The sequence below is a fragment of the Mytilus edulis genome, chromosome 6 (genome assembly GCF_963676685.1).
Source record: "Mytilus edulis chromosome 6, xbMytEdul2.2, whole genome shotgun sequence".
NCBI classification, from domain to species: Eukaryota; Metazoa; Mollusca; class Bivalvia; order Mytilida; family Mytilidae; genus Mytilus; species Mytilus edulis.
In genome coordinates this window covers 5966879-6038967 of record NC_092349.1, presented here as the reverse complement: position 1 = coordinate 6038967, position 72089 = coordinate 5966879, and the positions used below count along the sequence as shown (strand labels likewise).

The 72089-nt window shown below is 33.1% G+C and overlaps 1 protein-coding gene across 1 annotated transcript; it reads left to right on the top strand.

The window, feature by feature from the left end:
• The first annotated feature begins 20074 nt into the window (after positions 1-20074).
• Positions 20075-40301, top strand: LOC139527016 (uncharacterized). Its single transcript, XM_071322255.1, has 5 exons — positions 20075-20205; positions 24699-24978; positions 26410-26633; positions 32370-32643; positions 37648-40301. Exons 2-5 carry the CDS (start codon positions 24765-24767, stop codon positions 40173-40175), a joined length of 3240 nt encoding a protein of 1079 aa, XP_071178356.1. The 5' UTR covers positions 20075-20205; positions 24699-24764; the 3' UTR covers positions 40176-40301.
• The last annotated feature ends 31788 nt before the right edge of the window (positions 40302-72089 follow it).

Sequence of the window (72089 nt, the reverse complement as noted above, 5' to 3'; positions counted from 1 at the left end):
TTTACTATGTACGATACTGTACGATATTTACAACTGTTTGTTATTGAATAAGTAAAAGCCCGAGTGTATCAAAAGAGTACAGTATGCGAGAACAAGTTGATATTTGACAAAGTTGTCGGATAATTGACAAGTGATAATGGCTATTTGATTTATTTTAACGATACACAGGTGATAGAATATAAAATAATCGATAATTATACGGCTTATGTCTCACGCCAAGGACGAGTATAGGTAAACATCGGCTTTAATAGAAAAGTGCATTGTTTTTGTCAAACTGACATCGATCTGAAAGTTTTGATGCCACAAATCATTTGAAAACTAATTTCGTTATTTAAATACAAGCTCTTTCACTTTCCAATGTGGATATAAGGACCTTTACTCGTTCAGCATGCTCAAGTGGATCAAACTGGCAACAGAAAAACATTGCATTAATTACAATTAGTAACTTGCATCCGTATAATTTAAAAGCAACTGAGTCATCATCTACTTCTTAGAATATTATAGTTTAGTGTATCAAGATCGGGATCAAGCTAGAGACAAGTGCTGTAGAAATAATTAAAATGATTTAATAACATTTGTCCATGTGCTAGAAAAATGATTTTCTTAGTGCTTAACAATGCAATGGCAGATCCAGAACTTTTTATCCTCACACTTTATTGCTGCGGCAGTATGGTTCTTTAAGATGGCCTATAATTAACAATGTGTCGTCCTAACACAGAGGCAATGATTACTAGTATATCAAATAAATGGCTTAAAATAAAAATCTAAAATGTCATTGCCTCAATGGTAATTACACAGTAACAACTAAAATGTGTTACAGGGTTATAAGCACCTCAGATCAACATTTTCTGTAAGTATTTACGTCCCTTACTTATACGTACGTCCATACATCCCAAAATTGATTTCTGTTCTCTTACTTTAGTTTGCCTGAACAGTAGTAGGGAGTGAGAAGTTTGATGCACCCCCAAAACACAGGGCGCTAGGGCGCTGACGTCATATGCGCATGCCCCGCCCCCAATATGATATATGGGCATATACTAGCCCTAATGACGTCAGCGGAAGTAAGGAAGATGAGTCAAGACGGATGGACGTAGGTCATATTTGGTCATGACGTAACCATGAGTCATCAGAATGCAAGATCAGGACATGACTCACTACATGACAATACCATGATGTACGTATGAAAATTCGAGAAGTATTTTTTCTGTTCGTTATGATGTTTTATGCAACCACAAAAACGCAAGGCGCTAAGGTGCTGACGTCATATGAACAGTATGACTCACGTAGATCTTTGCCAATTCTAGTATGAAGGGCTATATATCAAAACGGAAGCACCAGATGTCGGATTATGACTCTTGGACTACCATATGATGAATTCCATATATGGAAAGCGACCACAATACCCTATGACCATATATGGAAATTATGACCAAATTTGGTAGGCGTTAAGACGCTGACGTCATATGCGCATGCCCCGCCCCCAATATGATATATGGGCATATACTAGCCCTAATGACGTCAGCGGAAGTAAGGAAGATGAGTCACGACGGATGGACGTAGGTCATATATGGTCATGACGCAACCATGAGTCATCAGAATGCAAGATCAGGACATGACTCACTACATGACAATACCATGATGTACGTATGAAAATTCGAGAAGTATTTTTTCTGTTCGTTATGATGTTTTATGCAACCACAAAAACGCAAGGCGCTAAGTCGCTGACGTCATATGAACAGTATGACTCACGTAGATCTTTGCCAATTCTAGTATGAAGGGCTATATATCAAAACGGAAGCACCAGATGTCGGATTATGACTCTTGGACCACCATATGATGAATTCCATATATGGAAAGCGACCACAATACCCTATGACCATATATGGAAATTATGACCAAATTTGGTAAGATCTTTATTTTCACTCAAAATAAACATACATGACCATATATGGAAATCGACAAAACAACCTATGACCATATATGGAAATCATGACCAAATTTGGTAAAAACCTTATTTCCGTTGAAAAATCAAAATAAAATACATGACCATATATGGAAACCGACCAGATACCCTATGATCATATATGGAAATGATGACCAAATTTGGAAAAAAACTTATTTTCACTCAAAAATGAAAATAAACATATATGACCATATATGGACAGCAGATCACGTGATCGTATCGAGGAACGTTAACTCTGGTACAAAACAAGGGAAGCAACTCTGTATATGTATCTCTCACGGAGTGACAATTCAACGAGGCAAGGTCAGCGGCGGCGGCGGCGGCGGTGGTGGTACGCCATTACCATGCTTATTTCGATGATGTCTCAACATGACGTCTCTTCTCGAAAACATTCTTTGACAGCTAGGACACTCCATCCTCACTTCAAGGGTGGAACTTTCCCTCTTATAACTTTTGTCGGAAATGAAGCAAGAAGAACACGTGATCATCTTTGCAACGGCACACGCGAAGTCGATCGTCTCTCAAGGTGATTTCCAATATTTCCGTCTCGCCTCCCCTCGACGCAAGGTAGAGCGGTCTCTCGAAAATTATCTCCGTGGTCTCTTCTTTTCTGATGGCTACGGATTGAAGCAGCGGCAGGTAAGTGTCTCTGACGTAATATTCATCCCTTACTAGATCACAACACACGTACATCCTCTGCGTAGACGTTTCAAAAGCCGGTACAAAGGTCATCTCCAACAGAGCACACTCCCACGTTCCTTTCATTAAGTGTGATCTAGGTAAACGTATTCTGAACTGTCCTCCCCTATTCTGGGGAAAAAGTTGGAGCGAGTCTCCACTATTGACGAATAAGTAAAACTCGTCCATGGTTTTGATTCAGCATTCGATCCTCTTCCTCTTATATCCATCGCCGCTGCCGCCGCCGCCGCTGACCTTGCCTCGTTGAATTGTCACTCCACGAGAGATATATATATATACAGAGTTGCTTCCCTTGTTTTGTACCAGAGTTAAGGTTCCTCGATACGATCACGTGACCTGCTGTCCACATATGGTCATATATGTTTATTTTGATTTTTGAGTGAAAATAAAAGTTTTTTTCCAAATTTGGTCATCATTTCCATATATGATCATAGGGTATCTGGTCGGTTTCCATATATGGTCATGTATTTTATTTTGATTTTTCAACGGAAATAAGGTTTTTACCAAATTTGGTCATGATTTCCATATATGGTCATAGGTTGTTTTGTCGATTTCCATATATGGTCATGTATGTTTATTTTGAGTGAAAATAAAGATCTTACCAAATTTGGTCATAATTTCCATATATGGTCATAGGGTATTGTGGTCGCTTTCCATATATGGAATTCATCATATGGTGGTCCAAGAGTCATAATCCGACATCTGGTGCTTCCGTTTTGATATATAGCCCTTCATACTAGAATTGGCAAAGATCTACGTGAGTCATATTGTTCATATGACGTCAGCGCTTTAGCGCCTTGCGTTTTTGTGGTTGCATAAAACATCATAACGAACAGAAAAAATACTTCTCGAATTTTCATACGTACATCATGGTATTGTCATGTAGTGAGTCATGTCCTGATCTTGCATTCTGATGACTCATGGTTGCGTCATGACCAAATATGACCTACGTCCATCCGTCGTGACTCATCTTCCTTACTTCCGCTGACGTCATTAGGGCTAGTATATGCCCATATATCATATTGGGGGTGGGGCATGCGCATATGACGTCAGCGCCCTAGCGCCCTGTGTTTTGGGGGCATGCATCAAACTCCTCACTCCCTACTACTCTGAACTAAATTTTACGAAACTTGTACGCAATGCTTATAACCACAAAACACAAGTCAAGTTTGAATTTTGTTGGCGTCACTTTTACCATTCTAGATGTAAAGGGATGAAATTTTCAGTATACCCTATCAAGTATATATACTCTTATATATAAGTTTGACTTGTAGCTTTCTGCGGTTATACATTTATCAGGTGAACATAAAAACGGTCTTTAGATTTAGAAGTATAGATTTATAAAACAAGAATGTGCCCATAGTACACACATGCCCCATCTGCAACCCGTTGTTGGGTTGCTGCCCCTGAATTGGTAATTTTAAGGAAATTTTGCTGTTTTTGATTATTATCTTGAATATTATTAAAGATAAAGATAAATAGTAAACAGCAATACTGTTCAGCAAACATTTTCAGTGGACCGTGAAAATGGAGTAAAAACTCTAATTTGGCATTTAAATTAGAAAGATTATATCATAGGGAACATCTATAATACTAAAATAACGAGGTCAAATTTGTCAGCCGTCATGGGGTAATAACAACACATCAAAAAATTCAATTTTATATATATCCAGTATAGGACAATGGTGTTGATAAAATATTACACCACTCCAGACCCTTTTGTTTTCCACATAATTAATATTGCCAATAATTAACAATAACATAAAACAGCGAATCAAAGATCTCAACTTTATTTATAACTAAATTAATAAATATAGGACAATGCTGTTAATTGAAAAAATACTCCATTCCAGGACCTTTTGTTTTCCAAAAAAATAATATTACCAATAATTGATAAGTTCCAGGTCGACGGGTTCAAACAGAAAGATTTTGAAAGCAGAGAAAACTGTGCATCTTATAATCGGCATAATCGGCATAACAATGCCAATACTAAAATAAGGCTTACGCATAGTTATATACTTTAATTCAGTCACAGACTAGTGATATCACGGGTGTGTTCTAGTGTGTACTAAGTTTCAAATTGATTGGACTTCAACATCATCAAAAACTACCTCGACCAAAAAAAATAACCTGAATGGGACAGACAGACGAACGGACGGAAGGACGGACGGACGGACGAACGTTCGCACAGACCAGAAAACATAATGTCCATAAATGGGGCATTAAGTGATATTTGGAAATTGCGGCCGAGACAATGGTTTAGTTTGAAAAATCCAAACTGTGATTAAATACATATTTGAAATAATACACGTCTATAACCTATTTGAAATAATACAAATATACAGTTGCAAACTTTCCTGAGGTGTTATCCAGCACTATGATTTAATGACCGTATTTGTGCTATTAGAATCGAAATAATTCATGGAAGCCATAAGTTTGTTGAAAATTTACACATGGCCTGGGTATTTTTTGGCGAAAGACTTTAAACCTTTTTTGCATTAAATTCTGAAAGTTTTCTTGTTGCCGTAAATGGTAAAATCCTACACAAAACCTCATTTATTATTTATTAAGGTTTTAAATCAAATGTTCATGGATCCACTTTTTAGATCTCACTTAGACGAGCAATGAGAGCTGTCGGTATCCTGTTGTACCTACCGCCCGTAAACTTTCACATTTCAATCTTTTTACACAATTCATACATGCCAGAATAATTATCCTAGTAACCGGTGTTACCAATGTATCGAACATTTCAAGTAAATACAAATCCACAATACTATATTCATTTTGTGTGTCAATTTGTTTAGACAAAAAAAAAACTGCAAAAACTTGGGATACAAGAGAGTATTTGTTTTAAATGTTATTATTATCTGTCGATTTCTAGATCTGAACATAGTATTTATTTCAGATGACATGAATTTCACACCCTGGTGAACCTGCTACCCTTCATATATTCAAATACATATGTAATTAAACAGACTAAAGGCTGATAAATGTTGCTGGACCAAGTTTCGGCATCTGATCTGAATTTTAAGTGCAAGGTAAATAGAAATTGGCCTGTTGAATATTTTTACTCCATAAGTTTTGCTCTAACTACTTGAACTTTTGCGATATAAACCAAAAACTTGAATAAATTTTAACAGACAGTGGTCATGTCGTTGATCTCAGTTACGGTGTGACATGTTTACGCAGGACAGACGGACAGACAGACGCCGAGCATTTTGTATACCATAATACGTCCCGTCAAAATTTTGACAGACGTATATAAACAGTAAACAGAGTTTTTTGTTTTTTTCTTCATAATAACAGTTCACAATTATTATAATGTCAATTCTAAGAAAACAGATAACAGCTAATTAGTCAATAACAGTTAACAGCACACATATCTTCAAAATAACAGTTAACAAAAGTTTTAAAATGCCTAAAATACCTCAACAGAACAGATTTTGCACCCCCTCTCAAAAATCAAATTAAAAAACAGACTCAACTTTTATTCATATGATATATCCACCAAATATATGCTAGGTGAATTTTCTATCAATTATACAAATTTTCTGCATCAATGATCTTGAATATTTGCCACTTTTTACAAAAAATATACAGACACAGAACCAGGACCGTTTTTCTAATCACCAGCACATCGTCAGGACAATTTCGTTTGGCGAATTTGCACGACTTTTGCAATAAGAACTCGTTGTAATATTCCTCACATGGAACTAAGTACGTATCAGAGAAAAATTAAGCAAGAGAACGGTGGTTTTATTGCCATTCTGATACAATGTAAACAAACCCGCCATCCCAGAATCAGGACCCACCAGCACCAGTCAGAACCGAATCACCAGCACAGAACGTTTTCTCGCGGGACAACCTTACCCACCGTGAATAAGAACAACAAGCATGACAAATATTCGTCAATAGATTTAACGTTTATATATGTGTGCCGATTCTTAAAAAAAAACCTTTCTCTCAAGATGTGTTATGTGTAAAATATTAATCTACAGATGAAGGGATATTTCTAGAGTATTTCAGAAACTTGGACGTTTTATAAAAAACTTGATAAATCGCTCGATAACCTTCCGAATGCTACCGATTTTAAATTTGTTACTGAGACCGCATATCTAGTATTGTTTAGGCTTAACTTTTATATGTGTATTATTTCTACAAGTATAAACCAGAGACAATACATATTGTAGTATATGTCTCTTTAAAACAAAAGGAATTCTAAGTCTTATAAACAGAGTGAATTATGACTCGAGCAACTCTAGAAGTTTCAAGAGACATTCAAAGGAAACGATCGTTTTATGCTATGCGAATGAACCATCATAACTTCCCGAGAATAGAAGATTTTGATGGATAAAAAAGTTCACATAGTACATCAAACTGAGAAGAGATCAAGAACCGATTTTGTAGACCCGATTTTATTTTTATTAAAACGAAATTATTAAAATACATGTATAACAAATGCTATTTCCAATATGCCAAAACCAATTCCAAAGCAGCTATATTTGTCATATCATAGATTGACTAGTAAAGCTATGGCAATATTTGTCCATATAATCTGCATCTTTCAAATATATCAGCAAATATAACTGTTTTCCATACATTTCTAGCTGTCTGAAATATCTTTCTTTATCATTTCTTTGCATATGTATTCAAAGTTACATATTCCCAATATATTTACACATGTCATTGATATTATCATTTGACCACATTTCTTAATTAAACAAATTGTCTGCAAATCTATGTATTTACCATACATTAAGGAATTGCTCAAAGGCTTTTGATATGTTCTGATTTGGCATACATTTCAGACGACTATAAAGTTTAACAAAAATATTCCTTTACAATACATTTGACAGGTCTCCGCATATTAAAGGAAATGATGCTTTACACCCCTCTATAAAGTTCTCGTTTTGAATTGGTTTACATACCAGGCAAATGTACTTGAACCTTACACTTTATAACCCCTATAAAATTATTTGATTGATAATGCTTTGCTACCTAGACAAGAAACACATTTGCGGATAAATTTACATCATAGAAAAATACATGACAAAGATTTCCATTTGCAGGTGTAAACAAATACATAAGTTTGCGAAAGTTTTGAGATGGTCATCAATATATTCAAATCCTAAACTTTAAAATGGTTTGATAAGGTGTTGATATATTTTATAAACCGCGGACTCGCATAACCGCCCATAGGAGGGTATAGCACAATAAATGTTGATATTTACTACACGTTATGACAAGATCAACTAAATGCAGCGGTTTGTCAATACATGTAAATGTCAGTCTCCGAATACATTAACATAACATTTGCATACCTCTTCAAATCCGGGATTGTGTATAGTGTTTTAATTTGACATACATTTCAGCCTACTATAACGACTTAATATTTGTTTGTTTCTGTTCTAATTGAGTATGTGACACAGTAATGACTGCTGTACCCCTATTTGGACAATTGTACCTATTATGTATGTTTTGTTAATATACCAGTTTCAATCCACCGTTTTCTAGATTTGAAAATGGCTGTACCAACATGAATATGACAGTTGTATCCATTCGTTTGATGTGTTTTATCATTTGATTTTGTCATTTGATTAGAAACTCTCTGTTTGAATTTCCTTGGTGTATAGTGTTTTTGTGATTAACTTTTTGAAGGTAGTCGAGAAAAGCGCCTCCGATGCATGTAGTTTATGAAGTGTTGTCGTTTTTTTTACGTCCCTGTTAATCGGTATCGCTCGCCAACTTTTGTGTTTTCCACTTGATTGATTGTTACCAGACTTTATTCCGAAAACGAAAATGTTTCTTGTTATGTATACAACGTTCATAGTGCCAAATTGGACACAAATGGGTAAAGTAATCATTTACAACTGTTGTGACAGAGGGTAACTTTGTTGTTGTTGTTTTCTGTATACCATTGTCTTCACAAAGGTTATCGGATTAAACTTCGTGAAGAAACAATAACTCATATCATGGATGTATTGACAATTTCAAACATTGATTTATTGTTAATTGTGATATATCCTTTGGTGTATTTTTGTGTTAAATAGATATATATATATATATTTGTGATTAAGATTGTGACACGGTGCTGACAGCTGTATCCCTATTTTGACATCTTTACCTTTTATATCTGTTTGTTTGTCAATATAATTTGATGCGATTGTCATACATGTGAGAGGTTTAGTGCTATTAAACCAGGTTCAATCCACCATTTCTACATAAGAAAATGCCTGTACCATGTCATTAATATGACAGTTGTCCATTCGGTTGATGTTTTTGATTTTGCGTTTTGATTGTAGAGACTTTACGTTTTGAATTTTCCTCGGAGTTCAGGGCAATAATCTCTGTAACATGTAGAAGTAAAAGTTTTCGTCCATTTTTTCTTTATTTTTTAGATTTGGTCCTGTAGACGTTTATTTCTAGCTTTTATAGTTTTACCTAAAAGCTGCAAAATAATTTTAAAACGTAGTTGAACATCGACAATGAAGGGCCAGCACTTTTATGAGGAGTCGACTGATTCTCTCGGTCATGTTGACTTTTGTGAGATTTTATAGGACCGCTCATTTGCCATGAGCATTTTTGTTATATCTTTCTTATATTTTGCAAAACGTAATAAAACCGTAAAGTTATTATAAAGGATCACAATTCCTTAATTTAGCAAGATATTTTGATGAAGTTGCTTTATTTTATCATCTTATCTAGTTGATAGTTTTTGCTGTTGAGACATTGTGCACGGTGTTGATAAAATTTTATTTTTAAAACAAATATTGTTGAAATCAAGGCGTTAAATGGTCAGAAATATATAAATATGGTCATACTGTGTTGATGTTAGTAATAGTCTTACGAAAAGTCAAACAAAGTAGGTGAAGTTAGAATGCCATATTATAAAGGATGGCAGTAGTAGTACTTATTATATAAAAAAAATCATCTAGTCATATCAAATAAGCATGGTTAACTCATATTAAATAGAGATATTTCATAAAAGTACACACAACTTAATATTTCAAACATAACATTTAAGGTGGTACACAACACTTTCACTAAAATTAATTTGGCTCGTTTAATTTTCATAAAATTTTGTCAAAGTATTTACCTTGACCCTTTCACAAAAATATAAAAAAATCCAAAATTTTGAACCAACCGTTTTGTCAGAAAAATTACACTGGTTATATAGCAGTTTGACAAACACCAATTTTGATAATGGAGAATCTTAATATTCCTTTTACATCTCAACGCAATTAAAACGTTAATCTGACTTTACAGAGTTATCTCCCTGTACTGTTAGGTACCACCTTTAGGGGTTTTTTGTGTGTCAGAATACAGGATTCGCCAATCAAAGAAAACAGTATAGCCATGTATTCACAAAGTCTTCAAAACGTAATTTATGTCATGATTGAGATTTAAAATAAATATATTTTGATGCATGAGTTTGAAAAATGTATGTAAGAAATGAGCTGAACAAATAAATTACTTGTTAGAAGTTAATCTATATGACTTTAAGTTAAAAGTTTTCATGATAACTCAAACGTTTGAAGTTCATTTTGATTACACTAGGAAAATACCTCCTCACATAGAACAAGGATCTGCCATTACATTGACAACAATTACGAGGTCATTTATGTATACCTTCCTGCATGTTTGCAATTACTTGAAGAATATGCATAGTTTATTTTAAGGTATTGTTATATGAATTGAACTTTAATTAAACAACAAAAGATTTCGGTTGTAATTTTCATTTTTCGGGTTTTCAATATTTACTTTTATTTTCGTACTGCTTAATGCTTAACACAGAAACATATAACTATTATACATTATGAATTAACAGGATAAAGTAATGATTTTCTTTTTCGGGTCTGCATGCACGAAATGTCCCTTTTTGTAGATCATCTTCAAAAATGGATTTGTTAACCTATTTCTAATATGCTATCACACTTGACATTAATCTATGTTTAGCAAGGGTGAAGAGATATATTGGGGTTCACATCATTACTGGATTGCCCTCCGCTTTGAAGTTAGCATGGACTATTCGGACATTTCTTAAAAAGAAGTGAAAGGGAATTTGATTGTGCTTTATAAAATAAGAATATATGGTACGATTGTCTTAACTTTTATGGTAATGCTTGATATTCTTTTAATGTATCATCAAAGAGGGACGAAAGATACAAGAGGAACAGTCAAACTCAGTGGCATCTATGTGCATTTCTGGCATTCCCAGATAGTTATAAGATGTAGAGCATCTAGACCTGCTCACACCAGTGATCAATATAAAAAAAGAAGATGTGGTATGATTGTCAATGAGACAACTATCCACAAGTGACTACACAGAAATAAATAGCAATAGGTCACAGTAAGGCCTTCAACAATGAGCAAAACCCTTGTTCTTGTACTCGTGTTTAACCTCCTTTTTTCCTTTAATTGGTTGTGATCATATTTCGTAAATTTTGTAATGCAGAATCAACCTTACTTGCCTGTAGGTAGACGTTCGTAAAGGTATGAAAACAATTCAAATATATCGCTATTTTGAAAACTGTACTTGATCGGACTAATATGTATACTGCCTGCAGACCTGGGGCTGATTTTTGTACATTAGTTTATTAATATAACTAACTGATCGTGTTTGCTATTCGTTCCGATTGACCTACCCTTCGGCGAAATTTAAATATAATAACTTTTTGGGACTTTTTTAAATAGATTTTTCCAAGTTTCATCATCCAAATCATTAATTCATTTCCCATTATTGGCACTTTTTGGGACACATAAAACAGCCAAAAGTTTAGCGATTTCTAACTTAAGATTGAGAACATTTGGATAACCAACGAATATCTCTATATTTTATCGGCAGATATTACCTCTGTGGTAGTAAACCATCTCAATTTGAAAATAATATTGGCTGACATTTATCTATTGGTAGGTCTCTATTCCTTACAAATCAATTGTTGTTGAGATAAACTGATTGGTTCTACTATATATTCTATGACTCATTACATTTTTATGCTTGCAAAATTGTACCTTAAAAATACAAATACAAAATCAAAGGAGTATAAAGAATTTCCAAAGTGAAATGTATAGATTAGGTTGTGAACTGTGGTCTTCGATCATGCATATGTATCCTTGCAAAACCTAAAATAAGCATCACAAAACTAATTTACGAACGAAAAAAAAAACAACAACTGCGACCCCCATCCTAACCCGAAACATAAAGGGAAAACATGAAGAAAACAAGATTCCTACCAAATATCCCTGTTTTATAAACGTTATGTATACTGACTTATACATAGTAAGTATAGCATTATGACAATTTAAAAAAAATATTTTATTCATTTATTTAGGATTAAGGCTAATCAGTGGAAAACTTGTGGAGTTTGTGATTGTCGTCACATTATCAAACTATCATTAATTTGGTGTTCTGAATGTGATATAGGACTACCGTATATCCGGTTTTTTCGCGTCGGCTTTTTTTCGCGATTTAATGACAAAATGGGCAGGTTAAATGTTCACTGTGTAAAATTTTCGCTGAATGGAAAAATACACGCAGAAAAATAACGGTATCACATTGTTAAAAATGTAAACCATGTAAACTTGATTGACTGACAGGTAATCGATTGGAAATAAATACGAGTACTACAAACCAAAATACACATAATTCAGTGAACTTTCAAGGAACATAAGATATGTACAGACATTGAAGCATGCTAAACATTGAAAGTTTTGTTCATTACAGATAGACAAATATCCGTGTAAATGTGATGTATTCCTATTTTTTTTATGCATCAGATGCAAAATGTTTGTGTTATGACACCAATCAATAGATCGTCGCTAATAAACATCTATGAACCTGTCACTGTTTGATGTGTTGTCAAAAGATGTGGCATGCATTATTAATCATTTTAATTATTATATAAACAGAGATCTTAATTAAGCATACACTTTCTTGTGATCTAACGAACAAGACAAAAGACTCGACAATCAACAGTATAATGTCTGAAACTTTCAAACAATGATAAATCTGGGAATATGCAGTGAGGTTTACGCGGGTTCAAATTTTCGTGTTTCCTTACCTGCCGCAAACAACGCGAAAATTAGACACACGCGAAAACTACCAGATATACGGTATGTGATGATTGCAATGATTCCAACAGTATTTCAAAGGCAACTAAAAGCACGGCATCGTTTCTATGTCTGAGTACCAGAAACTACCGCTAGATGTTCTGGGCATTGCACAGTGCTGCAAAATGCACAACGAGAAATATGAGCTTGTTTGCAATGTGTCCATGGTGCAAGAAATGTGAACACATCACGATAGTTGCAAAGGATTACCCGATATTAATAATAGCATGCAAAACGTGAAATCATCCAGTGCATTTAAGGAAATCAAACAAATAGTACGCAAAGTTGCCGAGAATATTAAAGATCTTCAAACCAATCACGAACAAATTTAACAACATTAACGGAAATCTAAGAACTGTAGGACAGTATTGTCAGTATAAAAAAAGTATGTTTCAGAACTTCATACTTTTTTGGCATGAAACAATTTGAAAAATATATCAAAAAAAGAAATAAATTACATTAAATTGTTAGAAGAGACATTTTCGCTCTTGTTCAGGAGCTAGAATGGCTCGGTATCATTAGGAATTCACTTGAATTTTATGTTACTATACCTGACAGCTATAGGCGTATTTAAGATTTAATAGTTCCTTGTCGGATGCTTTGTTTAATTTTAACACATTCAAATGCAAGTAATCTTGCATGCGGTGCTTATACTGTACAGATTAATAGTAAGATGATTTTTTTTATTAAACTCGGAATCGTTCAGAAATGCAACTTAACTCAACTTGGAGAGAAATGAAAGCAATTTGGGTATCATCTTTGAATTTTTCAATTTCATAAATGAACCTTGGGATCCACATACAATAGATCGCTTTACTAGCTACGTGTATCTAAATACTTAGCTACCTCGTTACAATTCCTTGCTTTGGAATGATACTGGTGAATCTATCGACGCCTTTACACAAGACTGGTCTCAAGAGAGAAGAATTGGTTAGTTTCTCCGATTTATTTAGTTTTAAGAGTTATTAAACATGTTATAACTTGCATGGCAAGCGGTACATTGATTGTCCATAAATAAACATCTGCAGTGTATTTGGTCGTACATGGTTTTTTTTAAAGATATGATATATCAAGATTATGTTAATGTTTTAAAATATAAAAGGCATTTGTATGCAAGGTTTCGAACGAAGGGTCTATTTCGGGATGTTTACATTCGACAGTGTTGGCAATTAGAATAAAAGCTTGATGATATACTGTAAATCAAATAGTTTTATTATAATGATCATTTTATCATTTCATTGATTTGATCTCAGAAGAGTCTGGTACTATAGTGTTATAGTTGAGATGTCTTTTAGATTGATAACATTTATTTCAGTATTTATTGTATTTTGGTTGCTGTCATGGTCAGGGAAAAGCATGGTCCAATAGAGGTAAAGTTGTGGCTTGAAGATTGTTATTTATCTTTATGTGTTTATTGATTAAGATGATAAAACAGATACATCAATAACGCCATATGAAATGATAATACTACAGTAACTGTTTCACTGTTAATCACAATCAGACAATAGTGTATCTTCAAGAACTAAAAAAAATACGGTTACCATAACAAGGCTTATCTGGTTATTTTTTATGAATTTTCATACCTTTAAATGCCACCACTAAATTACAGAAACAATACTAATAATGGTCAGTATATATTTTTTAAGAGGAATATTAAACATGTCAAACCGTTTTCTCTTAAATGAAATTGAAGTTTAAAAGAAGCATCTAGTGATTGAAATTACGCCTTTGCATTTTAGTGACAAACACTGTGAAAGAAATTACACATTCTGTCTGACCTCTCATTTATTGACTCAGAAGAAAAATTAAGGATGTATCCTTCTGACTTTTCAGTCTCGTTCAGTCTCGTTAAAGTCTCGTTCTTGAATTATTTCCAAAACATGTGATAGAAGTGGAAAATATCAATGAATTTTAAAAATATTATAAGCAAACATAAATCTGTGAAAAAATTGTGTATTTACAATGAATGGTTTTTGCGTAATCCAGTTTTCAAATTTTACGACCAATCAAGTCAGTATTTTTAGCCAAAATGTTGAGAAAATGGGTGAGGGATACAAAAAATGATTTTACAAGAATCATGTACATCCCATATCATTTTGGTCTTTTCAAATTACTTAGATATGTCTTTTTTCATTCATTTATAACAAAAAAGTTGAAATAATATGCATTCTGTTCTTAAAACTGAGAAAAATCACAAAAATACAAAATTGACAGAATGGTAATTTTTACACAAAAAAGCGTCAAAATATGATAAAACTTTCTTATATTAACACCTACCTATAGATTTTGTAAGTAAAATTTATTCAGATTGGTCCACTTCATCTTTATAGAAAGTATGAGAAAAAGTTTAATTGTGGAACTGTGATTTTTTTCATGATAATAGCCCAAAAAAAAGGTAAAAATCGATGAAAAATGGGAAAATCATCAAAATTGGGCATTTTCAAAGGGCCGTAGCAAAAAAAGAAGTGCACCACCATATGATTTTTTCTTCACCAATTATTTTGTTACAGTCTTATAAACCCAAAAATCAGGTTAAGAAAAAAAGTTTAATTCTAGAAATTTTTGGCTCCTCAGAGGTGTACATCCTTAAGAAAAGGACGGAAATTTACTGCTAGTACGATAGAAAAAAAACCATATTTGATGAATTGTATAAATTTCCGTTCACTAACAAACCCAGTTTCTTTAAACAGTCATTATGACCACTTATTTGACACTACTTTTGGTCGTGATTGTAATGCCTATATGATGATAAAAAAGGATTGTGATTATTTTAGCAATTGAAATGACATATTAAAAACCAAGATATATCTCCAAAGACTTATCAAGTTCAATTGAACAGTATGCACACTAAAGATATTTATCATGTTGAACTAACTTTACATAAAACTAATACTAACGATGAACACTGCCTTTTTCTGGATCTGGATATCTTTATCATTTTACTTTTTTACTGAAAAAATTATTACACCAGGATTTTCGATATCACAAATTAGTCAGAAATTTATTAAATTTTATCATCGTCACAAGGACATCTCTCGTAAATACAAATCAACATGCACACATCCTATACGTTCAGTTGTTCAACATCCAATCTTACACTTTTTGGTAGTATTCTTCACAAAGCACAAAATCTTAAGAGTTCACTTCAAAGGCTAACAAAACCTTCAAACAAACTTATTTAGGAGTTATTTCGTTAATATACTGTTATATGGTCACTAAGGTGGCACATGTTGGCTTCAATATTAACTCACTTTTAGGGTCTTTGCGTCGGTAATTAACATAGTTATTATAAAACCAGTTGTTGGCATGGTACGAGTTATGTTCTTCTCATATATTGTGTGGTAATGTGTTTCCCTCAGTTTTAGTTTGTAACCCGGATTCATTTTCCCTTTATGAATTTATCAATTTTGAACAGCGGTATATCACTGTTGCCTTTATTTATGATGGTAAGATACTCAACCCTAAACGGGATGAATTGTGCTTGGTATTTAAATAATGCAGACATAACCTATCAATAAGTTTTATTGAGGGTTGGAGCTGGCATATCAGTAACTGCCAGCAGTCCTTTGTAAATTTATGTATCATTTTGTTTAGTTTGTATTGTAAGCTATTTTGACAACGGACTCAGACTTCTTTTAAACTGAGTTTTATTGTGGGTATTGCTGTGTGCTTGTTTTCTCTACATTGGTTAGAGGTATATTTGAAGGGTTGATATCTTACAAAACATGTTCAATCCCGCCTCATGTTTGCGCCTGTCCCTAGTCAGGAGCCCCTGGCCTTTGTGAGTTTTGTATGATCTTTAATTTAGTTAATTTATACATTTCTCAGTTTAGTATGACGTCAATCATCGCTGAAAAAAGTACACTTTTTATTATGGGCCCAGCTGAGTCACGTATCAGGGTGTTAAATGTCCTCGCTGGGTTTAAGACCCATTGGTGGCCTTCTGCTCTTTGGTTAGGTTGTTGTTACGTTGACACATTCCCCATTTTCATTCTCAATGTTATGGAGGGAATTTACTTCCTTTTAGACTTTTTGACTATAAACAAAATTGTGTGTTTTTCACTCTCATTGATTTACCAGCCACCACCCCCACCACCCACACCCCACCCCCATTTCTTAACTCACTCACCCACATATCATTTTCATAAAGAGCATAACATTTAAATAGGGATATTAACATTCTGATACTGAACATCGAATGTTTTAATGGCAAACTATCCAGTTGATAAATGAAGTCAGTGTCGTTTTTGAGCTAATTACTAGTATTTAAGAAATCATTTTATATAACCGTACGGCATTGTTTTGGTTTCTGTGTGTGTGCTTTTTATCCGTCTGTGTATCAACTATAAGCTGACCCATTGAATAGTAAGTTAACTGAAAACGCCATGGCTAAAAATAAAAAGACAAACAGACAAATAATAGTACAGAAGACACAACATAGAAAACTAAAGACAAAGCAACACGAACCCCACCAAAAACTTAGGGTGATCTCAGGTGCTCCGCAAGGGTAAGAAATGATGAAAGAGTTTCAATTGTGTCAAAACATGAAGTAAAAAATTGAATTACCTGTTACATATAACAGATCATCTTTCTTCGGTGGTCGCCTATAGGACGAACCGATTAGGTTTGCGTTTGTTATTCTTATAAGGCTTGCAAAGTCAAACCTCCCGATTGCACTTGTGCTAGTTCCCAATTCACATATAATCCCGCTGGCCACGTTATTACCGGTGACCTCAACATTGTTAATAACACTTCTCTACGAAATGTGTTATCGAAAGGTCCGAAATATCGTGAGCCTAAATCCATCAATTGGAAATTCAACTTTAAAATTTTGATGGATTCAGTTGAGAATTATGCCAGGCAATGGGCGAAGCGCGAGAAGGAAGATGTAGACACTCTTTCCGAATGGATTAAGGCAGTGAGGTCGTCGATAAAAATCAGAATTAAGAAACTGAATGGGTCTATCAATGCCCATGCTACGTCAATCTTTAAAGACCCAAATGTTGCAAAACACCTATCCTACCTCTATGACAAATATGTTGTTGTCCCAGCAGATAAAGCCCCAAACAACATCGTTTTTGTATGTAAAACTTATTACATTAACTGCTTGATAAACGAATTAGGTATTGACAATTCACTTGGAAACTCAACATATACCCTCACGACACTAACCAAAGAAGAAATCCTGGATAATCATAGGTCTGTTCTGTGTTCCTTTGGAATTTGAACCAGAGATGAAGAACTGGATCTGCCATCACTGTATTGGATACCTAAACTACATAAGTGTCCTTACAAACAACGGTATATTGCTGGGTCTTCCAAGTGCTCCACGAAACCTCTTTCTAAATTATTAACATCTATTTTATCAGCAATCAAAGACGGGTTTCAAAGTTATTGTGAAACTGCCTATTCTAGAGGGGGCGTGAATCAGATGTGGATACTTAAAAATTCCAAAGATCTTTTAGAGTACATACAATCTAACTCTCTTTCATCTTGTAACAGTATTAAAACATTTGACTTTTCTACTCTGTACACTAGTATTCCACATTCCAAACTAAAAGACAAATTGAAAGAGTTGGTATTGCTTTGCTTCGTAAAAAAGAATGGCCAACGTAGATACAAGTATCTTGTCTTAGGGAGGGATAAATCCTACTTTGTAAAGGATCACTCTGATTCGAACAAAAAATTTTCTGAAACTGATATTATCAAGATGCTTGATTTCTTGATTGACAACATATTTGTTACGTTCGGAGGACGTGTTTTTCAACAGACTGTCGGCATTCCAATGGGAACAAACTGTGCCCCTCTACTTGCCGACTTGTTTCTTTATTATTATTAGGCTGACTTCATGCAGGAACTTCTTAGGAAGAAAGATAAGAAGTTAGCACTATCCTTTAACTCTACTTTTCGCTATATAGATGATGTTCTTTCACTAAATAATTCAAAATTTGGTGACTATGTGGAACGCATCTATCCAATCGAGCTAGAGATAAAGGATACTACAGATACAGTTAAGTCGGCCTCATATCTTGACTTACATCTAGAAATTGACAATGAGGGTCGGTTGAAAACAAAACTTTACGACAAAAGAGATGATTTCAGCTTTCCAATTGTGAACTTTCCATTTCTAAGTAGCAACATTCCAGCAGCACTTGCATACGGGGTATATATCTCCCAATTGATACGATATTCCCGTGCTTGCATTTCCTATCATGATTTTCTTGATAGAGGGTTGCTGCTCACAAGGAAGCTATTAAACCAAGAGTTCCAAATGGTGAAGTTGAAATCATCCCTTCGTAAATTTTACGGACGCCATCACGAGTTGGTTGACCGTTATGGAATAACCGTATCACAAATGATAATGGATATGTTTCTTAAGTCGTAACTACAATCCCCTTCCCTTTCCTGAATGTGACCTACCGAATTAGACTATTTACCGGATTTTTTATCACATAAGCAACACAACGGGTGCCGCATGTGGAGCAGGATCTGCTTACCCTTCCGGAGCACATGAGATCACGCCTAGTTTTTTGGTGGGGTTCGTGTTGTTTATTCTTTAGTTTTCTATGTTGTGTCGTGTGTGCTGTTGTTTGTTTGTCTTTTTCATTTTTAGCCATGACGTTGTCAGTTTGTTTTAGATTTATGAGTTTGACTGTCCCTTTGGTATCTTTCGTCCCTCTTTTGTCATTGACATTTCAGCAATGTTCATAAATCGTTCTTTGATCCAGTAATTATTTGTTGAATAATTAGTCCATACATTTTTTTATTCTAATTTAACAGGTCCCTGCGTTTTTTTTATGTTTTATGTTTTAAGATAATGCACCGTCTGATAGCTTTTGATATGTTTATAAAGTTGCTAACTTCTTGTTTTTAATCGGGAACTATGCATTTATTAATGTTGAGTTTAAAACTGGAAAATAAATTAATTATAAAGAATATTTTTACAGCGGTCAAATATTAGAATTGAATATAATATAGGTAAAGTAAAACTTTTCCATGTTAACAGTATCAGAGTTTCCCGCAATCCAAAGAAATAGTGTCCATAAGAGAGTATAATATCGAAGTCTAGACATCGAATATTTATCACACGGGAAAAACGATTCAACGTAAGTTCTAAAGACATATCCAAGGTTAAAAAAAAACTATGAATAGACAATGGATTTACACATTCCATAAACGTGACAGGTAATCAAGGTATTTAAATACCCCAGTGTCACGAGGGTTGTAGTAGGCCGCTAGAGGGCGTACATATATTCGAGTTACAAGTTGATCTATTTAACAGTTAGTCGAATTACTGTGATACATAAGTTTAACCAGTCACAGTAAATATTTCAACAGCAGCGGTTTGAGTACAGTTCTATCTTAAAAAGATTGAAACAAATGGAACAGGGCATATAATAAAAAAAAAAGTAAATTCACTTTCGATTTCAAAGGTAAGAAGTCTTCTTTCTTTATAGTCTGGTTAAAGGGGAGAGGGTTAGACCGAATTCTTTTGTCTTTATAGAGATAATGATCGATAGCTGTATTAAGGAGCAAACTATCACATTTCACATCATGCTCTACATAACACTGGACTTGTTACTATCAATGATGTTAGCCTCATAAAAAGGTGATGCTCTCCTTTCCTCTGTAATCAGGTTTACCATACCAGGACCCATTCAACATGTTTAATCAACAGTAAAACTGGCATCTTTTTAAAAGAGACTCCTATTGTTGTTTTTTGTAAAGGAAACTAGGTATTTTAAATGTTTGCTTTAAAACCGAAACATAAATCAACCATAAAGAAAAAGATATTACAGTCAATCAAAAAATAAAAAAGAATAATATTAAAGTAAGGTACGATTGATATATCAGCATGAACGTCTTCAAATTTCTAAAGAAATATCTTTACAAACGAGGTTAATAATTCGATAGTTTAGCAGTCGATCCCCGTTGAAAACTCAAAGTGCAACACACATGTTAAATGTAATAGATAAAAATAGACCTGCAGATTTTACACATCTAACAAACGGTACAGGTAATCAAAGTATTTTTAAATACCCTGTTGTCATGAATGAATGTACTATGACACCAGACGGCGCATGAGTATTGTAGTTACAAATTGATTATCAAAAGATAACCATTTACGTTTTAAACAAAATATATCCAGTCACAGTAAAGATTTACAAAATCAGCGGTTAAAGTACAGTTTTATTTTAACAAGATATTGAACCAGATGGCAAGGCTAATTTACGGAGTAAGCTTGCTTTTGATTTCACAAGGGAAAACAGTAAAACAAAAACTACACATATGGAAAAGAGCAGATAATGAAAAATTGAAACTTAATAAAATTAATGTTTACAATTTCAAATCTCAGAAAGAGTTCATAGACAAATCCACATTCTGTAATCTATATAAAAATATCTGTATAAACTCATAGTCTGACCAAACGCATATCGAACCATATGATAATATATATATACACAGTTCGAGACCACGATTTATTTTCTCTCAATCGATTTATAACTTTTAAACAGCGGTTAACTATATTTGTCTTTATTTATCTTGACCATACGCATAGATCTAAATACTCATATCGTCCTGAACATGTACATGTTAGAACAGTCAAAAGTTTAACCATAGTTAAGATCCGATTCATGAATATTCATAAATACAAAAAAATACCATAAAATGTTACCTAAAAAGTGTAAAAATATTTATAGCAAATAAAATTACCCGTCAAAATATATTTGATATAGATTATCTCATTCCGGCGTCCGTCTGTTATACCATCCGAAAGGGTGTGTTTCTTTAATTGTTAAATTCCTGATAAAACGTTTTCTCCTACAGGAAAGTCAAGTTTAAACGAAGCATCTAGATACTGAAATTAAGTTTTTGCATTTACAGTAACACACAATTTCAAAGAAATAACACATTCGGAGCAGGATCTGCTTTCCCTTCCGTAGCACCCGAGATCACCCCTAGGTTTGAATGGGGTTCGTATTGCTAAGTATTTAGTTTTCTATGTTGTGTCTTGTATACCATTGTTTGTCTGTTTGTTGTCCCTTTTTAGCCATGGCGTTGTCAATTTATTTTTTGATCTATGAGTTTGACAGTCCCTCTGGTATCTTTCGCCCCTCTTTTAGCCTTAAAAGATTTCTTATTTAGCAATGTTTAGTAAATGACACATTAAAGTGCTTTTTGAAATCTCAAAAAATACCCCAAAAAAATTTTTTTTTATCTCAAAAATCAATGCTTAAGATATGAAAACAACACACTGTAAAATTTGAACCTTCCGGATTAGTTTTAAGATTGTTATCGTTTTTTTTTTTATTTCACTTTACACATACTGTCTATGGTAAATCAAAGGGTAATGTATACATTTGAACGATTTCTTGTGGGCCGAACTTTGTTTTACAAATAAAAAAAAAGAAACTGTACGATTTAAAAAAAAAAGAATTGATGGCAAACATTGTCTTAACCTTTCAATGAGAGGTTGGCGTCATTAGTTGGAACTTCTGTTTTTAAAATTGTCGTTTTTTTGTAAATTTTGTCAAAAAAATTATTTCGCCAGATGACGTCATAAAAGAAAAAAAATGTTTTTTAAATGTATTTATATTTCCATGGTCATTAAGTATTATTACCTTTATTATTGGTCCTATTAAAGGAAAAATTCATCTTGAAATGTGAAAAAAAGTCGTGTATCGTTTCCTTTGTTGACTAGTATATATCTTTAAGCCTCATCCCTAAGTCATGTTCTGTTGACTTTGAATTTTTTATATTGTTAACTTATTTTAGTTTGTGATAATGTCAGTTTATGCGGTACCCACTAGCGAGTGGTGAATCAATGATTATTGGTATGGAGATGTACTAGTATTGTTGCAGGTAATTTCCATTGATTATATTTGGCTCCAATCTCTCATTCGTGGTATATTGACACTTGAGGTTTTTCAATGTTAACATTATTACGGCAAAAAAAATCACCTTTAAATTGTAGACTACAAAAGACACAAATTAATAATAAAGTTTAACAAGATTTCTTTTACTCAAGTTTACAAGAAGTATTACACCAAAAAAAATGTCAACTTAACTGTCACAATATATGTTCGATCTTTAACCTTTTGTCTTTTTATTTATCCGGAATTTTTCGCGGGAATCCAAACAGAATACTAGGTTTAATAAGTAACAATCTAGTATGTAGAACTGAACGTAATAAAAATGTCAATCCAGCTGTAAGAACTTATGAGGATACAAGATTGTTAATGTCTGATCTGTAATTTTAGTATCTGTACATATAGTTGTGATTGAAACTCCGAGAACACTGCGATCACGGAAACTTCGAAAACACTGCAAAAGGAAACTCTTAGAAAACTGTAGAACGGACTTTTAGAATAATGTAGACGTTTGAATTACGTATCTTTTATAATGATCATTCTGGAATCGTTATGTTAGTAAAATAGAAAGTTCTAATCATTCCGTCAGTATCTATGATTGTTCCAGTAAGGTCTAAACTGTTCAGTTATACATTATTTTGTTTACACCTGTAGGTATTATGTACGCATGTTATACACGCTGTACATGTTATAAGGCCAAATAAAACAAAATTGGTGCACACTGAATAACGCGCGTAGCGGATTATTTAAGTGTGCACCACAATTTTGTTACGTTATTCCGAATAGACAGAAAAAATATTGCAGTCATTTCTTATAATTTAATTCTAAATTCCATTTTAAACCGTAGAAAACGATGAAAAAACGTTGATGACGTCACGGTCACATGACTAAATTATGTCTATGGGCTGATAATAAAATAACTTCAGCCAGCCAAAACAAGCGTTACATCCAAAATTAATTTATTTGCTGTTAACTATCAAAATTACAAAAAGTCGAGAACTCTCTCTGTGTCAACTTTATATGATGTTAAGTGTACATCGTTCTAGTTGTACTAAATTCTGTTTTTGTATAACACAACACACAATTTAGGATACACACTACGTGCAAACATTTTTTTTAAATGTGCATATCAAATTAGGAAATTGTACGATTCTTCTAAATTAGGCGCCTGATCAGGATATATTTGCTCTGTCTTATATGAACAATTGTTGGCTTTATTTGCCAAAAATGTTTGCAATTCCTTTTGGCTATTAATAATTAAGAAACTTTTTTTTTTAATTTGGAAGAAAATGTCATTTGTTTATGTTGTAATTGACCTTATATAGCTAAAAAGGATAGATGGCACTGATTTTATATGAACAGAGTTTGTCTAGCATTATTATTATTATTTCTAAATAGAAACATTGATAACAATTATTTTACTAGATCATACAGTATCAACAGTTCAACAAATAAAGTTCTTCAGTGAAACTATAAAACAAATTTGGGCAATATTTCCGTTTATCTTAATCTTCTCATTTCTATGTACATGAATGTCACGTTGACATAATTAGATATTTTTTATCTACTGTTGTAAAACATGACATAAAATTTAAGGTGTTGATATGAATATGGAAGACATATTTACCACGAGACATTAAGCAAGCAGCAATGAATTTCCTATTATATCCATGCTATCTGTTTGTCTATTATAAATGCGAATGTGGTATTCAGACTTTTCTCTGATACAATTGTATTCTGGCGTACATCATCGTCACAATCAGGTGCCTTGCACTCTCGGGAATGAATAATAAAAGGTTTGGAATGTGATAATTATCCACCAAATTAAATGTATATATATTGAAAAATAGAATGGGACAGCTTTCTTCTCACAATCAAATAATCCATGACCGTAAAACATTGTGATATGCAATAAAGAAAATAAGCACATTCTTCACGTTCTACTATTGTGTAATCAATATGAAAATAAGGAATTGTAACGTCTTGCATTTTCAATGCAATATTGTTATTAGTATCAAATATGTTATGTATAAAAAAAACTTTTATTTTCTTAGAAAGGCATGAACCATCAATCAAGAATATCTTAGGTTTCAATTCTACACAATACGAAATTAAAAATAATGGCCCACCTCCTTGAAGAAGAAGAGAAATATATGAGATTGGCTTTGTTATTAAAAGGAGTAGCACCCAGAGCAGTCCGTACTTATTTTGACAGAGAGTTTCCACCTACCCATCTACCTTCAACGTTGAATACTAACTATGATACTCTTGATGACTTGAAATTCAGGAGAGTTATACACCAGACTCAGTGGAATCTTTTGTTTCCTACAAATGGTATGTTTATATGGCTGGTAAGAAAGACGTATAGTTTGCCTTTAAAACTGTTTATATGAATGCAGCTACCCACAAACAACAATCGCCTGCTGAATAAACAGTGTATATGTGAATATTTATAGCAATGAATTCTGCCAAACCCATCTTGATTTATTTTTCCCTAAAACTGTTTTACCCACTAGCACCAAAAGTCATTACAAGAAAATACTCCAAAATATCTAACCCTCTATTAAAAATCAGTGCGTTAAGTGCTTTACCCTGATGCCATTTTGAGCACATTTATATATTCTTAGGGTAGCCTGCGTTCCTGATATAATAATTGGAAACAAAATTACTTGAAATTCAGGAGAGTTATACACCAGACTCGGTGGAATCTTTTGTTTCCTACAAATGGTATGTTTATATGGCTGGTAAGAAAGACGTATAGTTTGCCTTTAAAACTGTTTATATGAATGCAGCTACCCACGTATTTTATCAATTTGAAAAGAAAACATTGATATGGGGTGCACATGTTTTGGTACAATCATTTCTAGTACCATTCATCCATGTTCTCAATAGTTTAGCTAATGAGACTGGCTTGATTTGTAATAAAATGTAAACATTCTAATACCCCAAAACTACTTTTTTCACAGTGTTAAGTTTGATTATAACATTTTTAAAATTCATTGATATCTTCCACTTGTATCACATGTTTTGAAAACAATTCCAAAACGAGATTTCAACGAGACTGAAACGTTAGAAGAATACATAATTAATTTTGACGTCATGGGTGTATTTGGTTCGCAAACTGTCGATGTTTATGGTAACTTCATTCGAATTATCTTGATATTATATGTGTACTTGATTTTCATATTTTTGATGTTTCAGGTGTACTTAATTTCATACTTTTGATGTTGTTGGTAAACCTGCTTCTCACTGTTTTATGTGACAGGTTAAAGCCATTCTAATACTTTTGATGTATCAGGTGTACTTGATTCTAGTTCTTTTGATGTAACACGCGACTTTATGCTAATACATGTGTTGTATCAGGTGTATTTGATTCTAATATATGTGATGTTACAGTTATACGTCCTTCCACTACTATTGATGTTACAGTTGTGCTTCCTTTTACTACTATTGATGTTATAGTTGTGCTTCCTTTTACTACTATTGATGTTACAGTTGTGCTTCCTTCTACTACTATTGATGTTACAGTTGTGCTTTATTATGCTACTGTTTATTTTATAGGTGTACTTTATTCTCACACTTTTGATGTATCCGGTGTTTTTCATTCTTCTTCTGCTGATATCATATGCTTACTTCATTCGTATCTTTGGATGTTATAGGTGTACTTCATATATACTCTGACATAACAGATGTACTTCAATTCAATACCTTTGATGTTACAGATGGACTTAATTATCAATCATTTGATACTTTTTTGTTTTATAGGTGTACCTGATTCTACAACTTTTGATGTATCTTTGATGATTTGTTTGATCAGAAACCTAAAATCTATTTCCCAGCCAATCAACGGATTCGACGAACTACCATTACCGGTAGAGACAACTCCAGGAGCTGATCTAGCAAGGATTAAATGGTATAGAAACATATTGGCTCATCCTCACAAAATGGCAGCTGTTGATTTTAATACAGCATGGAGCAATTTATCTGATGTAAGTGTTTCGTAAGAATCCTTGATTTTGTACATATCAGTTACAATTTATGTAGGCCCAGGGGATCTTGCCGAAGTGAAATTATGTTTATAACAACGCTAATGTTTTTGACGAAAAAATCTCCGTATTACTAAAGAATTAAAACACCTGGGTTATTTGTATTGCTGGGTCTTCCAAGTGCTCCACGAAACCTCTTTCTAAATTATTAACATCTATTTTATCAGCAATCAAAGACGGGCTTCAAAGTTATTGTGAAACTGCCTATTCTAGAGGTGGCGTGAATCAGATGTGGATACTTAAAAATTCAAAAGATCTTTTAGAGTACATACAATCTAACTCTCTTTCATCTTGTAACAGTATTAAAACATTTGACTTTTCTCCCCTGTACACAAGAGTTGATATTACTTTGCTTCATAAAAAAGAATGGCCAACGTAGATACAAGTATCTTGTCTTAGGGAGGGATAAATCCTACTTTGTAAAGAATCACTCTGATTCAAACAAAAAATTCTCTGAAACTGATATTATCAAGATGCTTGCTTTCTTGATTGACAACATATTTGTTACGTTCGGAGGACGTGTTTTTCAACAGACTGTCGGCATTCCAATGGGAACAAACTGTGTCCCTCTACTCGCCGACTTGTTTCTTTATTATTATGAGGCTGACTTCATGCAGGAACTTCTTAGGAAGAAAGATAAGAAGTTAGCAATATCCTTTAACTCTACTTTCCGCTATATAGATGATGTTCTTTCACTAAACAATTCAAAATTTGGTGACTATGTGGAACGCATCTATCCAATCGAACTAGAGATAAAAGATACTACAGATACAGTTAAGTCGGCTTCATATCTTGACTTACATCTAGAAATTGACAATGAGGGTCGGTTGAAAACAAAACTTTACGACAAAAGAGATGATTTCAGCTTTCCAAATGTGAACTTTCCATTTCTAAGTAGCAACATTCCAGCAGCACCTGCATACGGGGTATATATCTCCCAATTGATACGATATTCCCGTGCTTGCATTTCCTATCATGATTTTCTTGATAGAGGTTTGCTGCTCACAAGGAAGCTATTAAACCAAGAGTTCCAAATGGTGAAGTTGAAATCATCCCTTCGTAAATTTTACGGACGCCATCACGAGTTGGTTGACCGTTATGGAATAACCGTTTCACAAATGATATCGGATATGTTCCTTACGTCGTAACTACAATCCCCTTCCCTTTCATGAATATGACCTACCGAATTAGACTATTTACCGGATTTGTAATCACTTAAGCAACACGACGGGTGCCACATGTGGAGCAGGATCTGCTTACCCTTCCGGAGCACCTGAGATCACCCCTAGTTTTTGGTGGGGTTCGTGTTGTTTATTCTTTAGTTTTCTATGTTGTGTCGTGTGTACTATTGTTTTTCTGTTTGTCTTTTTTATTTTTAGCCATGGCGTTGTCAGTTTGTTTTAGATTTATGAGTTTGACTGTCCCTTTGGTATCTTTCGTCCCTCTTTTTGTACTTGTTTTAAAAAGACAAAAAAATAAACTTAATTTGTCATCGGTACACGGACATCATCCATAATTTAAAATCAACATCGACACCTTATACATTGTAAGGTCAGTTATTTCACATGCAATATCTTATGCTACAAGTAATATTCTATACAAGGCACAATCATATCGGCATTCACCTAAAAACATTTAAACAGACTTATTCAGAAGTGATATAGTTACTTTTAGTTACTGGTTTCAGGTCATTAACGATGGCATATGTTGATATCAATATTGATTCACTAATCAGATCTTTACATCTGAGATTAAAACATCTTAACTTAAACCAGATAATGACATGTTATGGCTATATTCTTCTTATATATTTTATGATGGTATGGTACAAAACCCTTTACGGGAGGGATTTTTGCCTAATTTTCATATGATAAAGACATATAATAAAATCAACGGTACTAGTTTTGTTGCACCAGGTGCGCATTTCGACAAAACATGTCTCTTCAGTGATGCTCGTGGCCAAAATATTTGAAATCCAAAGCTTATATAAAAGATGAAGAGCTCTAATCCAAAAGGTCCAAAAAATATAGTCAAATTCGTGAAAGGAATCAGAGCTTTGCATGAGGGAGATACATTCCTTAATTTATAATAATTTCTAATATTTTGTAACAGCAAATTTTAATAACACAAAAAATCCGTATTTTCATGCCAGTACCGAAGTACAGCTGGCTACTGGGCTGGTGATACCCTCGGGGACTAATAGTCCACGAGCAGAGGCATCGACCCAGTGGTAGTAATAAAATCAACGGTACTAATTTTATTGCACCAGATGCGCATTTCGACAAAACATGTCTCTTCAGTGATGCTCGTGGCCAAAATATTTGAAATCCAAAGCTTATATAAAAGATGAAGAGCTATAATCCAAAAGCTCCAAAAAATATAGTAAAATTCGTGAAAGGAATCAGAGCTTTGCATGAGGGAGATACATTCCTTAATTTATAATCATTTCTAATATTTTGTAACAGCAAATTTTAATAACACAAATAATCTTTTCATCAGTTTAATTGAGGCCTGGAGCTGGCATGTCAGTAAATGTAGTAGTTCTTTGCCAATTTATGTATCATTGTCATTTTCCCTCGATTTTTTTTGTTACCTTCATTTTATTTTGACATCGAACTCAGACTTCTTTTAAATTTAGTTTACCTGGACGTTTTGCTGTGTGTTTGTTTATTCTACTTTTGCTAGGGCATAGGGGGAGGTTTGAGATCTCACCAAAAATGTTTAACGCCGCGGCACTTATTCAAGAGCATCTGGCCTTTGTTAGACTTGTATGTTTTTTTTTTTTTTTATAATTTTGTTTTATTCATTATGGATTAACAGGCATTTACATAAATTATCTATAATGGCACATAATAAAGCAAGCAAGAAAAATAAGCATAATCAAGCAAATAAGAGTAAACAAAAATTATACTAATAATACGATATAATATAACGGCATACAATATATATGGATGAAGTATAGCATTTTTACAAGCAATATATATTGATAATGGAAATAACATTTCAAGCACATCTATACATAATAGTTCACTATTAAATTAATTAATGACTTTATTCCAGGGTTCCAGTACATGTTATAATCTTTCACACTCATTTTTTTAAAAGAAAATATGTTTTTTCTAAAATTAAATTTTCTTTGGTGTAGTTTTTAAGTCTCTCTATATGAGGTTTTTCCTCTTGCATATAAAATACTTTACTAGTAAAATTACTTTATTTTTTATAAAATTTAGTTTATAGTTATCATAAAAACCAAACATGATTATATCTACATTTAGTGGCATTTCAATATTTGTTGTTTCAAAAATCCAGGCATTTAGTTGGTGCCAAATGTCTGCTACAATATGACAGCCCAACAATAAGTGCTCTATGCTTTCTGGTTCTTCCTTGCAAAATATACATAAATTACACTGTGCACGGTTCATCTTTAAAAGTATTATTAGTACCTATAATTCGGTGTGTAATTCGGTATTAAAACCAACAGAGCTTGGTATTCTTTAAATTTTATTGACACAGTTGTGGATTTCTTTCCAATCCTCTACAATGTTATACAATCTCCCATTTTTGTTTCCGGATAATAACTTTTGAATAGGTTAAAAGAAATCATTAAAATTTTAGCACAATTTTTACAACCACTAAAGGAAGCTTGGGATTGATTTTTGGGGTTATGGTCCCAAAGGTTTAGGAATTAGGGGCCCAAAGGGGCCAAAAACATCATTTATCTAGTTTCAAGACAAAAAAGTTGTGTATTAGTATTTCAATTGTTCTGAAATTGTACCACAATGTTTAATACCATAAGTAAAAGGTTGGGATTTATGTTAAGGGGTTATTAGGAAAACAGTCGAGGAATTAAGGGTAAAAAAGGGACCAAAAACAAGCATTTTTATAGTTTACAGACAATAACTTGTGTTTTCAGCGCATGGATCTCTATAAATTTTTACAAGAAGGTTCAATACCACTTAAAGGAAGATTGGGATTGATTTTGGTGGTTATAATGTCAATAGTTTAGGAAATAGGGGCAAAAAAGTGGCCTTAGGGGGCCCAAAATAATCATTTTTGTAGTTATCAAACAATAACTTATGTGTAAGTGTATGAATCATTCTGAAAATAAACCACAAGTTTCCATACCATGAAGGGATGGTTAGTATTGACTTTGGGGGTTTATGGCTTAAAGTGTTTTGGAATTAGGGGCAAAAAGGGGAAAAACTTTTTTCCTGTCAATGGACAATTTAGACAATTTAAAAGCAGTGTAAGGGAGGTAATTCTATAAAACATTGAACATTCAATGTTTCTTATGTTCTGATTTACCTCCCTTACACAACTTGTATATTGTGTATAAAGAAATGTCAGGTTTTGGACTACTTGCAAAAAAAAGTGGGGGTGGTAATGGTTTTCAATTTTTTTTTCTTCAAATTTCTCAAACTCCAAATTTTTGAAAAGTTAAAAGAAGAAATCTTTAATTGTACAATATTGTGCAAAAGATTTGTAAGATCTTGACATTTGTTTTGTGTCATAAACTCAAATTATGTCAAAAATTTGATCGCAATCCAAATTCAGAGCTGTATCAAGCTTTAACATTGTGTTCATACTTGCCCCAACTGTTCAGGGTTTGACTTCTGCAGTCGTATACAGCTGCCCCCTGCCGAGCACCTGGTTAGAATTGGAGTTATCTTCCTATGTCCATGATTATAGTTGAATCAACTACAATCAGTGCTTTATATAATACAATGTTTAATTTTGCCTTCCACTGATAAATTATTTATAGTGAATATAGCATGTTCTGCATGAAGAAGTAATTTGATAGAATTTAATATAGTACTAGCTGTGTATTGATTCCTACACTTTTTCAAATGCTAATGGAGGGAATTCAATTTCTTTTAACATGTTTAAGTAATCTAAAGTGGAGGTTTAATCAGGTTTTTCTGCAAACCAATATCCATATGTCAATAGCTTGTTTCAAAATTATTTAAGAATTTTAAAAGCATCTTTTTAGGTAACGATTGCATGAAATGCAATCAAAACCTTATGGGACTGACTTGATATCAAAATGTTCCAAGGCTTATCACTACCTTTTTTGATACACAAAATATAGTGCATTGATCATAACATTCTATACATCCTATCCATAAAATTTCAAGAAATTTATCAATGTAATATATGCTCAGATATTCAAGGCACAAAACTATGTTAGACTTGTCAAGAAAATTACATAACCTTTGCAAGGTGCAGGAATCTAAAACTGTAAATTTAAAATGCGATGTTTTTATTATTGTGAAAATTGCGACATGGTTATAATCGTAATAATTTAAACTCGCGTTTTGAAATTTTTCATGTGAATAAAACAGATTTTTTCTCAATATCGAAAAAATTAAAATCACATTTTAGTGTAAAATAACAAAATCGCAACAATAAATGCACGCAATAATTTCTGAATTTACAGTGTCTTATCTTAAAATATAAATTATGTCATTGTTAAATTGGAGTTATCTTCCTTTGTCTAGAATATCTGTTAAATTAACTACAACCAATGCCATATTTAATATTACTTCCCACTGATAAATTGAAGCAATCTTTACTGTTCAGTGCTTTCAAGCACTTTGATTAAATAATGTTGTATGCAAGCGGGGGCATCTTTTGTGTCCATGGGGACACATTCTCCATTTTTTCCATATATTTTTGTAGGCAGTAAGTAGATTGGGTGGTCAGCCAATGAATCAAGAGTGCCAAGAGTTAAAGGTGAAAATCTTAGATCAGTCAAATCATGAAATTATGCTGGAAATCAAACAATCACAGGAAAAGATAAAAGAATTAGGACAAACAGTGGATGTTTTGGGGACAGAGCACTCAGAAGTGACGGAAAGTCTGAGGAAGTTACAAGATTCCCACAATACTTTACAAACTGAACACACGGAAGTCACAGAACTTTTGAAAGACCCAATACCATGGAACATCAGAGGTACATTATAATCATTTAGACAAAAATTGTAAAATTAACAACTGGGCCAGTTGTCATAGATGTGTCTGATGATCCTCTCTACAAACCAACATGGCTGATATTAGTAAAAATAGAAAATAGGTGTAAAATGTAAGTTTTGTCTTAAAGTCTGTCGTCTCTATACTTTTCTTGAAAAATCTTCTTCTGTTTAACTGTTCAATTGATTGAAACCAAAGTTTAAAATTGAGAAAGGAAATGGGGAATGTGTCAAAGCGACAACAACCCGACCATAGAGCAGACAACAACCGAAGGCCACCAATGGGTCTTCAATGTAGCGAGAAACTCCCTCACCCGTAGGTGTCCTTCAGCTGGCCCCTTAAAAATATTTATACTAGTACAGTGATAATGGACGTCATACTAAACTCTGAATTATACACAAGAAACTAAAATTAAAAATTGTCTGTTCATGTATCATGTGTAAAGGATGTCAACTTTACAGTTTAAAATTTTCCTAAGCAATCAACATGGCCACTATGGCTAAAAATATAACATAGGGGGAACACTACAGTTTTGATTAGTATCTGGAAAACTAGAGCCAGTTGAGAAAAACTGAAAGGGGAAATATGGTTAGCATAACAAACTTTGTCTACCCTGAATATTTTAGAAAAATCTGTCCCATTTATAATTTACTTCCCCAGTCCTGAATTGTTGATTTTTGTTGAGCCTACAACTTCTGTCGCAGAAAGCTGGACATAGGAATGGTGATCCAGTGGCAGCGGGGGCGTTAGCTAACTTCTTGAAAGCTTAATATTTCAGAAGGTAGAAGACCTGGACCCTTCCTTAACTTTGTATATAGATGCCTTACATTTGTATGTTACGACGTTTGCGTCTGTCATATGTCCATTGTCCTTGACCTCATTTTCATGGTTCAGTGACTACTTGAAATTTTTTTTAGTATTTTTAGTATTCTTATCCTTCTCTCCTAATATGAGTAATATGATAACTATATTTGGTATATATGTTTGTATACAGGTCCTCATGCCTGTCAGACAGTTTTCACTTGACCTCAACCTCATTTTATGGATCAGTGAACAAGGTTAAGTTTTCGTGGTCAAGTCCATTTCTCAGATACTATAAGCAATAGGTCTACTATATTTGGTGTATGGAATGATTGTCAGGTGTACATGTCCAACTGCCAGGTGTCATCTGACCTTGACCTCATTTTCATGGTTCAGTGGTTATAGTTAAGTTTTTGTGTTTTGTACTGTTTTTCTAATACTGTATGCAATAGGTCTACTATATTTAGTGTATGGAATGATTGTCAGGTGTACATGTCCAACTGGCAGGTGTCATCTGACCTTGACCTCATTTTCATGGTTCAGTGGTTAAAGTTAAGTTTTTGTGTTTTGGTCTGTTTTTTCGAACACTATATGCAATAGGTCAACTATATTTGGTGTATGGAAATATTTTATGATGTGCATGTCAGTCTGCCAGGTTTTATATGACCTTGACCTCATTTTCAAGGTTCATTGCTCAGTGTTAACCTTTTATACAACCGCAAGAAAAATTTGTGGTTGTATATTGGTATGAAGTCGTTGTCCCAAGACACATTGGTTTTCGCACTTTAACTTTTGTTAAAGTGAATGGATCTCTATTAAATTTAAACACAAGGTTTATGACCACAAAAGGAAGGTTGGGATTGATTTTGGGAGTTTTGGTCCCAACAGCTTCGGAATTAGGGGCCCAAAAAAGTTCAAAATAAGCATTTTTCTTGGTTTTCGCACAATAACTTTAGTAAAAGTAAATAGAAATATATGAAATTTTAACACAAGGTTTATGACCAATAGGTCTACTATATTTAGTGTATGGAATGATTGTCAGGTGTACATGTCCAACTGGCAGGTGTCATCTGACCTTGACCTTATTTTCATGGTTCAGTGGTTATATAGTTAAGTTTTTGTGTTTTTGTCTGTTTTTCTTATACTGTATGCAATAGGTCTACTATATTTAGTGTATGGAATGATTGTGAGGTGTACATGTCTGGCTGGCAGGTGTCATCTGACCTTGACCTCATTTTCATGGTTCAGTGGTCAAAGTTAAGTTTTTGAGGGTTTTTTTTTTCTTTTTTCTATTACTAATTGCAATAGGTCAACTATATTTGGTGTATGGAAATATTTTATGATCTATATGGAAGTCGATCCTGTTTCATTTGACCTTGACCTCATTTTCAAGCTTTTGGGAGTTTTGGTCCCAACAGTTTAGGAATAAGGGGCCCAAAGGGTCTAAAATTTAACTTTGTGTGATTTTATCAAAAATTGAATAATTGAGGTTCTTTGATATGCCGAATCTAACTGTGTATGTAGATTCTTAATTTTTGGTCCCGTTTTCAAATTTGTCTACATTAAGGTCCAAATTGGGGTCCAAAATTAAACTAAGTTTGATTTTAACAAAAATTGAATTCTTGGGGTTGTTTGATATGCTGAATCTAAACATGTACTTAGATTTTTGATTATTGGCCCAGTTTACAAGTTGGTCCAAATTGGGGTCCAAAATTTAACTTTGTATGAATTCAACAAGATTGAATTCTTGGGGTTCTTTGATATGCTGAATCACAACATGTACTTAGATTTTTATTTATTATGGGCCCAGTTTTCAAGTTGGTCCAAATCGTGGTCCAAAATTAAACTTTGTTTGATTTCAACAAAAATTGAATCCTTGGGGTTCTTTGATATGCTGAATCTAAACATGTACTTAGAAATTTTATTATGGGCCCAGTTTTCAAGTTGGTCCAAATCGTGGTCCAAAATTAAACTTTGTTTGATATCAACAAAAAATGAATCCTTGGGGTTCTTTGATATGCTGAATGTAAACATGCACTTAGATTTTTTATCATGGGCCCAGTTTTCAAGTTGGTCCAAATCGCGGTCCAAAATTAAACTTTGTTTGATATCAACAAAAATTGAATCCTTGGGGTTCTTTGATATGCTGAATCTAAACATGTATTAAGATTTTTGATTATAGGCCCAGTTTTCAAGTTGGTCCAAATTGCGGTCCAAAATTAAACTTTGTTTGATTTTAACAAAAATTGTATATATGGGGTTCTTTGATATATGCTTAATCTTACCATGTATTTAGATTTTTGATGTTTGGGCCCGGTTATCAAATTGGTCCACATTGAGGTCTAAAGGGTCCAAAATTGAACTTTATTTGGATATTGGACCATAATAGGTAATGTCAAATTTAAAATTTAAAGTTTTTAAGTTTAAGTTCTTAGACCACATTCATTATGTGTCAGGAACCTGTGTTGTGTCAACTATTTTTAAAATCACAATCCAAATTCAGAGCTGTATCAAGTTTGAATGTTATGTCCATACTTGCCCCAATGTTCAGGGTTCAAACTTTGCGGTCGTATAAAGCTGCGCCCTGCGTAGCATCTGGTTTGGTCTGTAACGCTTAAACTATAAGCAATAGGTCAACTATATTTGTTGTATGGAAAAATTGTTAGCTGTACATGCCTGCCTGGCATGGTTCATCTGACCTTGACCTCATTTTCATGGTTCATTGGTGAATGTTTAGTTTTTTGGTTAAGTTTATGTGACAGTTGTCATAAAGCTTTATATTTAGGACTATCAAAATAATATCAATCTTTTGCAAAGAAGGCGAGACATTTCAGCCTGTGCACTCTTGTTGATATTTTGGCCCGGTTATCAAATTGGTCTACATTGAGGTCAAAAGGGTCCAAAATTAAACTTTGTTTGATTTCATCAAAAATTTAATTCTTGAGATTCTTTGATATGCTGAATCTAACCATGTATTTCAATTTTGGATATTGGACCATAATAGGTTAATTTAATATGTTTAAGTTCTTAGACCACATTCATTCTGTGACAGAAACCTATGCTGTGTCAAATATTTAATCACAATCCAAATTCAGAGCTGTATCAAGCTTGAATGTTGTGTCCATTCTTGCCCCAACTGTTCAGGGTTTGACCTCTGTGGTCGTATCAAGCTGCGCCTAGTGGAGCATTTTATTGTATTTTGGTCTGTTTTTCTTAAACTATAAGCAATACATGTAGGTTAACAAATGGTTAACTATATTTGTTGTATGGAAGAATTGTAAGCTGTACATGTCTGCCTGGCATGGTTCATCTGACCTTGACCTTAATTTTATGATTCATTAGTCAATGTTTAGTTTTCTTGGTTTAGTCTGTTTCTTAGAAACTATAGGCAATAGGTCAACTATATTTAGTGTATTGAATGATTGTAATGTGTACATAATATTGAGAATGGAAATGGGGAATGTGTCAAAGAGACAACAACCCGAACCATAGAAAAAACAAGAGCAGAAGGTCACCAACAGGTCTTCCATGTAGCGAGAAATTCCCGCACACATGTATTTCTTGTCTGTTTTATATGACCTTGACCTCATTTTATTGGATCAAGTTAAGTTCATGTGAGTTGTAGTAAAGCTTTATATTTAGGACTATCAACATAATATCAATGATAAGAAAAGAAGGTGAGACATCTCAGTGTGTGCACTCTTGTCATGACAAGTTACAGTTCAAATTTGAATTTTGTTCCGGTCTGATGATTTTGTGCAGAGTAAGGGTCCTTGGACTTTGAAAATTCACTAAAATAATCAGTTTTCCGCACTTTTTTTTTGGTCATTCTTGAAGATATAGACTTGATATTAGTAATATATATACAATGATATAGTTTACACCATGACAAGTTATAGATCAAGTTAGAATTTTGTTTTAATACCATTAATTTTTAACCGGTAGGGGACTATATCTTGCCATGCAATACTCACAGAATGCTTGTTCTATAAAAAGATATTGTTTGGATCAAAAACACATTATATCTTTTATTGAGGAATAACTTTTAATCATGTAAGCTCAAGTCCTAAAGTTTTATAAATTTTATAAGGTATATGAGTACATATCAGTATGGCAAAATCACAGAAGTCGATCAGTCTCAAAATAATTGTAAATTTTAAAGAAATATCAAATTCTTTCTTTTTAGGTCAAATTAAAGAGGAATTAGAAACTTGGACAGAGGGTGACAAAATGTTTATAGAAACAAATGGAGCAAAGAGTGTATTAAAATGTATCAAAGAAAATGGTTGTGTTGTTGTCACCGGAAGTTCGGGAACAGGAAAATCATCATTGATGCGTCATGTTGCTCTACGAATGCAAGAAGAAGGCTATGTTATTTTACCGGTAACAAACCCTGAAAAAATTATCAAGTGGTGCAATCCAAGTAAGAAAATCCTGTTTGTTGTTGATGACTTTTGTGGAACATATACCATAAATCCTATGAAGTTAGAAAGCTGGAAAAATCTGATCGGAAAAATAAAAACATTAATAGAAAAAAAACCAGTCAAATTAATCATGTCTTGTAGACTTCAGGTTTTTAAGGATGAAAAAATGAAATCTTTATCTTTTAATCAGTCCTGTGAATTTAATCTTTTGTCAGAAGATAAACACTTATCAGAAACAGAAAAACAATCTATTGCTGAACTTTACTTGAAATCAAACGCGTCTAAGATCAAGAAATTTTATGACATGTTTGACTGTTTTCCTCTTTTATGTCAATTGTACAGCAAAAACAAAAATCTAATAATGGAAGATTTCTTTAAGAATCCATTTACAGTTTACAAAGAAGAGATAGATACATTACAAACAGAGGGAGCACATGTCAAATACTGTGCACTTGCTCTTTGTGTCATGTTTAACAATAGTTTAAAAGAAGAATGGCTCACAGAAGATGTCGATAAAGATATCAAAACAATTATAAAGAACACATATGAAGCTTGTAAAGTAGTCAAAGGAACATCACGTTTGGTACTTCGTGATGAGCTGGATTCACTAACTCATACATTTATCAGAAAGGATGGTGAATTATACAGAACTATTCATGACAAGCTGTTTGACTTTCTTGCTTTTTACTTTGGCAGTGTTATGACTTATTGTTTAATTAATAATGCTTCAAGTCATTTTATTCGTGAAAGGTTTGTTTTTGAAGATAAAGGCAACAGAGATGAATTTTTGATAGTTGTATCAGAAAGATATCAGCAAATGTATATAAGTAGATTGGTAGATGACTGGTGTAGAGGAAAGGTAGTAGATGTCTTCTGCAATATCAATATGGACGATCAAATCTTCAAACAAAGAATACTTGTACATTTAAAAGGTTTGGAAATATCAAAACAGAAACAATTAGCAAGTCTATATGACACACAATACAAAGACACTCCATTAATACAGTGTTGTCATATAGGAGATATTGATCTGGTTGCATGGTGCTTACGTCGTTGTAACAGTAATGTAAACCATTGTCGTAAAGATGGAATATCACCTCTGTCCTTTGCTTGTCAGGAAGGACATACTGAAGTAGTGCAGATGTTAATAAACAATAAGGCTGACATTAATAAGTGTAAAGCTACTGGAGCATCACCTCTGTTCTTTGCTTGTCAGGAAGGACATACTGAAATAGTACAGATGTTAATAAACAATAAGGCTGACATTAATAAGTTTGATGATGATGGAGTATCACCTCTGTACATTGCTTGTCAGAATGGACATACTGAAGTAGTACAGATGTTAATAAACAATAAGGCTGACATTTATAAGTGTAAAGCTACTGGAGCATCGCCTCTGTTCATTGCTTGTCAGAATAGACATACTGAAGTAGTACAGATGTTAATAAACAATAAGGCTGACATTAATAAGTGTAGACATAATGATGGAATATCACCTCTGTTCTTTGCTTGTCAGAATGGACATACTGAAGTAGTACAGATGTTAATAAACAATAAGGCTGACATTAATAAGTGTAGAGATACTGGAGCATCGCCTCTGTTCATTGCTTGTCAGAATAGACATACTGAAGTAGTACAGATGTTAATAAACAATAAGGCTGACATTAATAAGTGTAAAGATAAGGTAGTATCACCTCTGTGCATTGCCTGTCTGGAAGGACATACTGAAGTAGTACAGATGTTAATAAACAATAAGGCTGACATTAATAAGTTTGATGATGATGGAGTATCACCTCTGTACATTGCCTGTCTGGAAGGACATACTGAAGTAGTACAGATGTTAATAAACAATAAGGCTGACATTAATAAGTGTAAAGATAATTATGGAGTATCACCTCTGTACATTGCCTGTCTGGAAGGACATACTGAAGTAGTACAGATGTTAATAAACAATAAGGCTGACATTAATAAGTTTGATGATGATGGAGTATCACCTCTGTACATTGCTTGTCAGAATGGACATACTGAAGTAGTACAGATGTTAATAAACAATAAGGCTGACATTAATAAGAGTACTAGAACAGGAGAATCCCCCATATTTATAGCTTGTTATACAGGTCATGTAAAGGTTGTTGAACTGTTGTTAAAACATGAAGCAGATTGTAACATTAAATGGAGAGGACTAACACCATTAGATATTGCAAGAAGAGAAAATCATACCAATATTGTACATTTGTTACAAAAAATAGAAATAATATACATTAGAAGTTCAGCGGACATGATAACATAAATCAATAGAACTATTCTGCTTATTATATAATTAAACAAAATAAACCTGTGATCATTAAATATAATTGCTAGCTAGAAGAGAAAATCATACCAATGTTGTTGTTTGTTAAAGAGACTAAATAGATAAAAACTGTGATGTGTATATTAAACAGTATTATGATTTCACAGCACATTTAACTTATTGACCATAAACAATTACTAAATGTAAAATAACTCTCAAAATACTTATGTTATGCATTATTAAAAACATTCTATGTAATAAAACCATGTTGCTTAGTTTTCGATTTTGATATAAAATTCTGTCTAATAAGCTAGACTTGCAATTTGATGTAAGTTATTTTTTGGTCAGTTTTGATATTTCTAATTGAATTTACCAAAGCATGCATAGGTTCATTTTGTCTTGCAACAAATGTCATTGTAAATTTTATATATCAAAAGGTGAGAATAATCCATAACCTGGACTCAGGCAATTGATTATTTGCACCCATTATTTCCTAAATATAACAAGTGTAGTTGAAATGTATTTGTATGTTCCCCGTAGGGGAGGGGGCATTAAGTTTTACCCTTGTCCGTCAGTACGTTCCAAAGTTGGTTTAAACCAAATGTTATAAAACTTGTACTCAAGACTTATTACTACAAAACTCAGATCAATAAGAAATTTGGGTAGTGTCACTTGTACCGTTCTTCAGTAATGTCCCTTTATAACTTTATATGATATGCAAATGGGAGTATCATCTTTGTCCCATGGACACATTCCCCATTTATTGTCGAGCCTGCGACTTTTGTAGGAAAAGCGATACAAAGCGGTTCTACATTCCGTCGGTGGTGGCGGTGGCTTCCACAAATATTCACCCTGTGGTTAAAGTTTTTGTATGTCCTTGAAATTTTAATACGTTTGATTTGTACCAAACTTTGACAGAAGCTTATTTATGATCATAAGAAAGTATCAAGAAGAAAATTTTGTAAAAAATCAAAATCTTGTTTATCCGTATTTTACTTATAAATGAACTTAGTCTTCCACACTTGGACAGAAGCTTGTTTATGATCATATTAAGATAGTATCCAGAAATAAGAATTTTGTAAAAAAAAATCCTGTTTATCCGTATTTTACTTTTAAATGCACTTAGATTTTCTGCCAGTTAACATTTCATTTACTCTGTGGTTAAAGTTTTGAAAATTTTAATAATAACTTTCTTATACGAAGCCTATTTATGATGAAAAGCTAGTATCTAGAAGGAAATTTTGTAAAAATTTATTTCCTGTTTTCCCATATATTACTTATAAATGGACTTAGTTTTAATAAGTCCGTTTTAACGTATCATGGTATACAGTTGTCCCTCCATCCGTCTGTCTGTAGGTCTGTCATCAATATGTCAGATATTAACTCAAAAACGCTTTAACCAATTTGCATGAAACTTTGGTGAAATGTTTATATCTATTGACATGAGCTCCCTCTTGTTTTTTTATAAATTTTAGATTTTACGTTTCTGAGTTTTGGGGTTTTATTCATTACAAAAATGGGGGTTTTCCAGTTTTCGGACAATATCCTTAAAGTGCTTTGAGCAATTTTCATTAAACTTTGGTGACTGATTTATATCTGTAAAGGTTACCTCCCTTAAGTTTTTTTTAATAAATTTTGGGTATGACAGCTGTTTACTCTTCCAGTTAACATTACATACAGTCTGCAGTTAAAGTTTTTAAAACATTTATTATATTCATAAACCATACTGGATTTTTACCAAACTTGGACAAAAGCTTTTTACAATCATAATATAAAAAAGAAGATGAGGTATGATTACCAATGAGACAACTATCCACAAAAGACCAAAATGACATAGATATTAACAACTATAGGTCACTGTACGGCCTTCAACAATGAGCAAAACCATTACCGAATAGTCAGATATAAAAGGCCCCGATAAGACACTGTAAAACAATTCAAACGAGAAAACTAATGGCCTTATTTATGTAAAAAAAAATGAACGAAAAACAAATATGTAACACATAAACAAACGACAACCACTGAATTACAGGCTCCTGACTTGGGACAGGCACATTCATAAATAATGTGGCGGAGTTAAACATGTTATCGGGATCCCAACCCTCCCCCTAATCTGGGACAGTGGTAAATAGTACAACATAAGACAGTATCTAGAGGGAAATTTTTATTGATTTTTCCCATATTTGTTGAGCCCGCGACTAACTGTAAAAGTAGGCGAGACAATGGGTTCCACGGAACCCTTACGAATTTTTTTAACAAATGATGCACTTTTCGATAATTATTGTATTATTATTAGAATCAAGATATGTTGTATGATTCCCATTGAGACAATTGTCCACCAGAGACCAAAGGACGAGGATGAAAACAATAGGGATAATTCAGAACGATCAATAAAAAACAACATTTCAGCAAAGGTATTTGAATATGTTGTGCATTTGTATATTTGTAGCTAGCAAAAAAGTTTTAGTGGTGTTTTTTTTTTTGTCACCCATGTAACTAACGCCTTGCAGGGGACATGAACATACCAGTCGTGCGTCCATCCATTCGTATGCCTGGTCTTGTAAGAGCTCCCACGTGTACAACTCTTGCAAGATTTCTATAAAACTTATAGGTATATATCAGCAATGTCTTGGATAAGTTAAAACATCAGTACCGATCGTTTATTTTTAAAAGAGTTATGCACCTTGGAAACGTAAATTTTCTGGAAAGTTGCACCGTTAGGGCTTTTGTGTGTTCAATTCTTGGCGAATTTTATGATCCTTGATAACATAGGTTTATATCAGCTATATCTTGGACAAGTTCCATAATCAGTGCTGATCAATTATTTTTAAAAGAGTTATCATCGGCCCCTTGGAAATATTAATTATATGAGATGTGTACAATTCTTGTCACATTTTTCTGCAATTTATATTATAGGTTTATATCATCAATGGACTTTAAGATTCCAAAAAATTAGTGCCAATCAATTATTTTTAAAAGAGTTATTTCCGTTTGAAATATTAATTATATTGAAAATTGCCTGATGAGCGCTCTAGATTATGTGTACAATTTTTGCCAGTTTTTTTTTTATGAAATTTATATTATAGGTTTATATCATCAATGTACTTGGAAGATTTTAAAAATCGGTGCAGATCAATTACTTTTAAAAGAGTTATTCCCCCTGAAATATTGAGGTAATGGAAAATTGAAATGTTATTGCTCTCATGTGTTTAATTCTTGCCTCAATTTTATGAAACTTTTATCATTGATGTATATCAGCAATGTCTTTGACACCTTCGAAAATAAGTTCTGATCAAATATTTTAAACCAATTATGCCCCTTTGAAATATGAATCATAATGGGAATCACATTGCATTTGCTCTGAAGCCTTCATTTCTCTCAAGATATAAATACAAAGTTTGAAAGAACAAAGAGAGCTTATTATACGACAGCAAATTTATTTACGTAGTATTATGTCTGCGTCTGAAGACAATTTGATTCGCAGACAATAACTTGAGAATAATTTCATGGATCTCTATGAAATTTTAGCACAAGAATCCATATCACTAAAGGATTGCTGGGATTGTTTTTGGGGGTTATATCCTTAGCTGTTCTGTAATAAGGGCCCGGAAAGGGCAAAAACTAATTATTTGTCTAGTTTTAATAATAACTTGAGTAAAAGAGATATTTCTTTGGTAAATTTTAGCACAAGGTTCCACACTACAATAGGAAGGTTGGGATTAATTTTCAGGGCTAATGGCATAGCTGTTTAGGAATAATGGGCCAAAAAGTGTCTATACAAACTAATTGTTTTCATGTTCACAGACAATAACTTGAGTATAAGTGTATCGATCTCTATAAATTTTAGCAAAAGGTTTCATACAACAATATGAAGGTTTAGGTTTATTTTGAGGGTTATTGTCGTAGCTGTTTAGGACAAAAACAAGCATTTCTAACCGGATTTTCGAAAAATGTACGTAGTGTCAGGTCAGAGATATTGATACCATATATACCATGAATAAGTGGGTTTATGGTCATTTTATAAAAACAAAATCTGTAACGTCACACGTTTTCTGTCAAATTCTAAGCGTATCGGTCAACTTTGAAGCAAAAAAGAAACAAGGATGATGACATATGTGTTTCTATATACATGTATATATAAAAAATAATCAGAGGATGTGGTATGATTGCCAATGATACAACTCTCCACAAGAGTCCAAATGACACTGAAATGTACATCTATAGGTCACTGTACTGCCTTCAACAATGAGCAAAGCCCATACCGCATATTCAGCTATAAAAGGCCCCGAAATGACATATGTAAAACAATTCAAACGAGAAAATAAACGACCTAATTTATGTACAAAATAATGAACGAAAAACAAATATGTTACAAAGCAACAAATTGAATTACAGGCTACTTGACTCGGGACAGGAACATACAGAATGTGGCGAGGTTAAACTCGTTTAAAGGCGCCAACCCTCCCACTAACCTGGGACATAAACTGGACCCCTGTTGTGTTCCCTTATTGCTACAATAACGGTAACTCATCAGATAGATACAAATAGAATACATCTAACCAAAACGGAGTTGACGTGAAAGGGTACTTATACAGCCCAACAACCGAAAGACCTTAAGTACAGATCTTAGAGTACTCGCAGTTACTGACAACTAGTTGAAAGCTAATAACAACTAATACAAAAAGCATGCATCTTAGGTGCATGATCCTGGATATTATATTAGTTTTTAGTCTTTCTCCGTATATAAGAACAAAGCCATCTGTTGAAAAATCTTTAAAAGAAAAGTTAAAACAAGGCATTTTTCCTATGTAAATTTGTCGTCAAAATTGACGTTTTCTAATCAAATTTACGAAAAAACAAAAATGGTGACCCACATTTTGTTATTACATATTCCGAATCGATGTAACTTGATTCAAAATACAAGTGTGCCAAAAATTTTAGAAATCGGGAGATATGCCATTCGGTATCGTGTGATCTTGAAATATAAGTACACAGTTTTGGATTATGAAGAAAAATTGCCCACTTGCAGGGGAACACGTAACTGCATTGAAAATGAAAAAAATCTGGAGCGAAATTAAACATACAAACTTAGGTTAGAAAATACACTACTTTTAAAAAAGAAATATGAAAAACAAACATTAAGAGATACAATCATAATAATTTAGTTAAATAAAAAAGACGTAGATACATGTAACTAGAATGGCATCATCTTCTATTAGGGTGTGGATGGAGTTAACAGAATAAAGAATAATGTGCTAAAAAAAGGAATAGAAAAGAAAAGGATAGGCCAAAAATTTAAGAATAGAGAATAGTGGGCTTCTAGAATATAAAGAATAGAGAATAATGGGGAAAATTTATATAGAAAAGAGAAAAAATGACGTTAATAATTTATAGAATTGAAAAACACCCACCTCCCCCCTCTTTTTCCAGACCCTCTTTTATCCTATGACTGTTAAAAGAAAGAAGCGCCTTAATTCATAGGAAAAAATAGATTTGAAATATAGTATTTTTTCTCTTAAAGTCTTTTGTAAAGTTGGAAACATTGTCAACAAGTTATACTTATTATTTCATTATTAGGAATTAAATTGATATCTATTCGTTATTTCATGAATCACAGAGTTCAGTTTACTAGTGCATTTTAAGAATAAGGGACAAAATATAACGGACAGGAAATCACATGACAAAAAAGTTGCGATTTACAATAAAAGATACGTACATATTAAGTGTGATTATCATTATTTATATGCCAATGAACAAGATTTAAATAGTTAGTTCATTTTTAACCGGATTTTTGTGACAAAAATGTCGGTTATTGATTTGGGGATGTACGGCGGGCGGCCGGGCGGGCGGCCGGGCGGCAATCAAATGTTGTCCGTGCATTAACTCATGAACCGTTCAACCAAAGCTTTTAAAATTTTAATATGTTGTTACTGACAACTAAATGAAGGTCAAGTTCAATAATGGCGATTTTGACTTCTACCGTTCAGGAGTTATGGTTCTTGAAAGATTGAAAAATGGAGTTTCCAGTCGTGTCCGTGCATTTACGCATGAACTGTTCTACCAAAGCTTCCCAAATATTAATATGTTGTTACTGATGACAAAATGGAGGTCAAGTTCAATAATGACGATTTTGACTTTTACCGTTCAGGAGTTATGGTTATTAATAAATTTGGTCGGGTTCATCTCTCTTTGGCATCTTTACCCATTTCCATTCTCAATTGTACACTCAATATTTTGTGAAAATGGTTAATGAAACTTGGTTGAAAAAAACGAAGCACTCGGTCTGGCATAAATTAGTTTAAGAGCAATCTTAGAAGGATTGACAGCCTTTAAACGCTTGCAACCCTTAGAGTACTCTTTACCCTTCGGAACGCCCTGTTAATTTCATTTGATCTACTTGAATCGTCTTTGAATTCTAATAGCATATGATATATGTGTCAACATTCTTTTCTTACTGAAAACTGTACAGAAAATTGTAAGAGTGGTCAGGGGCACCCCAATCTTTATCTTAGTTAATGAAAATAGCAACTGCAGTTTTTTCCAGCGCATAACTGTTGTCCGCTAACAAACTTAGAACCTAAGTTCACGAAACATAACAAGAAGATGCATCACAGGAAAGCAGTATTTCACATACCCTCCATCCCCCTCCCCCCCAAAAAAAAGAAAAAAAGAAAAATCACTGTTGCTAGTACCTGGAATATGACCTGCGGCCGCCGATGCAAGTCAATACGGGTGCATTACTAGTCCATAACTTATGTGCATTGATTAGTAAATACAATCATGAAATGAGTGTGCGTTTCTTGCCAAAAGCAATTCACTTGAACATTTCGTTTTAAATTTGAGCCACCTGTGATTTTTTTTGAATGTTTGAAGCATTTTTTACAACGACTTTTAATTTATGAACTAACCTCACATTTTGAATAGTCATTTGAATATATAGGCATTTGCATTGATAGATTCTGCCAGATTTGCAACTTGCATAATTGACTAATTACAAATTAATTAATTTATTAAGGTCACGTTTGGTACCCCCAAATTTAAAACTTCAATAGATAAACCTTTAGATTGAAGTTCAACCTGCATAGGTATTACAACATCGTGTACGGAGGAGTTGTATGTAAAATAAAAGATGTCGTATGATAGCTAATGGGACGAATACTTTTATCCGACAGGGACTAAAGGATTGATATTAACAGCTTCAAAGATAAGCACGATGCGAGTTAAATATTGTAAAATCAGAAATGTGCCTAGATATATATATAGACACAGGGGCTTTTCACCTTTTTTGTTTTATTTTTTATTGGAAATTATTCTTTTATATTTCAACTTATTTAGAGTTATAAACTCTTATCAATGCGATTTAACAGTAACGGTAGTTTATGTATGTTGCCCCTCTTTCCTTATTTTCCGCTTGTGTGGAAAGCAAGTACAATGATACATGTATTAGACTCGGCTGTTAAAGGACAAATGATACATGTAGTTTTTTTAAGACTTTGCGTAAAATATGTATAAGAAAGAAGTGCAAGATATTCCTGTATTCAAACACGAATCATATACATTTCCGCTAAAATTATAAGTCTAGACTTCGTCTTGTTGTACAGGGTAAAGATATGTTTTCCATGATACGAGCCCCTATCAAAACTAGTGTAATATGTATTTGTCGTTTACAAATCTTCTTCAATTATGTTAAAAGAAATTTACTTCGTCACATCAATTTTGTGACTTATATAACCTTCAATCTTGTTTCAATGTTATTTCAATTGAAATATGTGCAAAGTATATGTTAAATGCAATTATTGCAACAACAAAAAAACAAAAACAAAAAAAACTTATTTGATCATGATAGAAAATATAAACAGCTGCGCCATAAGCGCATGATACTCCCGTCACTTTTCAAAGAATAAAGTTCGATAACTTCCCAATGTCATATTAGAAAATCATAAAAGCTTAAGGGAGGTTATCTTAATAGCTATAAACCCGTCACCAACCTTTTCTGATAACTGCTCAAAGCATTGACCAAAAACTGGACAATCCACCCTTTTTTATGAATAAAATCACGTAACTCCGAAACTTTAAATCTAAAATTTATAAAAATCGAAAGGGAGCTTACGTCAATAGATATAAACAATTCACCAAAGTTTCATAAAAACTGCTAAAAGCATTTTTGGATTATTGTCCGAAAACTGGAAAATCCCCCCTTTTTTCATAAATAAAACCCCCATAACTCGGAAACGCAAAATCTAAAATTTATAAAAACGAAAGGGAGCTCAGGTCAATTGATATAAAAAATTCACCAAAGTTTCGTGCAAATTGGTGAAAGTGTTCTTGAGTGATTGTCCGAAAACTAAAAAATCCGCCTTTTTTCATGAATAAAACACAAAAACTCGGAAACTTAAAATGCTCAAAGCACTTTAAGGATAATGTCCAAAAACTTGAAAACCCCCCTTTTTGTAATGAATAAAAACCCAAAACTCAGAAACGTCAAATCTAAAATTTATAAAAAACGAAAGGGAGCTCACGTCAATAGATATTTTAACAATTCACCAAAGTTTCATACGAATTGGTATTAGCGTTTTTGAGTTATTGTCCGACGTGTTGACGACGAACGGACGGACGGACAGACAGACAACGGTATACCATAATACGCCACGTAAACGGGCGAATAAGAAAACGATTCCTGTCAAAGTATATATGAAAGCTGTAAAATTTTAGGATAAAATAGGCGGTAAATGAGATATATTGAATGACTGATAGTTCGATAACTTATTTTAGTTTTGCGTATTTAAAAACAACACGATCAAATGACAACGGGAGCATTGTTTTAAGACAATTTATAAATCATAAAGAAATGATAATTATTTGTGCCTTATTATATTGATTGATATTGATACTAGCGGTGGTCTTCTATTGATCTTTTCGGACCAGATCTTTCTGTAAAAGGTGACAATTGTCACACTTAACTGCTGATAACCCCCGTTGATCGGAGGAAGGGCGACATCTCGTCGATTGAATGATCTTATCTATCGATTTTGTTTGATTTCATTGGTAAATTGTGTGTCAATTATGACACGTGTATGAGTGGCCGTTTGTGTCATTGGCGGAATTAAACAAAATTGTATCAAAATTATAATGCTAATGTCAAGGTTAAGGTCATTACAATTAAAAAATATTTTGCCTTATTTTCAAAGCAACCTTTGTTAACCAAAGACATTTATAAGCCTTGTTTTTATGCGAATAAAACAAGTGTCTGTTCCCGGAATGTACATTCCTGTGTCCTCAACATCATCGTCTGCATCAACCCATATGGACCACGAACTTTCAAACTCTTAGCCAGAACTAGGGAAAATAGGAATACTCTGAAAGGAAATCCTCATCTTCGTGTTCAGGATCTGGAGCAGCCCTCTCCCTCGTGTCCGTTTGATTAATGATATCCATGAAGTTGCGCCAGAGACATTTTCAATTTAGTAGCCAATTGATGTGTTGTCTCCTCTGTCTCTTCGGGTTGATTATCCAGTCTCACTGAGAGGAACAGCACTTGTGATTGGATATCGACATTGAAAACAAATAAAAACACATGTCGTGTATTTCCGATAAAATATCACGTTAGATTACATTTGTAGAACTAATGCGGACCTGTTTTTGTATTGTTATGAGTTACAATTTATGACAAAAATAAGCAAAGACCCATCGAAACAACATCTGATAAACAAATTTAATAATACTTTTAGATATTTGGATGATATTTTGGCTCTCAATAATGACGACTTCAGTATGTATATTAATGAAATTTATCCTGTTGAACTTACTTTAAATAAAGCTAATTCTAACAATGACCACTGCCCTTTTCTTGAAATTAAAAACATTTGGATAGCCAACAAAGATCTCTATGATTTATCAGCAGGTTTTGCTGCTCAGTGATTGTCGTTTATTTGTGTATAAGTGTTTCTGGTTTCTCTCTTTTTATATAGATTATGGTGTTGGTTTTTCCTGTTTGAATTGTTTTACACTTGTCATCTTTTGGCCGTTTATAACTTGCTGTGTTAAATGCTGTACTTTGATCTATAAATGCTATAATTGCTTACTTTTATACATTGTGGCTATTAGGGGGAATTATCTGATTGGCACTCATTCCACATTTTATTATTTATATTACCTCTGTGGTACATTACAGTCTCAATTTGAATTTTTTTTATGACATTTTAAATACTAGTAACTTAAATTTCGGAGGTTCCTTGCGTGGCACAAATAAAACTAGAGGCTCTAAAGAGCCTGTGTCGCTCACCTTGGTCTATGTGCATATTAAACAAAGGACACAAATGGATTCATGACAAAATTGTATTTTGGTGATGGTGATGTGTTTGAAGTTTTTACTTTACTGAACGATTTTGCTTCTTACAATTATATCTATAATGAACTTTGCCCATTAGTAACAGAGAACTATATTTGGTAAAAATTTACATAAATTTACCAAATGAATGAAAATTGTTAAAAATTGACTATAAAGGGCAATAACTCCTTAAGGGGTCAATTGACCATTTAGGTAATGTTGACTTATTTGTAGATCTTACTTTGCTGAACATTATTGCTGTTTACAGTTTATTGCTATCTATAATAGTATTCAAGATAACCAAAAACGGCAAAATTTCTTTAAAAATTACCAATTGGAGGGCAGCAACCCAACAACCAGTTGTCCAATTCATCTGAAAAATTCAGGGCAGATAGATATTGACTTGATTAACAATTTAACTTCTTGTCAGATTTGCTCTAGATGCTTTGGTTTCATAATTATAAGCCAAAAACTGCATTTTACCCCTATGTTCTATTTTTAGCCGTGGCGGCCATCTTGGTTGAATGGCCAGGTCATCGGACACATTTTTCAAACTAGATACCCCAAATGATTGTGGCCTAGTAGTTTCAGTGGAGATTTTGTAAAAGATTACTTAGATTTATGAAAAATGGTTAAAGATTGACTATAAAGGGCAATAACTCCTAAAGGGGACAACTGACCATTTTGGTCATGTTGACTTATTTGTAGATCTTACTTTGCTGAACATTATTGCTGTTTACAGTTTATCTCTATCTATAATAATATTTAAGATAATAACCAGAAACAGCAAAATTTCCTCAAAATTACCAATTCAGGGGCAGCAACCCAACAACCGATTGACCGATTCATCTGAAAATTTCAGGGCAGATAGATCTTGACCTGATAAACATTTTTATCCCATGTCAGATTTCCTCAAAATGCTTTGGTTTTTGAGTTATAAGCCAAAAACTGCATTTTACCCCTTTGTTTTATTTTTAGCCGTGGCGGCCATCTTGGTTGGTTGACCAGGTCACGCCACACATTTGTTAAACTAAATACCCCAAAGATGATTGTGGCCAAGTTTGGATTAATTTGGCCTTGTAGTTTCAGAGGAGAAGATTTTTGTAAAAGATTACTTTACACTACACGAAAAGGCAGATTTACAACAATTTGGACAGTCATGTAAATGTTTGACAAATGTAACTACTTTTCTGCAAGATATATTTGCGGACCTGCTAATGTATATGTAAATGAATTATTCCTTTGACATTATTTAGGAGGTCGTCAAAGATATGCTAAAGATTATTATTTTATTTTCATAGCTTTAGTCATTCTCCAAAGATATGTAAAGAAATGCCATAGATTTGCATGCACTTTCCAAGATAGGAGATATATGCAAAGTTTAAAATTTTTTACAGAGGTGTGGGCAGTTTTGAGAGACCGCGGTTTATAAAACATTTACGACCAATGTAAATGCTGACAAATGTTTGTGTTATATTTGCAAACGTTTGTCGATATCGTTCATGTATGTAAAGAAATGTATTTTATTTACTAATAATTTACAGTATTATAGTTATTTTGATAAATATTGATATTTGCAACATATCTTTACAGACGTACGCAAAGTTTTGAGAGACCGCGGTTTATAAAACATTTACAACCAATGTAAATGCTGTCAAATGTTTGTGTAATATTTGAAAACGTTTGTAGATATCGTTCATGTATGTAAAGAAATGTATTTTATTTACTAATACCTTACAGTATTATAGTTATTTTGATAAATATTGATATTTGCAACATATCTTTACAGACGTACGCAAAGTTTTGAGAGACCGCGGTTTATAAAACATTTACAACCAATGTAAATGCTGTCAAATGTTTGTGTAATATTTGCAAACGTTTGTCGATATCGTTCATGTATGTAAAGAAATGTATTTTATTTACTAATACTTTCCAGTATTATAGTTATTTTGATAAATATTGATATTTGCAACATATCTTTACAGACGTATGCAAAGTTTTGAGAGACCGCGGTTTATAAAACATTTACAACCAATGTAAATGCTGTCAAATGTTTGTGTAATATTTGTAAACGTTTGTCGATATCGTTCACGTATGTAAAGAAATGTATTTTATTTACTAATACTTTCCAGTATTGTAGTTATTTTGATAAATATTGATATTTGCAATATATCTTTACACACGTGTGCAAAGTTTTGAGAGACCGCGGTTTATAAAACATTTACAACCAATGTAAATGCTGTCAAATGTTTGTGTAATATTTGCAAACGTTTGTCGATATCGTTCACGTATGTAAAGAAATGTATTTTATTTACTAATACTTTCCAGTATTGTAGTTATTTTGATAAATATTGATATTTGCAACACATCTTTACAGACGTACATGTATGCAAAGTTTTGAGAGACCACGGTTTATAAAACATTTACAACCAATGTAAATGCTGTCAAATGTTTGTGTAATATTTGCAAACGTTTGTTGATATCGTTCATATATGTAAAAAAATGTATTTTATTAACTCCCAAAAAATTAGAAAGTGTCTTATATATTATAAGAAATTTTACGTATTGATGGTTTCAGAGACCGTGAAAATATTTGAATTGATTAAGTAGATATTGTTCTTCCCGAATCCAAACCAGAACTTTTTGAAGTTATGATATTAAAAAATGGCAGGTTGCTTTTTAAATGTCGGACCGATGATATTTTTTTCTATTTGAATGGTTAAAAAAATCTTCAAAACTTTTATCCAGAACCAAGGAAACTATTTAAAACTTGAGTGAGGATTTTTTAAGATCTTGCTGGTATAAAAAAAACACAAATGCTGTAAAATGTATTTATCTTTCCTTACAGCAGGTTTTACAATTCGATATGCTTGTTTGTATCAGAACGGAAACTTTAACTTATACGACGAATTGTAATAGTAAATTGATACTTTTTTATGGTTTAAAGACACATAATGAATGGGTTGATGGATTGATTTGTGTAAACGTCCAGCTGCAAATGCTACACGAATCTTAGGTGTGGGGAGAACTGCACTAATATAATAACACTGCACTAAATTGTAAGCAGCATTACTTTATTACTTTTTGTACTTCAAAAATGAAAAAAAGACGACGTAATTCAATGACATAATTATTAGAATAAACTCTAAACCAGAATAAATAATGATCAAATCGATAAAAGCGGTACGTTTTCTCAACCCAAGGTAAAGTACCAATATTGGTGTGGAAAAAGTTAGTTTAGTTTCTGCTTATTTGTGATCTTTTCTCATTTTAATCAAGAGAATAATTGATTTTTTTTTCTTCAATATAACTTAAGCCAAGACGTGTGTTTTCAATGTTTTGCATTATCGTATAATTTGAAAATACACGAGTATGCACATACATGTACATGTATTTTATCAGAATGATTATGATAACAATTGAAAATGCCTAATAATACAATAAAGAAAGAGCATTAATCAAGTATCCCTCAATAGGTGGTAAATATGTCACTTGTATGTAAATGAATGGTTTTTCCCGACTGTGAAATGGTTCATCTTTTAGCACTACAGGGTTCCTTAAAAGGAAAACCGTATGTGTTAATTACCAAAATTGATCTAATAACGCTAATTGGGTATAATAAAATCCAGACGTTCTGAAGAGATTAATAATATAAACATGTACAAATCATGCCAATTATACGCAAACCAAGAATATGGCAGATAAAAACATAGGGATTATTTTTATAATTAAACATGCAGTTTGTATTCATGAAAATGTGTTAATACTTTGAAAAAGGCAAATTATTTAAAAGTTTACGTGCTAAAAAATTAAAGAAGAAATTAGAACAGTAGCATAATTTGTATCTGAATTCTGTTGAGGATAAACACCATTTCATATTTAAAAGTAGAATGTACACGTTTACAAGCTTATTATATAGAAATATGTTGAAATTATATACAAAAAAAGTATTTTAAAACAATTATCTTTTGTATATAAAAACAAGCATTCTCGTTTCTCCGCTTCTCATATATAGCAGATTTAATAGATTCGATGCAAAGCAAATAATTTAACCTTTAAATTGAATATAATCTCTGTATTTCGTGTTTCAACAAGAATAAACATGACCAACATTAATGGAAAAAAATACATCAATTTCCATAAACTTCCTTCTATTATATTAATCTGATTATACAGTTATATATGAAAATATTTATTCAATTCAGAATAGATATAGAAAATCTTTGTCCTTTTTGTTTTCCAATCTTGACTTTATCCTATTTAAAGATATAATGATCTCAAGAAATATTCCCATGCAGTACATGTATTTGTTCCAATCGAAGGCTCCAAATTTTTAAAACATTTTCTTATCAAGATTGACATTTAATTATTTCAAACTTATATAATGTTGTTGCTGAATGATGTAAATGTTAATCGCCAATATCGAAATCTACCTCCATTTTGTCATAAGTAACAACATATTAAAATTTGAAAACTTTTGGATGAAAGGTTCGTAGATTACCGAACGGAAACGATTGGATCAGCCCGCCCGCTCGTCAGCAGTACAACAATAAATCAACAACGGGACTGGAAATCCGGTAAAAAAATAGCAAGTCATAAATAAATGTAAAATACATCCGGTTTACTGTCATCCTCATGTATATGTCGTATACTTGTTTTAAAACTGGTGTTTGTCTTTGAGTCTCTTTTTGTTTTTACTCAATGTCATCAGAAGTGTGTGGCGGATCCCAGGAGAGGAAAGGGGGGGGTGGGGGTTCTGGGGGTTCGAACCCACCTTTTTTTTGCCGATCAATGCATTTGAATGGGAGCATATAGTTGGACCCCCCTTTTACTCTGGGTTGGACCCCCCCCCCCCCCCTTTTTTTAAATGGCTGGATCCGACTAACTACGCACACAACCCACACGTTTACATCAAACAGAGTATCCTGTATTTTGTATTGTATCAGGATGTTGATTTTCTTTTTAATTATCACAACTAACAGAATGTTTAACCTTTATTGACTGCTGCACAAAATGTGTTTGTCAGACACAACAATTCAAATTGCACTGTATCGTCCTGTAAATGCATGAAATATTTGCCACCGGACTTTGAGCAACCATCTATCAATCAATTCAAATTGTACCTCAATATCAATGTTTACCAAATTACGTTATTCCGTAATATTATTAATTCGTATATTTTATCAAATTTGATTCGCATGTTAAACTATATTTTCCAAGGTAGAGAGAAAACGGCGGATAGCAAAAAGCATATTCACCGGCAAAAAGCATATTGCACGGTTATTTTTAGAATATCTAAAAACCGATATACTTTGTGACGTCATGTAATGAATTTCAGGATATTGTTTGACCTTTTGAAACAAATGATATCTGTGATCGATTATTTGACGAAAAAAAATCTTCAAATACATATAAGATGTCAAAAAAAAGTAAATGAAATAACAACTAATATGTTGTTATTGTCAAGGAGACAATGTAATATCTATAAAGATCCAACAAACCTAAATGACGAGTTTGATACAAACATGGTCGGAAATTAATAATATAACAAATATAGCCTTTGTATGAGGTCAATACAGTATATATTGACCCAAAGAAGTATATCGACCTCGGACTTCGTCCTCAGTCAATATACTTCTTTCAGGTCAATATATCCTTGTATCGACCTCATACAAAGGCTATATTTGTATAACGTCACACGTTTTCTGCCAAATTCTAAGCGTATCGGTCAACTTTGAAGCAATGTATATAAAAAAAAACAAGGACGATGACACTATGTGTTACTATATATATATATATATATATATGAATAAGGGGATGTGGTTTGATCGACAACTATCCACAAGAGACCAAATGACAATGAAATTTACATCAATAGGTCACTGAACTGCCTTCATCAATGAGCAAAGCCCGTATCGCATAAAGTCAGCCGTATAAAAGGCCCCGAAATGACATAATATTTATGTAAAACAATTCAAACGAGAAAACTTACGAACTAATTTATGTCCGAAATAATGAACGAAAAACAAATATGTTACATAACAACAAACTGAATTACAGGCTACTTGACTCGGGACAGGAACATACACAATGTGGCGAGGTTAAAACTCGTTTAAAGGAGCCAATACTCCCTTAACCTTGGGCATAAACTGGATCCCTGTTGTGTTCACTTATCTCATCAGATGAATACAAATTGAATACATCTCAGAAAAACAAAGTGGACATGGAAGGGTACTTATACATCCGAACAACCAAAAGACTTTAAGTACAGATCTTAGACTATTCGCAGCTACTGACAATTAGTTGAAAGCTAATAACAACTAATACAAAAAGCATGCCTAAAGGCCCTTGGGCTGATATTGATGTCTCGGGATGATACGACATATGATACGGATTTTGCCATGTATTATTCTCTATTTATTGCACGCTAACTTTTGGTTACGTTCTGTGGGAAATATTATATTGCTATACAATAATACTTGTTATTTGCAGTATACCTCATGGTCAAATGTGCGAGTGCTTAAATTTTTTTTTTTTAATTTTTTTTTATATTTTCTCCCCACAAACTACTAATGCCTCTTGTTGGTCGTTTCAAAGTGAAAATGCACTTACCGGGTGCACTTGAGTCACTGATGTCAACAAAGTATTCATTGAATAATAATACATTGCTACTTTTATTTTATTATTTTGTTAACACTTGTTATATATCTTGTATTGTCTGTGTATTGCATATGTTATTGTTTATAATAATATTGTCTGTATGCTATATGCCCTCCTGGGGCCCTTATTTGGTTAATAAAAATATTCTATTCTATTCTATCCTATTCTATTCTATATTATAAGTATATAATTGACCAATGTGGAGCTTATTTTCGCAATTCCATAGATTGCTTTATACACATATAGTCTACAACACTAGACAAAATATCTGTTTCATTCCGATGTAACTCGATTCAAAGTAAAAGTGTGTGTAAAAAAAATTTAGAAATCGAGAGTTTATACAACATGTTTCAAACATAATAAATACACATCAAGCGTATGATCCAAAGTTAATACCGACACAGCAGACCAAAGCTAATTAACTAATAAAACCTCAATGCGTTGACCTTAATAGACCTTTGATAAGAGAATTACAGGCGTGAACAATGATTAGAGATGTACAAATACATATAAATTAACCTTGACCGAAGATAATTGATAGCTTTTAATGACCGTCTATAAGAACGATCACAGACAATATACCATAATTACGAAAGTAGTTATTGTTGATATAAAGCCTGTAAACGTCCAGCAGGAAGTATTTCAAGATACCTAGTCTGATTGTTTGAGTACTGAAAGAATATAAAACATAATAAAATAATTATTTTTATTATACAAATATTTGGGCTTAAGGGCAACACGTTATGTTACAGAAAACTTCCTTGGCGTCAGTGAATAAAAAGCGATGAATGTAAACTAACTGACGCCAACATTATACTTAACTATCCGAGCAGTGTGCGCGGCACACTGTGTGAATGCTTGAGGATATTTTTTCTCTAGTATCATGTAATTCACTCAGTTCTGTCATATTGTAAATCAAGAACAAAACAAATTACATGCTACCTGCAGTTGACACAAAACACACAGTATGTACATAAAATGATAGTGTGTTCTCAGATAATTAAGGATAATTTGCCGCTAAAATACTGTGCCTGAGCTAGCCACATATCTTTGACAGAAATGCGTCACCATAGGGGTATTTGCATACACGTGTGTGTACGACTACCAGTCTACTTGTCTCAGAGTACTTTAGCAAGCCGTTCCCGAGCGGTATAGCCTTACTTGATTTTCCACGTGGTACCGCATAAGAGTAAATCTTTGTGGGCATAGACCGACGTGAAATAGAGCTGTTGAGCAATCAAGATGAGACTATTCCTCGTTAAGGCACGTAGGCACCCTAACTACTCAGAAATGTTTTGGGGAAACGATATTATATTTGGCCAAAATAAAATATCATAGCCCAAAACGAAATATGTAACGTTATGTTGCCTGCCCAAGTTGCATATTGAGTAACCCCAAAAGATTGAAGATGTTGTGCCTGATGAAGCCTTGTGTCTAGTTAAAATTAAAGTTGATCTAGAGAAAAATTAATGTCAATATAAAAATCCTTAACCACAATATTGAGATCAACGTGAGAAGAAAAGACACAAGGCTAGGATGGAGGACAAATTACAAAGTTATAACCGATGGTAAAAAACGTTTTCGGCATTGTATCTTGTCATTTAATCTTTTCCAGCGCGGATTTAATATCCAATTTGGAAGTTCTAATGTAACGTTTAAAACAATCTGATTTCCAACGTCCCAGTGTTTGTATCATGCTGTCCTCAATACCTTGAGAACTAGCACTTGTGGCCGCACCTGATCGAAAAGAATGTCCGCTATAATCCTTGTCACTATATCCTAATGCTATGAGTATTGTTTTCAGCTTGCTTATAAAATAGTTCCGGGAAAGTGGTTTTCCGGTTTCTTCAACGAGAAACGAATCATTCTGCTTTGCGTTTAGGTTTAATCTTACACTCATCAGCTGGGATAGCAATTTATACGGACAAACGACGCCCTCTATCTTGAACAAGGAAATTATAATACCTTGTCGGAATATATCTGTCTTTGTAGCTTTTAAATTAACAGTTACTTCGCATTCTGAAACGAAATTTATGTCAGAAACGCATAAATTTGAATCTGGATCAAACACAGTTCTACATGTAAACTCATTGCATCTCAGAAAACCATAAAATGCCAGAACACACGCTGTTTGAAATGTTAAATCCATATAATCATGATTGAAAAATCCACATTGCAAACAAGTTACTATTTCCTGTAAAATTTTAAACGTTATTGGTAACTTTTGTCGTAATGGCTTACTCTCAGATTTTTTAACTCCATTTAACACATTTTGCAAGCGTTGGTATGTATGACCAAATTTATCACAAAGTGGGTTCACATTATCAAAATTAACTCCATGAAAACGAACTCCAGCGAGATATAATTTGATTGTTGAATATTTCAGTTTTAACACTGATTGGCAATGGGCCACGAAATAGATCAATAAATCTTCCGAAACTTTAGACATATTGAAAGTCCTTGAGTTGAATCCAGTGATATGATTGCCACAAAATTGAATAAAACATTTATATCCTGTTGAATAAACATTGCGGGTATTCACGTTGATACTTTTATTCCATAAGCTGTCGACTGCTTGGTCTAACTCCACACAATTTCGGAATGAGGACGGCAGGTGCATGGATTTGGCGAAGCTTCTGGAGCCAATTGTCGAAACCGCTTCATCTGGTAACGAGAAAGAGCATCTGCTATGTTATTTTCTTTCCCTGGTACATGTACAGCATGTACAACAAAATTAAATTTAGCCGCACACCAAGTTAAACGGCGAACAAGATTCATAATTACGTTACACTTTGAACGACCCTTATTAATAATGTACACACTAGACATATTATCACAATGAAAAAGAATGCGTTTAGTAGACCATTCATGCCCCCATAAAATAGCAGATATAACAATCGGATACAATTCTAAGTAAGCCATTGAGAAAGACTCCTCATCGGGCCGAATAAAATCGTCGGGCCAACTGCCTTGAAACCACCTTTTCCTAAAATAACCTCCGTATCCGATTGTTGATGAAGCATCCGTAAATAAATGAAAATCGGACGCATTAATAACGTTATCGCTGATAAAAAATGATATACCATTCCACTGACTTACATAGGTTAATGAATAGTCTTCCTTATTTATCAAATCGTTGATGCTGTGATGCTCATCATTGTTGTGAGGAGCCGAGAGGTCTAGAATTAATCTTTTCTTTTTTGAATATTTTCCTTCAACAATACCTATCGGACTAATTCTATAAGTATCAAACGGAGGTTTTGTAAATGGCCCAATAAGGTATCCTTTACGAAGTTCGTCATCTACCAGTTTCGTAACATCATCGGGAAATTTCTTGGTAGACAATAAATTCTTACATTCCAAAGATTTACTTGGTAGTACGTTTATGCCTGTGTCAAAACCATATCGAAGTCCATTAATTAAATTAAAAACAAAATTTTTATCTGGATAATGTGTAAGTTCAAATTCAAGTTGATCGATATCAATAGGCGTAGACACTAGTCAATTCTTGGCCTGCGCTTGTTCTTGTGACGGCCTATTGTTCGGAGTAGCACCAGTAGATGATCTAGTATTAACATGGGCGAATGAACATTTTGTCCCCTTGAAACATTTTCCTGATAAGAAATTGTTACACACTTCCCGACCACGAAAGAAAAGAACAGGGCGTCCTCGTATATCTGTATTGGAATCAACACGATCGTTACTCCCAACTTGTGATTTCTGAAAATGAGTTTGATTATAAGTTGGTTTGGGTCGATTATTCGATTGACTAAAGCTTGGTAACGTTTGACAAACAGCTGTGAGATGCCCAAGACTACCGCATGTTTCACATTCTTTAATTATTTGTCCACTTGTGATGGATGAATAGAGTTTTTCGTCTCTGATGGACCAATCTACAACTTTACCATGGGTCAGTTTGATAGCAGCTACCTTATTTGCGAAAGCCTTGTGATACTCGTAGAAAACGGGACCTTTATATCTTGCAGAGATATCAATGATATCTTGAATATACATATCGAATTCGATTCGTCGGTCTTGCTTTTCACAGATAATATTTTTGTAAGTATTAAAAGCTTCTAGAAACTCTTGTATAGACAAGTTTCTTTGAAGGCGGGGATCGCGATGTTTGATTAACAATACGGACCCGTCAGATTCATCAACGGTTTTGTAATCTTGTACGTTTTCTTGATTGTTAAGAAGGGTAGCCAGATTAATGTACTTGCCTTCTAAAATCTGCTTCCGAACGTTCGGTGCCACTGCTTGAACATGCGGAAACATGCCTGAGGAAACCTTGGTAGTGTGATAAGATCCTGTATCATGATGTACTCCATTATTATATCACTCACGAATGCTGGTTGACTAATGATATTTGATTCTCTAACTAATAGCGACTGAATTAAAGTTCCTTGATTTTGAACAGTTTGCTTCATGTTGTTTAAACTGGTGGTGAGTTGAGTTAATGCTGGAATTTCGGGCATAACTGTATTATCCTGTCCTGAATTCTCATTTAATAGTTCCAATAACTGCTCTTTTGTGAAAGTTGATGGAGCCCTGATGCCTTGCTTTCTTAGTTTTCCTTTAACTTCGTCAAGTGTCAATTCTGTATTAGAATTCTGTACAACTGGTGTGTCACTTTTCTTACTTTTCTTACTGGAAACACGCTTTTTACGAACTGGCGGCATTTTTAAGAAGTTGTTAAAAGTTATGAAATAACCAAATAATATTGATTTGAATTGTTTGCACTTCTATACTGTTACTATCTTATCAATGCAACTGACTGAATAAACCTGACAAAGATTGAAAATTTAACACGTGCACCAAGTCATGAGACGGTTAAGAAAACATTGCCGTCTCTACCACAGACATCATAAATCTAGTAATAAAATGTTTATCGTCCACCTAAATAAATAATGATTTTAACAGAAGCCGAGTCGGACAGAACATGAAACATTAATATAAACATCAATTAAAAATTTCTAAATATGCCATTCAGTATCGTGTTATCTTGATATTAGTACACAGCTGTGGAATACAAAGAAAAATTGACCACTTGCAGGAGGACACGAAACTGCATTGAAAATGAAAAAAATAAATAGAAAAGAAAAAGATAGGCTAACAATTTAAGAATAAAGAATAGTGGGCTTCTAGAATATAAAGAATAGAGAATAACGTGCAAAATTTGTATAGAATAAAGAAAACATGCATGGCGTAAATAATATTAAGAATTAAAGAACACCCACCTCCCTCCTTTTCTAGACCCTCTTTTATCCTATATGACTCTTAAAAGAAAGAAGCGCCGTAATTCATAGGAACAAATAGATTTGGAATATATTATTTTCTCTCATTAATTTAAATTACATGACAAAAAAGACACGATTTACAATAAAAGTTACGTTCATATTAAGTTTGATTATCATTATTTACAATAAACAAGATTTATATTTGGATAGTTCATTTTATGACTTTCATTTAACAACAATTAAGTTCTAGGCTTAGGTTATTTTTTAATTTTTCGTTCATGGTATTCATCTGCTGGCGTTGTTGCATGTCTCCTCTCTACTCTGCCGTCTTGGGTAGCATTTTTTATTGCTGTACTTTTGTCTTTGTGTTGTTAACATTCAAACTTATTTTTTTTGTGTAAATGGTTAATGGAACTTGGTTGATAAAAACGAAGCATTCAGTCTGTCATAAATTAGTTTTGGCACAATCTTAGTGCTAAGATTATTCTTATCTGCTAAGAGTGTATCTAGTAGCAATCTTAGAAGGATTGACAGCCCTTAAACTCATGTTGCGCTTGCAACCCTTAGAATACTCTTTATCCTTCTCGGAACGCTCGGTAAATTTTTATTTGATCTACTTGAATCGTCTTTGAATTCTCATAGCATATGATGTGTGTCAACATTCTTTTTTTACTGAAAAATTGTAATAGCATCCCAATATTTATCTTAGTTGATGAAAATACCAACTGCATTTTTTTTTCGAGCGCACAACTGTTGTCCTAACAAACTAGACCATAGGTTCATCAAACTTAAATAGTTTTACAGCCCCCCCCCCCACCCCCCACCCCCCCTCAAAGAAAAAACAAAAAACAAAAAACACACACACACTAAAATACAATAAAAAAACACTATTGCTAGTACAAATGTATCTGGACAATGACATGCGACCCCCAATGCTAGTTAACACGGGTGCAGTACTAGTCCATAACTTATGTGCATTGATTATAAGTATAGATACAATCGAGAAATGAGTGTGTGTCTCTTGCCAAAAGCTACGGAAGCGTATTAGCGCCAAACATTTTTATTTTTTTATTTTTCTTCCTATGTTTGCGTTCTAACGCAAACCTTTGTGATATAACGCAAACCTTTGCGTTATAACGCAAACCTTTGCGATATAACGCAAACCTTTGCGCTATCATGAACACAAACCTTTGCGTTAAACGCAAACCTTTTACGTTTAACGCAAACCTTTGCGTTATAACGCAAATATCTTTATTTCAATTATTCATTAAGTTTTGTATATATGTCCGTCTGTCATTCATTTCGGATGTGATTTACTAGAAGATAAAAAAAGAAACATACATACAAGGCCAAATCATTATAATAAATATGCATAGGAATAATGGAATAATTGAAGTGCAATTATACATAAATTAAGACTGATTTGTGCATCAGAAAAGTATATAATTCAACAAGAAAATAGATATAGTTTAGTATATAGTCATATTAAAATTGAAAGATCAAAAATAGTGTCATACAATTGTGAAACCTCCAAGTCAAATAGACAAAATGATCTTTCTGATTTAAAATGAATTATTAATAAGGAAACATTTTTTTTAAATCTCAGAATATGATCAAGATTCTTTGATAGAAAGTCATTGAATTTTCATTTGAATATAATGAAGTATTTTTAAGATGCTTGGGTAGCAATTTGAATAGAGAGAACATAATTTTATTAATAAAACATCTTCATTCTATACATTTATTGCCAAAGGGTAGCTTGTTTGAATGTAACCTACTTTACACAGTTCTCAAACGGAGCTTACTTTGGAAGTATATTTATATTCGGTTATAGCTATATTAGCAGTGTTGATTTTTTTCTTAGGTATAACCTCAATTTACTCAATTTTCTTTGTAATATATATACTAGTAGTAACTTGGATATCGTTTTTGGGGACCTTTATAGTTTGTTGTTTAGTGTGAGCCAATGCTCCGTGTTGAAGACCGTAATTCGGCCTATGATGGTTTACTTTTACGAATAGTGACTTAGATGGAGAGTTTTCTCATTGGCACTCATACCACATCTTCTTATATTATTCTGCTCATTATTAGTCATTGATATGATCTAATTATTCCAGCAGTTTACTTTGCAATTACTACAAAGGTGATACATTTTATTATATACAGCCTCCTCCATTAATAACTACTGTTTCCTTTGAATCTTAAATAAGAAATAAGATAACACAAATGTTTGCGTTATAACGCAAAGGTTTACGTTTTAACGCAAAGGTTATAACGCAAAAGGTTTGCGTTTTAACGCAAAGGTTTGCGTTATATCGAAAAGGTTTGCGTTTAACGCAAAGGTTTGCGTTATATCGAAAAAGTTTGCGTTATAACGCAAATTTTTGCGTTATAACGCAAAGGTTTGCGTTATATCGCAAACATAGGAAGAAAAATTAAAAAAGAAATGTGTGGCGCTAATACGCTTCCGTAAAAGCAGTTCACTTTAACATTTCTTTTTACATTTGAACACACTATATTTTGGTAGCATTCCTTACAATGACTTTTAATTTATGATAGATTCTGCCAGATTTGCAACTTGCATAATTAACTAATTAAAAATTATAGTAATTAAATTCTAAAGGTCATGTTTGATACCCAAAGAACTAAAACTTCAATAGATAAACCTCTAAATTGAAGTTCAACCTGCATAGGTATTACAACATCGTGAACGGAGGATTTGTATGTAAAAAAAAGATGTTGTATGATAGCCACTGGGACGAATACTTTTATCCGCCAGGTACCAAAGCATGCATGATACAAGTTAAAGATTGTAAAATCAGAAATGTGCCTTGATATATTCATAGACACAGAGGCTTGTCACTTTTTTTTGTTTTATCTTTTTATTGGAAAATATTCTTTAATATATCAACTTATTTAGAGTTTTAAACATTTATCAATGCGATTTAACTATAACGATAGTTTATGTATTTTGCCCCTCTTTCCTTTTTCCCCGCCTGTATGGAAAGCAAGTACAATGATATATGTTTCCGACTCCACTGTTAAAGGACAAATGATACATGTAGTTATTTTAAGACTTTGCGTAAAATATGTCCAAGAAAGAAGTGCAAGATATTGCTTTGTTCAAACACGAATCATATACATTTCCGCTAAAACTATAAGTCTAGACTTCGTCTTGTTGTACAGGGTACAATTGCCTTATATCTTTTAAAGATATGTTTTCCATGGTTTTTTTGTAAGATAGGTTTTTGTACCTTCTGTTTGAGTAAGTTACATGTACTTGTATTGTGACTGTCATTTGTTTTTTGTGTTGTGTGTATAGTTTATGTTGTGTAAACCTGTAGGTTTTTGAGATGCTGATCCAAGCCTAAAAGATGTTTTATATACTTTTCTTTTGTTTGAAATTTGCCAGAGAGAGATTCAAAGGATTGAAGAGTAATTGTAATATGTATTTGTCGTTTACAAATCTTCTTGAATTATGTTAAAACAAAATGACTTTGTGACATCGATTCTTGTTTCAATGTTATTTCAATTAAAAAGTGTGCAAAGTATGTTAAATGTAATTATTGCAGAAAAAATAAAAAATTAAAAAAAATTAAAACTTATTTGATCATGTCAGAAAAAATACGATTCCTGTCAAAGTACATATGGAAGCTGTAAAACTTTAGGATGGAATAGGCGATAAATGAGATATCGAATGACTGATAGTTCGATAACTTATTTTAGTTTTGCGTATTTAAAAACAACACAATCAAATGACAACGGGAGCATTGTTTTAAGACAATGTATGATGTTATTAATCATAAAGAAATGATAATTGTTTGTGCCTTATATTGATGGATATTGATACTAGCGGTGGTCTTCTATTGATCTTCTCGGACCAGATCTTTCTGTGAAAGGTGATAATTGTCACATTTAGCTGCTGATAAACCCCGTTGATCGGAGGAAGGGCGACATCTCATCGATGGAATGATATTATCTATCAATTTTGTTTGATTTCATTGGTAAATTGTGTGTCAATTATGACACGTGACTCACTGGTTCTTTGTTTGTAGTGTTTAACTTTCATTCTCACACACAAGAAAGTTTTTGCAGAGAGAGCTTCATAAAGCACACGGAGTTCAACATCTCGTGACTGGACTTAACGGATAAGGAAAACAAATATTACAAAACTGAAATATTCGTCAATAGATTTAACGTTTAAGTATGTGTGCAAACTAGCCGATTCTTAAAAAAACATTCTCTCAAGATGTGTTTTGTGTCAAATATTATGTGACAACTATTCTACCGATGAAGGAATATTTCTATTTCAGAAACTTGGACTTTTTATAAAAACTTGATAAATCGATCGATAACCTTCCGAATGGTACCAATTTAAATTTAAAATGAGGCCGCATATCTAATATTGTTCAGGCTTAATTTGTATATATGTATTATAACTATCAGTAACCAGGACATAATATAATATATATATATATATAGTACAACTCGTCTTAAACATCAACCCAACAATGTTAGATCTGTAAATTTGCTTTCGTAATTTCAGACGTACTTATATATATAGTATATATGTCTCTGCAGTAACATATATAATACATATTGTAGTATATGTCTCTTTAAAAAAAAATATATGTTTTATAAACAGAGTGAATTATGACTCGTGCAATTCCAGAAGTTTCAAAGCGATACTCGAAGGAAACGATCGTTTTATGTGAATGAACCATCATAACTTACCGAGAAACAAGATTTTGATGGATAAAGTAATTTACGCAGTACACCAAACAGAGCTCGAGAAATTATTAAAATACATGTATAATAAATGATATTACCAATATGCCAAAACCAATCCCAAAGCAGCTATATTTGTCATATCATAGCTTGACCACTAATGCTATGGAAATATTTGTAAATATAATCTGCACCTTTTAAATATAGTAGCAAATTAAAAGCAAATATATCTATTTACCATACATTTCTAGCTGTCTGAAATATCTTTCTTTATCATTTCTTTGCATATGTATTCAAAGTTACATATGCCCAATATATTTACACATACATTTCTAGCTCTCTGAAATATCTTTCTTTATCATTTCTTTGCATATGTATTCAAAGTTACATATGCCCAATATATTTACACATACATTTCTAGTTGTCTGAAATATCTTTCTTTATCATTTCTTTGCATATGTATTTAAAGTTACATATGCCCAATATATTTACACATGTCATTGATATTATCATTTGACCACATTTCTCAGTTAAACAAATTGCCTGCAAATCTATGTATTTACCATACATTTAGGAATATGCTCAAAGGCTTTTGATATGTTCTGATTTGACATACATTTCAGCCGACAATAAAGACTAACAAAATTATTCCTTTACAATACATTTGACAGGTCTCTGTAGATTAAAGGAAATGATGCTTTACACCCCTCTATAAAGTTCTCGTTTTGAATTGGTTTACATACCAGGAAAATGTAGATGCACCTTACACTTTATAACCCATATAAAATCATTTGAATGATGATGCTTTGCTACCTAAACAAAGAAACACATTTGCGGATAAATTTACATCATAGAAAAATACATGACAAAGATTTCTATTTGCAGAGGTATACAAATACATAAGTTTGCAAAAGTTTTGCGACGGTCATAAATATATATAAATTCTTAACTGCAAAATGGTTTGATTAGGTGCTAAGATATTTTATAAACCGCGGTCTCTCATAAGCGCCCATAGGAGGGTATAGCACAAGAAATATTAATATTTACAACATGTAAAGACAAGATAAACTAAATGCAGTGGTTTGTAAATATATGTAAATGTCGGTCTCTGAATACATTTACATAACATTTGCATACCTCTATAAATCCGGGATTTCGTGTAGTGTTAATTAACGAAAAATGGTTAAAAATTGACTATAAAGGGCAATAACTCCTAAACGGGTCAACTGACCATTTTGGTCATGTTGACTTATTTGTAGATCTTACTTTGCTGAACATTATTGCTGTTTACAGTTTATCTCTATCTATAATAATATTGAAAATAATAACCAAAAACAGCAAAATTTCCTCAAAATTACCAATTCAGGGGCAGCAACCCAACAACCGATTGACCGATTCATCTGAAAATTTCAGGGCAGATAGATCTTGACCTGATAAACATTTTTACCCAGTCAGATTTGCTCTAAATGCTTTGGTTTTTGAGTTATAAGCCAAAAACTGCATTTTACCCCTATGTTCTATTTTTAGCGTTGGCGGCCATCTTGGTTGGTTGACCAGGTCACGCCACACATTTTGTAAACTAGATACCCCAAAGATGATTGTGGCCAAGTTTGGATTAATTTGGCCCAGTAGTTTCAGAGAAGATTTTTGTAAAAGATTACTTTAATTTACGAAAAATGGTTAAAAATTGACTATAAAGGGCAATTACTCCTACACGGGTCAACTGACCATTTTGGTCATGTTGACTTATTTGTAGATCTTACTTTGCTGAACATTATTGCTGTTTACAATTTATCTCTATCTATAATAATATTCAAGATAATAACCAAAAACAGCAAAATTTCCTCAAAATTACCAATTCAGGGGCAGCAACCCAACAACCGATTGACCGATTCATCTGAAAATTTCAGGGCAGATAGATCTTGACCTGATAAACATTTTTATCCCGTCAGATTCCCTCAAAATGCTTTGGTTTTTGAGTTATAAGCCAAAAACTGCATTTTACCCCTTTGTTCTATTTTTAGCCGTGGCGGCCATCTTGGTTGGTTGACCAGGTCACGCCACACATTTGTTAAACTAGATACCCCAAAGATGATTGTGGCCAAGTTTGAATTAATTTGGCCCAGTAGTTTCAGAGGAGAAGATTTTTGTAAAAGATTACTTTAATTAACGAAAAATGGTTAAAAATTGACTATAAAGGGCAATAACTCCTAAACGGGTCAACTGCCCATTTTGGTCATGTTCACTTATTTGTAGATCTTACTTTGCTGAACATTATTGCTGTTTACAGTTTATCTCTATCTATAATAATATCCAAGATAATAACCAAAAACAGCAAAATTTCCTCAAAATTACCAATTCAGGGGCAGCAACCCAACAACCGATTGACCGATTCATCTGAAAAATTCAGGGCAGATAGATCTTACCCTGATAAACATTTTTACTCTGTCAGATTTGCTCTAAATGCTTTGTTTTTTGAGTTATAAGCCAAAAACTGCATTTTACCCCTATGTTCTATTTTTAGCCGTGGCGGCCATCTTGGTTGGTTGACCGGGTCACGCCACACATTTTTTACACTAGATACCCCAATGATGATTGTGGCCAAGTTTGGTTTGATTTGGCCCAGTAGTTTCAGAGGAGAAGATTTTTGTAAAAGCTAACGCCGGACGACGACGGACGACGGACGACGGACGACGGACGCCGGACGCAAAGTGATGAGAAAAGCTCACTTGGCCCTTTGAGCCAGGTGAGCTAAAAAATGTCTTACATATCAATTTAAGTGTTTTCTTTTATATTAGATCATAACAACACATATTTTTCTTATAATACAAGACTTTATGAAATCTCACAAACATGTTTAACCCCGTCGCATTTTTGCGCCTGTCCCAAATCAGGAGCCTCTGGCCTTTGTTAGTCTTGTATTATTTTAACTTTTAGTTTCTTGTGTACAATTTGGAGTTTAGTATGGCGTTCATTATCACTGAACTAGTATATATTTGTTTAGGGGCCAGCTGAGGGACGTCTCTGGGTGCGGGAATTTCTCGTTGCATTGAAGACCTGTTGATGACCTTCTGCTGTTGTCTGCTCTATGGTCGGGTTGTTGTCTCTTTGGCGCATTCCCCATCTCCATTCTCAATTTTATTTGATAGCTCCCAAAAGGTCATTTACCAAAATTTAAGTAGATTCTAAATTTCTTTAACTTTCGATTTAAGACCTCAATAATTCCAATGCTAAATGTTTCTACTGACTACAATATGGCGTTTTAAGAATCAAGAACGGAGAGTTCCGAAAGGATAAGAGTTCACTGATGAAAAATATGTCACCTGTCTGCGAACACAAATGGATGCGCTAGCCATTGGGCCATTCCAGTTAATATCTGCTAAGGGGATGGATGGTCCTTTCTGAGGGGTGTAAAATATATACATCTCAGAGGAGAAATTTTGGGTTTTTTTCATCTGACACATACACATATACGCACAAATTTCTGAGGGTCTTGCAGCAGTAAATAATTAAAAATAATTACATCTTAGGGGTTACACAAAATACATATTTCAGATCTTAGGGGTGCTTTGGAATGTAGGCAGTTTCGTATCATGCATTATCTGGTATTGTATTTAAAATTCTGATGGGTACAATCCTTGCAGTAAAAAATTCTGATAGGTCAATTTTTCCCATGAAAGCCCATCCACCCTATATGAACAAAAACTCTATATCTAATAGGTTTTAATATATAGATCTGATAGGTAGTTTTTCATGATGTTTTTTTCTGATAGGTATGAAAAAATCTCCCCATCCATCACCACCTGTCAGAAATTAACTGGAATGGCCCATTGTTTTAACGTCATCTGTTTTTAACGGAATCTTAAAATGATTTAGCAAGTTGTTTTCCTACATATAAACGATGTATTTTGTTAAAGGAAGTGCATATGACATCATTTTGATAATGCATGAGGGTCGTGGGGGTCCTTTATTTCTGTATTCTTTAATTTTCTCTATTGTTTATATTTTTTGCCAATTTTTTCCTATTCTATATATATATTTACTTCCCAATATTTTGTATTCTTTATTTGTTTGTCCTATTTTCTTTAATCTATATATTTTTGCCCATAATTCTCTATTCTGCAAGCCCCATTTAGATCCTCATGCTAATACAAAGGTCTGACTTGGGGTCTTCATTTCTTTATTCTGTCGACCATTTTCCACTTTTTTCTATTTATGTTTGACCATAATTATCTTTTCTTTGTATCTTTATATTTCAGCAACCCATTATTCTCTATTTTAGATTTTTTGCCTTTTATTTTGCACCTTTTGTCCATTATTATATATTCTGTTAACCCTCTCAGGTCCTCATATACGTACTTATATTGTTTGCTGATATTAAGATCGACTACAATTTCCGTTGGTTTTTTTTTTTTGGCGGAGGAAGTGTTTGTTAACTTAACATACGATACTAAATTAAAATCTTTGTGAAATGAACATTTTACAATCAGTCAAGATTGTGTCTGGTAAGTTTTTCCTCATTGGTATGATTAATAAATTTTTAAAACGACATTGAGCGAATTTGTCTTTTAAGATCTTTTAAGATCCTGTAAGAATCAAAGTAGTGAATAAAGGACGGAAACGTGGTACATGTACGTGTCAAAGATTCAACAACATACAGTACGTAAAAGAAAAAGATATTGTATTTGAAATATTGTAAGCAGGGATTGTATACTATATTCTGTTTAGTGTAAACTGAATGGCCAATTAAAAACATTTAGTGTTCACGTTTGCAAAATGCGTGCTTTTTTCATATAGACCTTTTGATAGGGAATGTAAAGATCATTTAAAAAAAAGGGGAAGGCCTGAGTTTTCACATATCCATTTTAACCTCGTCAACAATTTACTTCGCCTTTCCAAGTACATGAAATGGTCATCAATTATTATTTTTATGTACATTTCTTTAAATCATGACATTAA

Coding starts and splice junctions, on each gene's coding strand:
- LOC139527016 (XM_071322255.1), top strand. CDS start 24,765: ATGGCCCACCTCCTTGAAGAAGAAGAGAAATATATGAGATTGGCTTTG. Junction 24,979..26,409: donor TCTTTTGTTTCCTACAAATG/GTATGTTTATAT, acceptor TTTGTTTTATAG/GTGTACCTGATTCTACAACT. Junction 32,644..37,647: donor AATACCATGGAACATCAGAG/GTACATTATAAT, acceptor CTTTCTTTTTAG/GTCAAATTAAAGAGGAATTA.